This window comes from Manis pentadactyla, chromosome 3 (assembly GCF_030020395.1).
Source record: "Manis pentadactyla isolate mManPen7 chromosome 3, mManPen7.hap1, whole genome shotgun sequence".
NCBI classification, from domain to species: Eukaryota; Metazoa; Chordata; class Mammalia; order Pholidota; family Manidae; genus Manis; species Manis pentadactyla.
The window spans coordinates 173907204-173979292 of record NC_080021.1 but is presented as its reverse complement, the minus strand read 5'-3'; the positions used below and the strand labels follow the sequence as shown (position 1 = coordinate 173979292).

The 72089-nt window shown below is 38.1% G+C and overlaps 5 protein-coding genes across 5 annotated transcripts; 1 reads left to right on the top strand and 4 right to left on the bottom strand.

The window, feature by feature from the left end:
* Positions 1-37179: 37179 nt before the first annotated feature.
* IFNE (interferon epsilon) lies at positions 37180-39266 on the top strand. The gene is given in 3 exon segments (XM_057498738.1): positions 37180-38081; positions 38084-38350; positions 38353-39266. Coding segments are annotated over 3 exon segments (630 nt in total). The 5' UTR covers positions 37180-37822; the 3' UTR covers positions 38457-39266.
* Positions 39267-41909: 2643 nt separating this feature from the next.
* On the bottom strand, positions 41910-43491 carry LOC118913610 (interferon omega-2-like). Its single transcript, XM_036887695.2, has one exon. It carries the CDS (start codon positions 42591-42593, stop codon positions 41916-41918), a length of 678 nt encoding a protein of 225 aa, XP_036743590.2. The 5' UTR covers positions 42594-43491; the 3' UTR covers positions 41910-41915.
* Positions 43492-52961: 9470 nt separating this feature from the next.
* On the bottom strand, positions 52962-53680 carry LOC118913628 (interferon alpha-4-like). Its single transcript, XM_036887711.2, has one exon. It carries the CDS (start codon positions 53517-53519, stop codon positions 52986-52988), a length of 534 nt encoding a protein of 177 aa, XP_036743606.2. The 5' UTR covers positions 53520-53680; the 3' UTR covers positions 52962-52985.
* A 6776-nt stretch (positions 53681-60456) lies between these two features.
* On the bottom strand, positions 60457-61556 carry LOC118913635 (interferon alpha-4-like). The gene has a single exon (XM_036887724.2). The coding sequence runs from the start codon at positions 61178-61180 to the stop codon at positions 60647-60649; it is 534 nt and encodes a 177-aa protein (XP_036743619.2). The 5' UTR covers positions 61181-61556; the 3' UTR covers positions 60457-60646.
* Positions 61557-65129: 3573 nt separating this feature from the next.
* On the bottom strand, positions 65130-66122 carry LOC118913644 (interferon alpha-1/13-like). Its single transcript, XM_036887751.2, has one exon. It carries the CDS (start codon positions 65793-65795, stop codon positions 65283-65285), a length of 513 nt encoding a protein of 170 aa, XP_036743646.2. The 5' UTR covers positions 65796-66122; the 3' UTR covers positions 65130-65282.
* Between the last annotated feature and the right edge of the window lie 5967 nt (positions 66123-72089).

Here is a 72089-nt window from a genome sequence, read left to right as displayed (position 1 = left end):
ACTTGGAACTGGAGAGGAGGCAAGATGCTGGCATAGCTGTTGAACTAAGAACCTGCTATGCCAACATATTGCCATCTTTCTTGTCTGACAGCAGCCATGGCCACTGCATGCTACTCCTCCATATATTGCTACAGATGTGTGCCCTCCCATGGATGTGGGTTTCCATGATGTGGCCCTGTTTACCTCCCTGGCCTCTCTCCTACTATATGCTCTGAGTTGCTCCATTTCAGCCACACTCACCTTTCTGGATGTCCCTGCCTCTTAGATTCCCCCCATCTTTCTCATCATTTGGGTCTCAGATTGAGGGTATCACCTCCTCAGAGAAGATTTCCTTGACCACACTATCTAAAATAGCTGTCACTTACCCCATTGTCTTTGCCCCATTGCCCTGCTTTATTTATCCAAAACATTGGCCACTACCTGAAACATACTTGTTGATTTGTTTAGTGTCTCTATGTCCTCTGTTAGATGTAATGTAAGCTTCTTAAGGGTTAGGGACCTTGTTTGTCTTTTCAACCACTGTATCTCCAGAGCCTGACACAGAGTAGGAGCTCGACATATACTTTTGAAATGCCACTTGACTTTTATGCAAGAATAATGTCAAGTAATTATATTTTTCCCATTTTACTGTTTTGGTGAAACACTGACTCACAAGTAACAATAAAGAAATAAACAGATGTTTAGTTTTGGGCCTGCACACCAAACTCCTTAAAGCAGTCACTATGTATTTATCTTTCGGTCCACAGATTTATGGAAGTCAGTATATCACAGTGAGAAAAGCAAGGGCTTCAAAACAAAGCCTATGTTGGAATTTCCATGGATGTTGCCTATCCGTCTGTTCCTTGATAAGTCTTATAATCTTTGAACCACAGTTTTCTCAACTGTAAAATGAGGATAATAATACTAACCCTACATGATTCTTGGGACAAAGAAATAAGATATTTTAGCCAGATGATTCTGACTTCATGTCTAAAAAGTCAGTGTCTATAAAATATCTGATGCACATAGGAAGGAGTAGACACCCAACAAATTCTATTACCAAGAGAAAAAGTTCACTTTTCTTTAGTTAGAAACAGGATGTCTGATGGGAAATGTGTGGAAGTGCTGTGCCAGAATTAATAAATGTGGAGTCTGTGGTAAGACACAGGGATCTTGAGAGGCCAAGGAGTTAATTGTCCAGTATCTCAAATTCTTCTCTTCTCCTGGTTGGTCTGACTCCTCCTGTCCTTTATTTCTAGAGTTACTCATTGTCTGTAGAACTCTTTTAAAAGTAACTTTTACAGAATCACCTTACAGAGTAAGAATATTTAATAAATACTATTTATGTTCATGTTTTTAGGCACTGAAGTTTTGGTAAAAAGTTTTGCTTTTAATAAACTAAATCTTAATTTTGATGCTTTTCCAAGGAATAAAATAACAATCACTGCCTCATTATTTATTGACTCTTGTTATTTATTGTTACTCATGTTATTATAACATCCAGTAAGTTCATTATACCTATATGTCATGCTTGTTAAGAGTATGTTAATCTGAGCTGTTAATTTAACAAAATTGTGTAGCATGAAGGTATGGCAATTTTAGTCTACAGGTTTTATGTTTTCTTTATACCTGAGGATGATTAGTCTAGAGACATCATTTAAAACCCAAAATGATAATTAGGCACCTTAAGCAACATTATGCTGCTTTTCTAATCTGAAATATCTACAGATATATTCTTTTTTTGGCTGCTGTCAGACAATACAGATATATTTATCTACAGATGAATCTTGATGGTTTCTGTATTCATCCCTTTGTTTTGTTTTTTCAGTTCTTGAAGTTAACAGCCAGAAATAAATGCACAGAGCACCAGCCCTAGAGGGTCATACAAGCTGATACCTCCCACAAAGATCTTTAAGGATCTGCACAATAGCTGTAGATGAAAATTGAGGTCTGCATGCATTGCCTTATTCATTCTCTAGCTCAATAAAAACTAAGAAAAATACTAAAAACTGAAAAAATTTGGTGCAGAATCAGCAGGCCAGCACATACAGTTTATCATAAGAACTGCTATTATTTAATGCTTTTTTGACCCACACCTTTGTTTTAAACTGTTTCAAGAGCTTCTGGGGCTTTTTTCACCCTTTTCAGAGTTCCATGTATCCTTACCTGTGTCACCTGACAGACATCTACTGCCATGTAAGCATGGATGTGGACACCGAACTTACTGTGATCAACCCTCCATATGTTAATGTGTTTTACTGTAACTTGATACCACCTGAACCTTTTATTATTAGTCCAACCTATCATCAGGGGGAGAAAACGAAACTTAGAACACTGAGACATCAAAGTGTGAGAGGCTAAGAAATTAATACTCTACAGCCTCCAGTAACTCTCTAAGTCAGTGATTTTCAAACTGAAGTGTTTATCAGTCATCCAGAGAGCTTGTTTAAAAATGCAGATCCCAGTCATCCTCTGGACATTCTGATAGGTCTTGAGAGAGACCCAAGAATCTCCATTTTGAACAAGCACCTTAATTTGATGCAATTTGACACTTTGAGAACAGTTGAAAACACTATCAGAGGGCAGGTTTTTAAAAATCTTACGCAATTCCCAGTATGGAACTTGAGCATGGTCTTGAAAGCAGCCTGCTTTCCCACTGTATCTGTGCTTATAGAAAACTAGAGCAGTGTTTTGTAATTGTGCTTTATACTCTGAGGTTTCTTACATAAACAGCCCATATAATGCCACACAGGAGCACCATGGGCTGCTGATGTGATTCAGCAGAATTGAAGTTTTTAACTTCTATCATCCTTCTCCACTAGTTCACATTACATATTCCAAGATGTTTGTTTTCTTTTCAGGTGGATTTGATACTGACCCAAGTCCTTTACTTTTAAATATACATTCTTCTCTAGGATTCCTGTCAAATTATAAGTGATATATGAGCTCCTTGAGGCCAGAGACTAGGTCTAATTATGCAGAAGAGGAATTTTCAACATTTATAGGGCTCCTACAGTGATAAAACATTTCTATAAACCAAAGAATCGTATATTAATTGATCTATTTCTCAAGTTCAGGTTTTTGTGGATTTTTTAAAAATTGGAATATCTTTTTCCTTTGTGAGACAGAATGATGTAGTCAGAAGAACTTCTGAATGAATGCAAAAATATTAGGCTCTAGTGTTTTCTAACTCTACACAAGTTTGGGCAGATCATTTAATCTGTTACTCATTTGTAAGTTGAGGGGAAAAGCAAGAGTATGGATCAGGTTATTAGATGTTTCCTAAGCTTTCCTCAGTGCATGTTTCAAGTTGAGAAGTTCGTGTATTGTTCTTGGATGAAGAAAATTTTAATTTTAAGTAAGGATGAATGAACTCTATGCTTTACATATATTTAGTTGCTGTCATGAATTACTAATATTTCCCAATGTAAAGACTTCACATCTTGTCTTTGAAAGCAAAGCCCAGTTGATAAATGATAATAAGAAAGTCCATTTATAAGTTGATTAACCAATCTGAGCAAGTATTTAAGGATAGGCGTGTGTATTCTTTTGGAGGTAAGAGGGTCCTCAGTGCCAAACTGTAGCAGTTACCATTAGCAGAATAGACACATAATCTGTATATATGCATCAAAAGCAGATAATTTTTCCTAAATAGTCCAGAGAACTTTCAAAGTCTCAACTTAAGTCAGAATATAACTGGGAGATTTGCCTTACAATGCCTACATAATGCCATGAGAAATGCAAATTAGAAAAATGTCAGCAAAGATAATTTGCTTAATTTGGGATTCAAAAATCCAGAAGTCCAAAAATAACTACTGAAGAGAATCATCAGACATGCATGAGGAAACAAAACTGGGATGACATTACAGGAAGATGATGTAGTTACTGGGAAGCAGGCCACCTTTGTAGTTTGCATACTTTGGAAATATGTTCCATCTAATTGCTTAACTTTGCAGAAAAATGATTTTACTTGCTGATTCCAAATTAATTACCTGGCCATTAAAAGAATTTATAAAAGAGCGCTCATGGAATTTCGTCACCAAGAATGCTATCTGTCCATGTTTTCTGTCCTGCCTTTCCACTTGCAAACCTTTCCTGGTTTCTAAAAATGTATAAGGGACCCATATACTGGACTTTGGAGACGAGTCTTAAAAAATTAGGTCGTGTCTGTTACTGGATTGTGGAGGGAGAGAGAGAGGCAGAGGGAGAATGGAGGTTATCTTGAGGAGATCAAGGCCTAGTATCAAAAGAAGAATGTAATTAAAATTATTAGAGTCTTTAGATGAAAACTCCCTGAAATTAATACATTCAAAATAATTATATAGTACTTAAAATTATTTTGAATTACACGACACTTTTTTGCACCATTATCTTCACTAAATATAAAGGCTCTATCAGTTTTTAGAGAATTATGGAAGTCCTTTACCCAACTGTCTATCATGGCCTATACATTTTTCAGTTACTTACTCACCATTCAGTATTTATTAGCCCTGTAGCAGGTACTGGGAACATAGTCAGTGTCCTCCAATGGCTTGCAGCCTAAGAAAAGAGATAAGCCATTGAAAGTTTGATTATGATAGGGAAGTGTTTTTTGTGTCTGTTTAAGTAGGACAAGGGAAACTAATTTAGGTCAGAAATGGTAGAGGAAAACCACTCCAAGGAAGAGGCAATTTTAAGTTTAGTCAGATCCTCCTGTGCAGGAGAAATGCCTGTCTGCTTTGTGTGTCTTCACAGTACCTGGTACCAAACCTTGTACATATAATGCATTTGATAAATATCTGTCATGAAGATTATCAATTGTTGTTTGATGTACAAAGTACTTCCAAGAGTCCTGCTTTCCGGGAGTGCTTTATATATATAAGCTGCTGTGGTGAGGCTCTGTTGATTTCACGGATCAGTGTCTGGAGCAGGTTGCCTCCAAGAGAAGGAGTCCAGTGTAAGAATTCATGATTGGAACTAGAAGATGTCAAGAACCAAAGCAGCTCTAAGGGATTGCTCTTCTCTCCACCTGTCATTGCCTGTGTATCTACTGCTCATTGCGTCCCTACTCCCTTGTGAGTCTACTCCATCTTCTTCAGTTCACTTTTCTATTACTTATTTTTCTCTTTCTCACAGCCTTGGACAGGGCTCTTAGGAGTACTGCCACTCACTTTTATGGACTCTGTCTCTGCATCACAACCTTGAGCTTCACTTCCCACTGTTAACTGTAGCTGACTCTCCATGTATCCCAATTCTAATTCCCAAGAGTGAGAACTTGATGGGCCCAGCTCTCCTTTAGTGCCAGACTACATCATAGGATTCTACCATAGGCAGTCCTTGGGTCATGCTAATCACTCCTGGCCTGCGATAAAGCACAGCTGCCTCAGGTCATTGGAATTGTGGACAGAGGTCCCTCTTCATTAGGAGTGTAAGCAGTGTCTGCCTACACTCACCAAATATCATATATACACACACACACACACACACACACACAAAAAAAAAAAAAAAAAAAAAAAAAACACACTTACAAACTTAGAAATATTTTCCTACTATCAAATACCCTAACCAAACTTCCACAAACAGTAAAATAATTTTATTGATTAGAAAACATCATAACTCCAATTCTTCTCTTTCCCTTTTTTTCTCTTCTCTTTTATAATGTATTCTGTCCTTCAAACCATTTATTTACAGGACTGTCTCATACACTTGTAAGATTTAAGTATGCTGATATTCCGGAAAGACTTAACCTTAGAGATTCTTTCTCTCTCTCCTTCCCCATCCATTCGTAATAAAACTCACATAAATTCCCAATTTCAGGTGTTTAGCCCTCTCTTTTACCATCCCTTATCCTGCTGCTTCCAAGAATTTTGTATAAACTCTGGAGAACATGAGGCTAGGTCTCTTCAGTTCATGTTCCAGTTTAGGCCATGTTCTTTTGACAATTACCGTACAAATGAATTTGATTTTCAGTGATTTGCTGAGTGAAGTTAGAGAAGTCATGAGAAAAAAGGACTTTCTAGATTAAAGGAATCAAATCTAATATCTTGTGAAATTTCCAAGATATTTCAACTTTAATTCAATTCCAAAGTTATGTAATACCAGATATCTCAGTAAATGACGTTATATAGCATGAATAGACACAGTTTCTAATTTAATCTCATTTTATGCTTTTCTTCGTGTGCTCCTGCGAACATCCTTTTATGGTTGTAGCCAGAAATCAAAGTTTAAGCATTTTTTTATTTTGGCCTTCTTTAATTTTTTAAAATATTAATGGACTTATAAAAATAGTAATAAAGCAGTGTGCTGATATGCAAAGTCTTGCCTGGCATTTCTCTTGCCTTTAGCTAATGTTTGTAACTCCTTGCTAATGTGTTTTGGTGTGAGTTTATTCGCCAGCTCTTCTTAGGAGGTGCAAAAAAATTTTTTAATGTAGAAAGCTAACAATATATTCTTTCTCTCAGAAAGACCAAGAGGAGTGGTCACTTAGAAAAAGAGTGTAATGTAACACACAGAACATATCTCTAAAGAATCAAATAAGTATCTAGATTTCACTGTTAGCATTGATAGACCCTCAGTAAATATTTGTGAAAATGATTTTCATTGTTTACATAAATAAAGTTTATAGTCATCTCAAACCCTCACTGAGATTTTAAAGGAGGAACAAGTGCTTAAAAATCAAGTTTCTTTCTGAACAATATAAAGAGTAATTAATGACAGTAGTGTCTTACAGAAGTCTTTACTTGTGTAGCACAGGCTGAAACCTCATCCTTTGAAAAGACTGCCAGAGATAGCCACATGGCCTTACAAGCAGTGCCTCCTTTTCTGCAGACCACATCCAGTGTCCTCAGTTTTGTTTGAGGCCCAGAAACACCCTGAACTCCTTTCTCTTTCTTTCTTTAAGCTTAAATTTGCTTATCTGCGAAAAGATCAATGGCTTTAGTCTATTGTTTTCTAACATCTTTGAAAGAGAACTCTAGGAGTCATGGTGTTTTTAAAAGAACACCGTGAATTATTGCTGTGACTAGTTTAATTATATATTATGAGCAAATCAGATACCACCTTGAAAAGTCAAGATAAATCATTGCCACACCAGTGGTTTAAAACTGACTTACCAGGAAAATGCTTACAATTTTGAAAGCTCTATCCATTAACTTATTTGTATATGAATTGGGAAATGCTGGCTATTATTTGGTTTTAGCAGTATATCATCTAGCTTCAACTTGCAGAACCTTTGTTCCACTGAGTCGGAGAACCATTGGTCTTAGTTATTTACATTTTGGTAATTTAAAAACAAATCAGTGTAATACAAAGTCTAATGGAAAATTTTTAGACTGTTAGAAAATTTATCACTGCTTTTTCTTATTTAAAAAAATGGTTGTGCCTGTATTTATATCTCAATAAATTACAAAATACTTTTTACCATCTTTTAATGCCCTTGGCTTCCACTTACTCTCCTCCCCCACAATACATATTTACACTTTTTCTTTTCATATCAGCTTGTGATTTCATAATTATGGCTGAAAAGACATGAATTAAAGATGGAAAAGTTCAATTTTGTTAAAATCTAAAATTAAGCTCTCTAGTGTTCAGGCTTATTCCTTAAAAAAAAATATCCTTCTTATACTCTCAGATGGTAATATGAAAACATAAAGGATGTGGGCATGAGCTATTATTCAAAATTACATATTTTTAAAAAATCTACATGATGAATACAAATGTGTCTCCTTGGCCTCTGAAATTCCAGCAAATTCTTATAGTACTATAATACTTTATATTCAGCACTCAATCCCAAATAACAGTTGACTGGTAACATTTCATGGTGTCCATTTTCCCACTTATGTGATATATGGTGTTTTCTTAAAAAATGCTATTTTTCTGCTTTGTACATAAATATGCGTGCTGATGGTAAAAAAAAAAAGTTCTGAGGGCCTCAGAAACTGATGTAACTAAACCATCTTGAAAATATCACCACATCACCAGCCAGGGAGTCACTTCATTTCAGGGTGATCTTAATCTTGTAATGACCTTCAGGATGGGTGAGATGAATAGGAACAGGCTCAGTTTATATTCCCAAGGCTAATGAATGGTTTCATTTGTATGACCGGACTGTATCTGTGGCACAGTCACAATGACACAGAGGATATTTGTTTCTGTGTCTAAAGACTTTTAAAAAACCTTTATTCCTGCCCCATAGAGGAGAACTGTCACCACACAAGATGCTTATCACAGACACTGTCATCATCCGAGCTGGCTCCACCCATGCCCCAATTGCTACCTATTGTGTATGTGTTACTGTCTCCAAGCTATCTTCTCTTGAATTTCAAGGGTGGACTCTGGGCAGCAGTTTCCAGTCTTATGTCTTTAAAATGACTTCCCTCATCTTGCATTCATGTGACCCAACGAACATAAAGCACAGATTGGGTTTCCAGCCATCCTAGGTTAGTCAGAGTGAAGTTTGACCCTGAGAGATGGGGTCAAACTAAGGCGCTCAGGAAGTTGATCATGAAGATAAATTGATCCAATGTTAATAAGTATAATTAAGCTCAGAAAGATTGAAATTGAATTTAAGTCTGTTCCATCTTCCTCCTTTCTGTGCTAGGCATAGATGTTTAGTCTTTATAAAGAACTTCACAAATTTACTGCTGCAACTTTATTAAGATTTTTTTAAAGCAGCAATACTTTGTCCTAGCTTTTTGTTTATAGGTAGTCATATGTATTTGTTCCTAAATTTTTATTAATAAGTATAGTATATTTAGAAGAGTTCCTTGTTTATTTAAGACAATAATTCTTATTTTAGCCCACAAAAGTAATTTTACCTGAATTCAGATGAACTGGGCTTCCAGGCCTGGTGGGTTGTGGATATTTAGACACTCTCCATCTCACTGGTCTTTTGATGACACCCACACCAGTCTGAGCATTTCCAGGAGCCACTTACGGCCATGGCCTCCGCACCCGTCCTCCTCCCAGTTCCGATCGCTGACGCCAAGAGCGAAGTGTGACCAGGTGGTCAGACTCCATTACTCAGCAGACTCATCAGTCTGTTGACCAGGTCAGGCACCAGTCTTCATATCTGCTTTCTGGTGGTTATGCAAGGAAGCAGTAATCATTTTAGACAACTCCGTCACTTGATAATTGCTTTAGAGCCTTGAAAACGTAGACCAGATTAAGAAGGCAAAGGGCAAAGTTTCCAGCTCTTTAATATTTTATGGTACTGTGGTTCATTTTTCCCTTGGCTTTACCAAGGAGCAAAGCCAACCGACTTCTCAAAGTTCAGAGATTAATGAGTCCCAAAGGTGATAAAGCCTGGTGAGGTCGCAGTGACTTCTCGGTGTTTATCTCTCTTAATCACCCCCCGTGTCTCTTTAGGAAAGGAAGAAGTGACCTTTCTAAACTGGAGAGTGGACATCAGAGGCCAGTGGTATGGAATCTTAGGTTAGTTCCCACATGAGAAGGACTTCATAATATCAAATAAATATGAATAACAGGAAACAAATGTTAAATTACTAATACTAGGCAATTTATATGTTACCTTATTTAATCCTTGTAATGACTGCAAGGCTATTATTAACATGCTTGTTTTCTAAAATGGAGACTTGCTACAGTTTAACTCTCCAAGTACTGTCCATATAGTATGCTAGATTTCAGAGCCAGTACTATTTCAGTGTAAAACACAGACTCAAGTACATCATTTTGTTGCACAGGAAACAACATATGTGACGATGTGAAGTTGACTGGCACGTTTCCTAAAAAATGTATATTGGCAGATCCTTTTCTATGATTTCCATCTAGAATCCTCATTAACTTTTTTAGGTCGAGAGAGAGTAGTATCTACTAATATTTGTATACAATTCTGAGAGAAGTGTGTTCACTCACATCATCTGGTGCATTAGATTTAAAATGGCTAGAAGCTTGGGGCAAAAGCTTTCTTGGTACCCAGGACCACTCCTTACACATGCACACACACACACACACACACACACACACACACCATAGCTTTTCCTGAGCCTGGTTCAGGCCCTCCATTTATTCAGTTTCTTGAGCCCAGGTGAGAATTTCAGGGTTCTCCTCTACCTGCTGTTGAAAAAGTTATGTGCCAAGCAGAATGATAAATATCTTCTCCTATGGTATCTCAGTTATTGTGATACATTGCTATGTATTGGGCTTTCCTACCCCAATTTTAAAGAAGAGGCAATGAGGGGAGGGGCGGAAGATGGCGGCGTGAGTAGAGCAGCGGAAATCTCCTCCCAAAACAACATATATCTATGAAATATAACAAAGACAACCCTTCCTAGAATAAAGACCAGAGGACACAGGACAATATCCAGACCACATCCGCACCTGAGAGAACCCAGCGCCTCACGAAGGGGGTAAGATACAAGCCCCGGCCCAGCGGGAGCCGAGCGCCCCTCCCCCCAGCTCCCGGCGGGAGAAGAGCAGGCAGAGCGGGAGGGAGACGGAGCCCAGGACTGCCGAACACCCAGCCCCAGCCATCCGGGCCAGAGTGCAGGGCGCTTGATACTAGGAAAACAGGGCAGCAAGAACAGTGAGCGGGCACTGGAGGCCGGGTGTTGGAGGACATAAGAAAAGCGCGCGACCATTTTTTTTTTTTTTTTGCTTTTTTGCTCTTTTGTTTTGGCGAGCGCTTTCTGGAAGTCTTAAAGGGATAGGGACCCCAATACTAGGGAAACAGGGCAGCAAGACAGGTGAACAGAGGCCTGAAGCTGGCACCGGAGAATAAAGAAAAACGAGCAACCACCTTTTTTTTTTTAATTAAAAAAAAATTTTTTTTTAATTTAAAAATTTTTTTCTTTTTTTTTTTTGGTGGTCGTTGTTTTGTTTTGGCGGGTGCTTTTTGGAAGTCTTAAAGGGGCAGGGCGGGACACTTAATCCAGAGGTAGGGAATACGGGGATCTCTGGGCACCCTAACCCCTGGGCTGCAGGGAGCAGGGAGGCCCCTTACGGAGATAAATAGCCTCCCAGCCGCTCCCCCTCCAACGCGACTCCACCACTTTGGAGTAGCTGCCCAAGCCAGGCCACGCCCACAGCAACAGCAGAGATTAACTCCATAGCAGCCGGGCAGGAAGCACAAACCCTGTCTGCGCGCAGCTGCCCAGCACAAGCCACTAGAGGTCGCTGTTCTCCCAGGAGAGGAGGGCCACAAACCAACAAGAAAGGAAGTCCTTCCAGCCGCCACTCATCCCAGTTCTGCAGACTATTCCTATCACCATGAAAAGGCAAAGCTACAGGCAGACAAAGATCACAGAGACAACACCAGAGAAGGAGACAGACCTAACCAGTCTTCCTGAAAAAGAATTCAAAATAAGAATCATAAACATGCTGACAGAGATGCAGAGAAATACGCAAGAGAAATGGGATGAAGTCCGGAGGGAGATCACAGATGCCAGAAAGGAGACTGCAGAAATGAAACAAACTCTGGAAGGGTTTATAAGCAGAATGGATAGAATGCAAGAGGCCATTGATGGAATTGAAATCAGAGAACAGGAACGCATAGAAGCTGACATAGAGAGAGACAAAAGGATCTCCAGGAATGAAACAATATTAAGAGAACTGTGTGACTAATCCAAAAGGAACAATATCTGTATTATAGGGGTCCCAGAAGAAGAAGAGAGAGGAAAAGAGATGGAAAGTATCTTAGAAGAAATAATTGCTGAAAACTTCCCCAAACTGGGGGAGGAAATAATCGAACAGACCACGGAAATACACAGAACCCCCAACAGAAAGGATCCAAGGAGGACAACACCAAGACACATAATAATTAAAATGGCAAAGATCAAGGACAAGGAAAGAGTTTTAAAGGCAGCTAGAGAGAAAAAGGTCACCTATAAAGGGAAACCCATCAGGCTAACATCAGATTTCTCAACAGAAACCCTACAGGCCAGAAGAGAATGGCATGATATATTTAATGCAATGAAACAGAAGGGCCTTGAACCAAGGATACTGTATCCAGCACGACTATCATTCAAATATGACGGTGGGATTAAACAATTCCCAGACAAACAAAAGCTGAGGGAATTTGCTTTCCACAAACCACCTTTACAGAACATCTTACAGGGACTGCTCTACATGGGAGCACTCCTAGGAAGAGCACAGCACAAAACACCCAACATATGAAGAATCGAGGAGGAGGAACAAGAAGGGAGAGAAGAAAAGAATCTCCAGACAGTGTATATAACAGCTCCATAAGCGAGCTAAGTTAGGCAGTAAGGTACTAAAGAGGCTAACCTTGAACCTTTGGTAACCACGAATTTAAAGCCTGCAATGGCAATAAGTACATATCTTTCAATAGTCACCCTAAATGTTAATGGGCTGAATGCACCAATCAAAAGACACAGAGTAATAGAATGGATAAAAAAGCAAGACCCATCTATATGCTGCTTACAAGAAACTCACCTCAAACCCAAAGACATGTACAGACTAAAAGTCAAGGGATGGAAAAACATATTTCAAGCAAACAACAGTGAGAAGAAAGCAGGGGTTGCAGTACTAATATCAGACAAAATAGACTTCAAAACAAAGAAAGTAACAAGAGATAAAGAAGGACACTACATAATGATAAAGGGCTCAGTCCAACAAGAGGATATAACCATTCTAAATATATATGCACCCAACACAGGAGCCCCAGCATATGTGAAACAAATACTAACAGAACTAAAGGGGGATATAGACTGCAATGCATTCATTCTAGGAGACTTCAACACACCACTCACCCCAAAGGATAGATCCACTGGGCAGAAAATAAGTAAGGACACGGAAGCACTGAACAACACAGTAGAGCAGATGGACCTAATAGACATCTATAGAACTCTACATCCAAAAGCAACAGGATATACATTCTTCTCAAGTGCACATGGAACATTCTCCAGAATAGACCACATACTAGGCCACAAAAAGAGCCTCAGAAAATTCCAAAAGATTGAAATCCTACCAACCAACTTTTCAGACCACAAAGGCATAAAACTAGAAATAAACTGTACAAAGAAAGCAAAGAGGCTCACAAACACATGGAGGCTTAACAACACGCTCCTAAATAATCAATGGATCAATGACCAAATCAAAATGGAGATCCAGCAATATATGGAAACAAATGACAACAACAACACTAAGCCCCAACTTCTGTGGGACACAGCAAAAGCAGTCTTAAGAGGAAAGTATATAGCAATCCAAGCATATTTTAAAAAGGAAGAGCAATCCCAAATGAATGGTCTAATGTCACAATTATCGAAATTGGAAAAAGAAGAACAGATGAGGCCTAAGGTCAGCAGAAGGGGGGACATAATAAAGATCAGAGAAGAAATAAATAAAATTGAGAAGAATAAAACAATAGCAAAAATCAATGAAACCAAGAGCTGGTTCTTCGAGAAAATAAACAAAATAGATAAGCCTCTAGCCAGACTTATTAAGAAGAAAAGAGAGTCAACACAAATCAACAGTATCAGAAACGAGAAAGGAAAAATAACGACGGACCCCACAGAAATACAAAGAATTATTAGAGACTACTATGAAAACCTATATGCTAACAAGCTGGGAAACCTAGGAGAAATGGACAACTTCCTAGAAAAATACAACCTTCCAAGATTGACCCAGGAAGAAACAGAAAATCTAAACAGACCAATTACCAGCAACGAAATTGAAGTGGTAATCAAAAAACTACCAAAGAACAAAACCTCCGGGCCAGATGGATTTACCTCGGAATTTTATCAGACATACAGGGAAGACATAATACCCATTCTCCTTAAAGTTTTCCAAAAAATAGAGGAGGAGGGGATACTCCCAAACTCATTCTATGAAGCTAGCATCACCCTAATACCAAAACCAGGCAAAGACCCCACCAAAAAAGAAAACTACAGACCAATATTCCTGATGAACGTAGATGCAAAAATACTCAACAAAATGTTAGCAAACCAAATTCAAAAATACATCAAAAGGATCATACACCATGACCAAGTGGGATTCATCCCAGGGATGCAAGGATGGTACAACATTCGAAAGTCCACCAACATCATCCACCACATCAACAAAAAGAAAGACAAAAACCACATGATCATCTCCATAGATGATGAAAAAGCATTTGACAAAGTTCAACATCCATTCATGATAAAAACTCTCAGCAAAATGGGAATAGAGGGAAAGTACCTCAACATAATAAAGGCCATCTATGATAAACCCACAGCCAACATTATATTGAACAGCGAGAAGCTGAAAGCATTTCCTCTGAGATCGGGAACTAGACAGGGATGCCCACTCTCTCCACTCTTATTTAACATAGTACTGGAGGTCTTAGCCACGGCAATCAGACAAAACAAAGAAATACAAGGAATCCAGATTGGAAAAGAAGAAGTTAAACTGTCACTATTTGCAGATGACATGATACTGTACATAAAAAACCCTAAAGACTCCACCCCAAAACTACTAGAACTGATAGTGGAATACAGCAAAGTTGCAGGATACAAAATCAACACACAGAAATCTGTGGCTTTCCTATATACTAACAATGAACCAACAGAAAGAGAAATCAGGAAAACAACTCCATTCACAATTGCATCAAAAAAAATAAAATACCTAGGAATAAACCTAACCAAAGAAGTGAAAGACTTATACTCTGAAAACTACAAGTCACTCTTAAGATAAATTAAAGGGGACACTAACAGATGGAAACTCATCCCGTGCTCGTGGCTAGGAAGAATTAATATCGTCAAAATGGCCATCCTGCCCAAAGCAATATACAGATTTGATGCAATCCCTATGAAACTACCAGCAACATTCTTCAATGAACTGGAACAAATAATTCAAAAATTCATATGGAAACACCAAAGACCCCGAATAGCCAAAGCAATCCTGAGAAAGAAGAATAAAGTAGGGGGGATCTCACTCCCCAACTTCAAGCTCTACTATAAAGCCATAGTAATCAAGACAATTTGGTACTGGCACAAGAGCAGAGCCACAGACCAATGGAACATACTAGAGAATCCAGACATTAACCCAGACATATATGGTCAATTAATATTTGATAAAGGAGCCATGGACATACAATGGCGAAATGACAGTCTCTTCAACAGGTGGTGCTGGCAAAACTGGACAGCTACATGTAGGAGAATGAAACTGGACCATTGTCTAACCCCATATACAAAAGTAAACTCAAAATGGATCAAAGACCTGAATGTAAGTCATGAAACCATTAAACTCTTGGAAGAAAACATAGGCACAAACCTCTTAGACATAAACATGAATGACCTCTTCTTGAACATATCTTCCCGGGCAAGGAAAACAACAGCAAAAATGAACAAGTGGGACTATATTAAGCTGAAAAGCTTCTGTACAGCAAAAGACACCATCAATAGAACAAAAGGGATCCCTACAGTATGGGAGAATATATTTGAAAATGACACATCTGATAAAGGCTTGACGTCCAGAATATATAAAGAGCTCACATGCCTCAACAAACAAAAAACAAATAACCCAATTAAAAAATGGGCAGAGGAACTGAACAGACGGTTCTCCAAAAAAGAAATACAGATGGCCAACAGACACATGAAAAGATGCTCCACATCGCTAATTATCAGAGAAATGCAAATTAAAACTACAATGAGGTATCACCTCACACCAGTAAGGATGGCTGCCATCCAAAAGACAAACAACAACAAATGTTGGCGAGGCTGTGGAGAAAGGGGAACCCTCCTACACTGCTGGTGGGAATGTAAGTTAGTTCAACCATTGTGGAAGGCAGTATGGAGGTACATCAAAATGCTCAAAACAGACTTACCATTTGACCCAGGAATTGCACTCCTAGGAATTTACCCTAAGAATGCAGCAATCAAGTATGAGAAAGATCAGTGCACCCCTATGTTTATCGCAGCACTATTTACAATAGCCAAGAATTGGAAGCAACCTAAATGTCCATCGATAGATGAATGGATAAAGAAGAAGTGGTACATATACACAATGGAATACTACTCAGCCATAAGAAAAGGGCAAATCCAATCATTTGCAGCAACATGGATGGAGCTGGAGGGTATTATGCTCAGTGAAACAAGCCAAGCAGAGAAAGAGAAATACCAAATGATTTCACTTATCTGTGGAATATAAGAACAAAGGAAAAACTGAAGGAACAAAACAGCAGTGGAATCACAGAACTCAAGAATGGACTAAGAGGTACCAAAGGGAAAGGGACTGGGGAGGATGGGTGGGTAGGAAGGGATAAGGGAGGGGAGAAGTAGGGGGGTATTAAGATTAACATGCATGGGGGGGTAGGAGAAAAGGGAGGGCTGTACAACACAGAGAAGGCAAGTAGTGATTCTACAACATTTTGCTATGCTGATGGACAGTGACTGTAAAGGGGTTTATAGGGGAGACCTGGTATAGGGGAGAGCCTAGTAAACATAATTTTCATCATGTAAGTGTAGATTAGTGATACCAAAAACAAAACAAAAAAAAAAAATGGCAGTTCCTGTGTGGTAACCTCCAATGATTTCTACACAAGGGCATAAAGGGCATATAAAAGTGTAGGCAAAGGGTCTGTTTGCGTTTATGCAGAAGATCAAAGCCTAATTGGGCTACCCCGAAAATGAACTAAGATACGATATGAAAGAGAACTTCCAACATCAGCACTCTCTGGAAGACTCATGCCAGAAGATGATCATCAAAAAACCCCAACAAAGATCCACGCACTGCTACAGCTGTAGATGCACTCATCCCACCAGCTCCTGGACTTGCCATGGGAATGAAGGAGATATCTAAGCTGGCCTGTGCATACAGTAAAACAACAAATTTGACTGGATCTATACTGTTGGAACTCAACCAAGAATTAGGAGAAGTGCAAATTGTAGCGCTCCAAAATCTTACAACTACAGACTATTTACTGTTAAAAGAACATAAGGGATGTGAACATTCCCCAGGAATGGGTTGTTTTAATTTGTCTGATTTCTCTCAGACTGTTCAAGTTCAGTTGGACAATATCCACCATATCATAGATAAGTTTTCACAAATGCCTAAGGTGCCCAACTGGTTTTCTTGGTTTCACTGGAGATGGCTGGTAATTACAGATATGCTTTGGTTACGTAACTGTACTCCTATTATGTTAATGTGTGTGCGCAATTTAATTAGTAGCTTAAAACCTATACATGCTGAAGTTACTCTACAAGAAGATAGGTCAAAGAAATAATCAATCTTCCCATGTTTTCTGCCGCCTGCTACTTCTATAGCTTTTCTTCTTCCTTTCTAATTACAACCCTTAAATAGAATTCGTGCCTCATATCAAATTTACCGAGTATCATAATTCTTCCAAGTGGTAAAGACACCTCAAGACAAATGCTGGGCATAGAAGCCACAGGGCATAAATATGCAAAGATGTAAAAAGCTAACCTTTTCAAACAATAAGGCTTCTCTCTCACTTACCAACTTCACATTTCCCTGTATGGCCCCGGAAGATGACTGGTTAGCCAGAGACGGGTAAGATTCCTCAAGGGAGGAACAACCTAAGACAGGCACAGTCGCAGGGGGGTCATCAGGTGAGAAATTGGGGATCAGCAGAGGTGAGGCTTAGAACCTCACCCCCCCGTTCTGAGAGAAAGCTTCTGCATACGTGGATGTTTTATTGCCCTTGTCTAGCTTGGATTAACACATAGTCTACAGGCACACACCTGATCATCTACATTTACTCTCTTACAACACTAAACTATGTTTTCTACCTTTATCTTGTATCTACCTACCACTCCAGCATTTTATTAAAAATAATAATAATAAAGAGAGAAATGTGGTATCCACATATAAATCAAGTATAAAAACCAAATGAGTATTCATATTTGAACTGACTGTTTATAGTTCATAATGCATGAGCAAAACCGAAAGTTTCTGTGATGACTGCCCTTGTACTGTTCTCTATGTAACTTATTCATTATGTAAGAATTTGTTCTACATGTAAGAACTTGTTTGTTATGCCTCAGAAGATTGGAGACTGACGAAAATTAGGCTTGGGGTGGATTAATGATTGTGCATTGAGCATTGACTCCCCTATACAGAATTTTATTGTCATTAACAACCATTTGATCAATAAATATGAGAGGTGCCCTCACAAAAAAAAAAAAAAAAAAAAAAAAAAGGACAGACTTCCAATGGTAAAATAAATAAGTAACCGGGATGTAATGTATAGCATAAGGAATATAGTCAAGATATTGTAACAGCTTGGTAGGGTGATAGCTGGAACCTAGAATTATGTATATAAATGTTTTATCACTGTGTTGTACACTTGAAACTAATGTAATGTAATACTGTGCGTCAAGTACCCTTCAATAAAAAATAATTATCTTAAAAAATAATAATAATAAATAAATAAATAAATAAATAAATAAATAAATAAATAAATAAATAAATAAATAAAAGAAGAGGCAATGAATTCAGAATTTCCAGAGATTTGTGCAAGTTCGCCTAGCTAAATTAGGGAGCCAGAATTTGAGTCTGTGCTTGATTCTAAAATTGTTCTTTTCCTTTGACATGTTTGCATTTTTCTCTCTACTCACTCCCTCCTCTTGATGATATTTCTGCCTTTGTTATTAGTTGTGGTTTTTATAGGAAACTGTAAAATGAGAAGTACTAAGGAAAAATGATAATACTTTAGAGTCATATAGAGGAGGATTTTAGTTCTACTTATGACCTAACCATCTTGTGTCTTTGGTTGGTCGTTAATTCCATCTGGTAACATTTTCAGATATTACATTCTTCAAATCTTGAATTACTCTTTGGTTCATTTTGTTTTGTTGTGTTTTCCACTTCTCTTCTAATTATGTTTATGCTCATTTTCCTCTCTGTCCCTGACTGTTTGGACATATCCATAATAGCTGTTTTAATATCTATGTCTGCTGTTTCCATCATCTCTTGGTCTGTTCCTGTTAACTCATTTTCCTACTTAGAATGGGTCACATTTTCCAATTTCCTCATATGTGTAGCAGATTTTTTACTGCTACACATTGTGATTTTATGTTCTCCTGTGCTAGATTTTGTTGTATTTCTTTAAAGAGCTTTGGATTTTGTTCTGGCAGGCAGTCATGTCGGTTGTGGATTAGTTTGGGTTTTTCTCAGTCTCGTTCTTAAGCTCTTTTAAGACAGATCTAGTATAATCTTTAAGAGTGTCTCTTTTGGGGGTCTGTACTGAATGCTGTTAATTCAGCAAGGTTTCTTCTATGTGGCTGCTGGGACTTGAATGATTTCCAACCCTAACGGGCTCTTTGCCTTCAAGCTCCATTTTAATGATTTTCTTCCTCTGGAGGTTATACTTGTTGGGCTTTACAGGGCTTCACCTCATGTGTGCACAGATTAGTATTCAGCAAAGGCTCAAAAGAACCACTATAAAAGTTTCTGAAACTCTTTCTCTAAATAGCTAGCTCCCTCCGTTTGGGTACTTTGCCCTGGTACCCTTGCCACTAGATTTAAAGGCTGCTTTGGCCTCCCCAAACTCTGACCTGTGTTTCTTCAACTCAGAGAAATTGTCCAGGGAGGTTTCTCCTCACTGCAGCCTAGTCTAAAAATGTCCTGCAGTCACAAAACCTCATTTGCTCCCATCTCTCAGGGATCACAGTCTTCCACTGTAACTAAAAATGATTTTTGCCTATATTGTGTCAGGTTTTCTAGTTTATAGCAGAAGGGTAATTCTTAACCTTGTTACTGTAACCTCATGACCACAAGTATAAGTCCTTGTGATCAGAAGTGTTATTCAACTTCTCTAAATCATAGGTGTGATTCATCATTTTTAAAGTGCAAATTATAAGGCCTACCTCTCAAGCATATAAGATTAGAAATAATGTATTGTCTTACTACTGCATAACATTTGGATTTAATATATCTGTGTCTTCCTTATTTGTTTACATTGTTACAAGTAGTTTTCCTTATTTATACAATGGGGATAATAATACTTCATGGAGTAGTTGTGTGGATTAAATGAATTAATATTTGTTGTTTGCCTAGAACAATACCTTGCACATAGTAATAGTTACAAGTGTTGGTTAAATAAATAATTTTGGACAATCATGGGGGTGTTATCTACTACCAAAAAAGAAAATAGACTTACTATTAATGAACAGTGAACAAACACACTTGAAGTTCAGAGGATATGCAAACCATTTCTTAACTTTTCCCATTGAGGTTTTTGGTCCATAGAGATCATCTTGAATGGTTATCCAGGGTCCCAACTCACTCATCTCCCCTTCACTGTCCCTCTGTCTTAACCTCTGTTCCCTTCCCTGCCCAGTTTCCTGGTTCACTTCTGGCTATGATAAAATGTCCTCAAGAACATGATAACCAAACTTGCCTGTATCTTTGAAGAGCTTTGGTATACCTTTTACTATTCATCCTAAAAGAGCCTAGGCTTTTTTTTTTATTAAGGTATCATTGACATACACTCTTACGAAGGTTTCACATGAAAAACATTGTGGTTACTACATTCACCCATATTATCAAGTCCCCCCCATACCCCACTGAAGTCACTGTCCATCAGTGTAGTAATTTTAATTTTGTCAGAATGAATCATGTACAGGAAAAATTTTTATTTTGGTATCTGTAATAATACTTCATTAACTTTGATGTGTTATAATACTAACAGAGTCTCCATTGCCTTACAGTATTATTTACCAATAATCCTGCTGAGGGTTGGAAGGAGAGAAAAGAAGGATATGATAAATACCAAACACCTTAAGCTTTTCAAGCAGTGTTTCAATGTTTCATATATAGTATATATTAAGTGGTGGCTATTATTTGGATATTACCATATGGTTAGATACACAAGTAACATTGTTATCTAAGCAAGTATTAATATTAAAACTAGAGGGAATGGGAAATGAGTGAAATAGGTGAAGGGACTAAAGAGATGCAAAGTGTAAAATAAATCAGTCATAGGAATGGAAGTACAACATAGAGAATATAACCAGTAATATTGTAGTATCTTGGTACAGTGACAAGGGGAACTACACTTACTGTGCAAGCATCTAGTAATGTATATAATTATTGAGTCACTGTATTGTAAGTCTGAAACCAATATATCAATTTTATTCCAATGAAAACAATTTTAAGTAAAAAAATTAAACTAGGAAAATAGGAAGTCAATTGTCAAATACAATCAGAAGGGTTTAGAAGGACTATATTGTCCCTCAGGAATATAGTGTGCTAGACTTTGAGATTTCAATTGAGCAAAACACAGACTTAGTGTTCTCTGAGTAGAGAGAAGAATTAATCAACTAGTCACAAATCTTATAAACACAGACTATGTTGAAATCTCTGAACAGGGCTATAAAAGAATGCATGAGAGCCTGTCAGCCAGGAGAAGAGGGGTTGGAGATAAGAGGGGCTTTCAAGGCAGAAGAGGCAGAATATGCCAAGGCAAATGTTGATTTCCACAATGGTCCTTAAGGCGCTCTAGCCTCCTACTATATCAGTAAAAAAATGGAAACCATTAGAATGAAATTCTGGACCTCTTCCAAGCCTGCCCTGCAGGTCGTTGATGCCTATTCAGTTCCTCCTTCCTTCCTGGGAAAGACCAAGACTGCCATCTCTTCTCCTCTCTCTCTCTCTACTGACTTATTCCAGGCAACAGGTAGTTTTTCTCACCTTAAAAACAAGTCAAACTAAAAAACTAACAAAACCTTCCAAGACTGAACATCCCCCTCTTGCCTCCACTTCATTTTTCTCCTCCACGTGGTAATCAAATTTTTGTTGGCATTGCCTACATCTTTTTCTCCTATTTCTTCTTAAAACCATTGAAATCTGGCTTCCACTCAGACTATTCTATTGAAAATTCTATTTGTCAAAGTCACTATGACTTCCATGTCACTAACTCTATCTAGCATGTGCCTTCAAGTACTTTGCTTATCCACTTAGCACCATTGGACACCATTAAACCATCTGTCTTTCTTGAAAGCTGGCTTTTCTTCTACTGATCTAGACGTTATTTCCCGTTGTTGTCTCCTCTTCTACTCACTTTTTAAATACTGGTATTCCTCAGGGGTTGATCTTTGGTACTTTGCTCTTCTCTTTCTATATACAGAAGTTCTTCAGCCAGACAACGAGAAAATAGACAGAAAAGATGCTCCCAACTGATCTTACTCTGATCTACTTTTATTTTATATTATGCTGTAGTTTGCCTCCACTTTGCTGTTTTCCCCTTCTCACCTAACCAAAGCCAATTGAACCCTATTCTATGGATCTTTATCTCTGGCTTCCTGAACAGGCCTACGCAGTAACAGGAAGATAATAAACAATCAGTAAAAATTTGTTGAGTGAATTAATATCATGAGGACCTGTATATGTTATGTAAATGCTTCTAGAATGTGCACCTGCTTGGTCCTTTCTTTGGATCAATCAACAATTTACTAAAAAAGCCATTAATGAAAGATAGGCTTCAGCTTATTTTCAGCTCTGATTGATTAAAGGACTTATCCAAGGTCAGTGGAAAAGAGTGCTGTAATCTATTAATACTGTCATGCCTAATACAAATAGCAATAGTATCATTTATTGAGCATGAATTGTGTGCCATATACTGGGATAAGCACATTAACTGAATTAGTCTAATTGGAGTTCACAACAGCTTCATGAGATGCCATTAGAACCCTTGTCTTTATATTGATGTAACTGAGACACAGAGATGTTAATAGCTTGCCCAAGATCTCACAGCAAGCAAATGGTAGAGTTGGGATTTAATGTCACACTTTAGAATCTGTGGGCTTTAGCATCATCCTATAACGGGGAACAGTCACCTTTTTCCCCTATATTTTTGCCATTTTTTGCTTAAACTATGAAGAGGGTAAGAATAGTATAGGTGAGAATTATATGTAGAAAGAAAGTTACTTTGCCCTATGAGTCCTCAGTTATCACATCTCAAAAATGAGTTATTTAATTTAAAAAATGCACATTCACACACACACACACATACACACACACACACTTTTTTTTCCATGAAATAAAAAAAAAGTTGCCAATAAAGGATAGGGAACCTTGATTTTGGAACCATTTCAAAGTAAATTACAAATCTGATACTCTAATACTCTTAGATATTTTAATGTGTATTTCCTGCAAACATTTCTCCAACAGAACCACAATACCATCATCAAAACTGAGAAATGAGCATTGTTACACTAGTACTATCTAGTAGTCAGCCTTCATATTTAGGTTTATCCAGTTGTACTAGTAATTGCTTTAATAGCAAATGGACACTGTTCAGAATCATGCTATGTATTTAGCTGGCATGCCCTTTAGTCTCACTGATCCTCCAGCAATTCACCAGCTGCGGTTCAGGTTGTCCCACCCCAGCACCATTTTTCCAGGGCAGTTTCTGCTTGTGAGTTTCTGCTCTGGTTGACTGTTACTCTGTGTGTTCTCCTGTCTCCAACTGGGCAACGTCGGTTTGCCCTGTGCGTTCCCCTGTCTTATGGATCCAAAAAGAGTTGATTTTTCAGTCTGTTTGGCTCTTTGCTTGTTAGGGTGAGTGACGACTTTCAAGTTCCTTGTGTGAAGAGCTGGAAACCAGAAGTCCTTTTAGTCTCTTAATCTAGAACAGTTCCTTGGTCTTTCTTTGACCTTCACTACCTTGAACTATATTATAGGGCAGTTGTTTTGTAGAATGTTCTTCAATTTGGGTTTAAGTGATTGTTTCCTCATGATTGCATTCAAGTTACTTACATTGGCAGGAATAGCATAGAAGGGATTTTGTGTGTTTTGAGTTGCATCTTATGAAGTGGTGCATGATTTCAGTATGTCCCATTACTGACGAGGTTCACTTTGGTCCCTTGACTACTGCTGTGGCTGCCAGGCTTTTCCACTCTTTTACTCTTTAAAACTGGTGTTTAGGTATATGAGATAATGGACATATTAATTAGGTGGACTGTAGTAATCATTTCACAGTGTACATGTATATAAAACATCATGTTATATACCTTAAATATGTGCAGTTTTTATAAAGAGATAAATAATAAAATTGTTGACTATTTTGTAGGGCAGTACTTTGAAACTTTGCTCACAGGAAATTTTGCCCTCCTTAACCCTCAGGCTATGTATGACTCCTCACAAAAGCTGTCCCCCCATGGAAACTGCTCACTCTTCTCAGGCTCTAACTGCCCATGCCAGGCTATCTCTCCATATGAACACTTGTTCATCCTCCTTGAACTCTGGCATCCCGTTCTGGACCACCATAGTCCCTGCCCCTTCCAGTACAATGCTTACTATTTTCTGCCTACCTGTTGGCTTTAGGACTGAATTTTTCAGGAAGGGAAAAGGAAGCAGAGATTACATGTAATTTAAGATCACTTCTAATTTCAGTATTCTATAACAGATAAATTAATATGGTAAAATATTTACAAGTCTCTGTTCAAGAAATGGGGGTAGAAGTGTATTGATATCATTAAGACAAATAACCATGCCTGAAATAATTACCATGGCCAAGGAAAGTAAGGCATTGAGTAGCTTGGACTAGGGCTGGATGTATCACACGAAGGTGTCTGGCCAGAAGCACAAGATCCAAGCACAGGCAGAGAACTCAGGATAGGTGTACCCACAGCCTTCAGAAAAGGGAGAGGTGGTGGCAGTGAATGGCTAGAAAGCAACAAATATCCATCAGAGGAGTTAAGGCAAAAAAGGGAAATATTTAATAATACTACCCAGCAAGTATCTTAATATGAATTAGAGTCAGTAGTAATGCTATGCATTATAGGAACAATTCATTTCAGAAAAGTAATAATATGTTGCTGACCACACATTATTAGACCACTAGATGTCATGAGCACTCTTGCCAACAGTACACGGTAATGCCAAGCTCTAAGTAACCGATGTTATACTGCCATCCTTTGGTTGAATCTAAAATGACTCCCTTACTATTTTGGTGTATTTTTCACACAGAGGTAATCAGGATTTAATTACAGCATTACATTTTTTATACTGATAGTTAGTAAATGAGTAGTTTATGGGAAAAGGTGAATAAATAAAAACATTTATTTATGCAGTGAATTTAAAAGTCACTGGCAAAGCCCATTCCAGCTCAAGGTGACTGCCACTGTTAGTTGTTTATTCCAATATTTTCCAAAGATATTGTCATAATCAGTGATACTTAAGACTTAGCACTTTTTAAAGCCATCATAACACTTTTCCATTGTTTTTATCTGAAGTACTGTTAACTTGTAGTGGTTTTCCTTCATACTGTCCTTAGATTTAGACAAGAGGGACACATGCTCTAGGCTTTGCCCTTTTGTGGGCTCTGAATATTATACATGATTCTCTACATGTACATGCACATGTACATGCACACAGACACACAAACACACAACTGTTTTTAAGAATACCTAATACCTATGTCACTTAGGATGCTAAGACTTGGAAAAGAATGCCCGAAAAGGAAAAGCCACAGGGCTGGGAATATTTCATGTTTCCACCAGACAAAGTGCAAAGACTTCCTAATACAGAGATCATTGAGTAGATTCCTTATGAGGACATTCCCTTGATAGTGGGGTGACATTTCCCTAGACTATAAAGTCTGCTCCATCTATAATAACAAAGCTTAAAAGCAAGCCCCAAACAATGTCTAACAGATTCCAGGTAACTTAATTATGTCCTAAAACAAAGCCCAACCACGTATAAAGGACTTGACCAATCCAGTCTACTGTAAAGTAAAAGCTACCATGTTCAAAATCCAGTCAAAAGCTATGAGGCATGCAAGGGAGAAAATAGGGTCCATAAGGAGTGAAAATAATAATGAAATACGATCCACAAATGGCACAAATGACAGAATTAGCGAAGAGGCTAAAACACCTGTTATACCCCATAAGCTCAAAGGGGTAAGAGAAAAGAACATGGTAAGGAAAATGAAAGGTGCTAAAAATTAACAAGTTGAACTTCTAGAGATTGAAAATACAATAACTAAAGTGACAGATATGTTAGATGAGATTGATATTCAGATAAGATATTGCAGAATAAATATCAATGAACTTGAAGACATAGCCATAGAAACTATCAAAAATAAAAGAGAAGATGAAAAAACAGCATCAGTGGCCAGTGTGATCTGGCATACATATAGAGTCTCAGAAGGAGATGAAGAATGTTGGGAAAAAATAAGGTCTAAAACTCTTCCAAATTTGATAGAAAGTATAAAACTACACATTCAGAATGCTCGAAACCCTTAGTAGAAAATATAAGAAGAAAATCACACCAAGGTACATGATAATCAGATTGCTGAAATGATAGAAAAATCTTAAAAGCAGTCAAGAGAGAAAGAAGATACACTGTATATAGGGGAATAAAATGACAAATTACAGCAGTCTTCTCTTCAGAAATATATATAAGCCAAAAGACAGTGGGGCAACATCTTTACAGTACGGAAAGAAAAAAAATATGTCAACTTAGCATTCTTTATCCAGCAAAATATATTTCAAAAATGAAGGCAAAATACTTTTTCAGACAAGCAAACACCAGGATAATTCATTACCGTACAAGAAATATTAAAGTTATTCAAGAAGAAAGAAAACGATACCAGATATAAATTTAGATCTACAAAAAAGGAATGAAGAGTACCAGAAGTGGCACTATGTAAGTAAATACATGACAATGGCAATATGATTGGTTAAATACTGAATGTCAGTAAATATAGAAGAAAAATTTTCTCCTGTTAAAAAATCTCTTTAAAATAAAATTGACTATGACAAGTATAATATCAATGTATGTGGGGTTTTAAATATGAAAGTGCATGACAATAGTACAAAAGGTGACAGGAAGGAGATAAGAGTATATTGTTGTAATATACTTTATACTTTATGTGATATGTAATAGTATTTAAAAATAAACTATAATATGCTAAATATATATTAAATCCTAGAGAAACTACTATAAAAATAAAACAAAATGGTATAGCTAATAAGCCAATAGTCGATGTAAATTGGAATCATTTTTTCAAAAATAAATCCAAAAGAAGAAAAAAAGGAAAAAGAACATATGGGCAATTAGAAAACAAATAATGGTAGGTGTAAACCCAGCCATATTGATACTCACATTAAATGCAAATGGCCTAATCACTCCAATAAAAAATAAAGATTGTCAGACTGGATTAAAAAGCAAGGTCCAGCTATATGCTATATACAAGAAATTCACTTTCAATTTAGAAAAAAAATCATATATAGTCTAAAAGTAGAAGGATACAACAAGGTACACCATGCAAACACTAATCAAAAGAAAGCATGAGTATATAATACAAAGTTGATTTCAGAATAAGGAACATTACCAAGATAAAGAGAGAAACTTCAAAATAAAGAGGTCAATTCATCAAGAGAATATAATATCCTAAATGTGATGTACCTATTAACAGAATTTTTAGAAATAAAAAGCAAAAAACTGAAAGAACTAAATAGGAATATAGACAAATCCAAAATTAAAGTTGGAGATTTCAGTGCTTCTCATTTGATGATTGCTAGAATAGACAGAAAACCACAGAGAAGTAGAAAATGTCAACAACCCGATCAACCAACATGACCTAATTAAAATTTATAGAACAGTCCAAGTAACAAAAGCAGAATATAATTCTTGAGTTCATACAGAACAAAATCACCAAGATAAACCATATTCTGAGCTATAAAATAAGTCTGAATGAATTTTAAACTATATTCTTTGACCACAACAAATTCAAATTAGAAATCAATAACAGAAAGCTATCTGGAAAATCCCCACGTTTTTGGAAATTAACACAATTTCACATATTATTATCGATTGGATGAAAATGATGTGAAAGTATGGATTGCACTTTAGAGATTATTTTCTTTTATCCTTATAGTGTTTTTCTGAAGCTCTGTAAGATTTATAGATTTGCATTGAAGCCAGGTCAAAAATCTGTTGTCCAGATTAAGCAGTCTCATAAAAACAGGTATTATTTCTTTTGTATATTATGAATTTCCATAGGTCTTTTCTGAGGGTTGGGACACAGGAAGAAGGGAGATAAGAAAGAGAGGATGGGTGTGTGTGCTTATGGATAGGAAGAATTAATATTGTCAAAATGGTTATCCTACCTAAAGCAGTATACAGATTCAATGCAATCCCTATCAAAATACCAATAGCATTCTTCAACAAACTAGAGCAAATAGTTCTAAAATTCATATGGAACCACAAAAGACCCTGAATAGCCAAAGCAATCCTGAGAAGGAAGAATAAAGCTGGGGGGAATTACACTCCCCAACTTCAAGCTCTACTACAAAGCCACAGTAATCAAGACAATTTGATACTGGCACAAGAACAGACCCATAGACAAATGGAACAAACTAGAGGGCCCAGATATAAACCCAAGCATATATGGTCAATTAATATACGATAAAGGAGCCATGGACATACAATGGGGAAATGACAGCCTCTTCAACAACTGGTGTTGGCAAAACTGGGCAGCTACATGCAGGAGAATGAAACTAGATTATAGTCTAACCCCATACACAAAAGTAAACTCGAAATGGATCAAAGACCTGAATATAAGTCATGAAACTATAAAACTCTTAGAAGACAACATAGGCAAAAATCTCTTGAATATAAACATGAGCAACTTTGCTGAATGCAGCTCCTTGGGCAAGGGAAACAAAATAAAAAATAAACAAATGAGACTACATCAAGCTAAAAAGCTTCAGTGCAGCAAAGGACACCAGCAGAACAAAAAGGCATCCTACAGTATGGGAGAATATATTTCTAAATGATGTGTGGGGAGGCCACAGGAAAGACAAGGGGTTAACATCCAAAACATATAAAGAACTCACATGCCTCAACAACCAAAAAGCAAATAACCCAATTTAAAAAAATGGGCAGAGGATATGAACAGACACCTCTCCAAAGAAGACATTCAGATGGTCAATAGATGCTCTGCATCACTAATTATCAGGGAAATGCAAATTAAAACCACAATGAGATATCACCTCACACCAGTTAGGATGGCCAACATAGAAAAGACTAGACACAGCAAATGCTGGCAAGGATGCTGAGAAAGGGGAACCCTCCTACACTGGTGGTGGGATTGTAAACTAGTTCAATCACTGTGGAAAGCAATGTGGAGGTTCCTCAAAAAACTAAAAATAGAAATACAATTTGAGCCAGGAATTCCACTCTTAGGAATTTACCCAAAGAAAACAACTTCTCAGATTCAAAAAGACATATGCACCTCTATGTTTATCGCAGCACTTTTTACAATAGCCAAGATATGGAAGCAACCTAAGTGTCCATCAGTAACTGAATGGATAAAGAAGAGGTGGTACATATACACAATGGAATACTATTCAGCCATAAAAAAGAAACAAATCCTACCATTTGCAACAACATCGATGGTGCTAGAGGGTATTATGCTCAGTGAAATAAGTCAGGCAGAGAAAGACAAACACCAAATGATTTCCCTCATTTGTGGAGTATAACAACGAAGCAAAACTAAAGGAACAAAATAGCAGCGGACTCACAGACTCCAAGAAGGGACTAGTGGTTACCAAAGGGAAGGGGTGGGGAAGGGTGGGTGGGGAGGGAGGGAGAAGGGAATTGACGGGTATAATGTTTAGTACACATGGTGTTGGGGGTCACGGGGAAGACAGTTTAGCTCAGAGAAAACAAATAGGGATTCTGTGGCATCTTACTGCACTGATGGACAGTAACTACAATGGGGTATGGGGGGGACTCAGTAATAAGGGTGAATGTAATAACCACATTGTTTTTTCTTGTGAAACCTTCATAAGAGTGTATATCAATGATACCTTAATAAAAAGAAAGAAAGAGGGGATGGGAACATAGGGTAAAAGGTGGAAGGGCAAGAGGCTTAACATGATATAACCTAATTTTGAACAGAGTTATTACTCTGTTGAATTAGGTGTGAAGTTTTTTTCTTCCTAGTTCCCATTCATTGACATCAACAACATCTACTGACCTTGTTAACTCAGTTAAGAGATTTCTGTTTGACTCTCATGGATCTGAAAATTCAAATTCCACAACATCCAAAATGTTAGAAACTTTTTGATGAATGCAGTAGAACTTTTGTACAGGAAAAGACCCCTGTGTGGAGCATGCTGACTAAATTTATTCAGTTAATACCAGACTAAGTGACACCAACATGGAACTGAGCTGGTAGATAATAAGACCATACATGTTTACAAAGTGTCTGTTTTCAACACTTAGTATTTCACCCACCAACTGCTTGGATAGAAATGATCAAAGATAAGATGCAACATCTTGCATTACTTTGTGGTGGAGCGCACTGATTGACTCCAAGTCAACACTTGTTTATTAAGTTCCAATACAACTATAATTGTATAGAAAGTAGAAAGAGGTGACTGTTTATTCCACACTCTTAAGAGGTTTTAATTTTGAAAGGTTGTAAGATGGGTAAAATAAATAGCCTCATATAAGACAAAACAGGAAAGTCATCTTAAATGAGGTGCACAGTGCTGCAAGGAACCAGAAGAGAAATTATAGCTATTTGGGAGAGATATTAAAGCCTTAAAGAGGCAGCCCCATCCTTAGTGCTAGCACAGACAATCCTGCATGTGAGGAAGGCACAGGGGATGTTTCTGAGAGAGAAAGCATCATCAATAAAAACAAACACACACACAAGTGTTAGCCATATTAAGGAAATAATAAATAATTAACTTTATCTGGAATTCAGGTCCCCTCATACTACTCCCACTTTAGAGCAACAGTGGGAGATGAGATTGGAAAGACAGATTGGGGGAATATTTAGAGGACTTAGAATATGGAACTGGGTGTTTGTAATTCAAGAAGCATTATTCATGTAAAGATAGTCACTTTGATTTGCCATAATTATTGATACCCTAGAGAATATAAACTAACCAACCATCTCAATATCTTCTCACACATCATTTTATCATTTCCAATGGTTACACAACATTTTATTACTTGGATTTATCAACATTTATTTAATCATTCCCCTATTGTTGGACCTATAGACTGTGTCAAATATTCTGCAATGGCATTAATTGTATAATGACCTTCTTTGCTAAATGTTTTCTCTTTCACCTTATTTCCATAGAAGAAATTTATTCAACTGCTTGAATAAGATATAAAACAATTTAAGATTGCTGACACATATTTTAAGATTAATTTCCTTAAGCATTTGTATAAATTTACAGTTTCACTTGAGTTTTTAAATTTAGTAGCCTTTGTGAATTTTAATTTTTGCCCCTGAGTGTCTTATAGATGCTGATAAATATTACTCTGTGAAAGACTACTTTAAAAAAACACTCTCAAGAGTCAGGATTAAAGATGACAGTATGAGAGGTGAGACAGAGGCCTCCTCCTAAAACCACATATAATATGAAAATCTAATTAATACAACTAATCCTGAAATAGCAACAGGAAAGAAGGCTGCACCAGACTGCATACACCTAGAGAAAAGAACAGACCTCACAGAACAGGGTAACATACCAAAGCCATGATCTGGTGGGACCCAAGCCCTTCCCCTACCCCAGCTCACCAGCAGGAGGAAGAGAAACAGAGCAGAGAGGGAGTGGAGGCCTGGGACTGCTGAACACCTAGCCTTGGAGATCTGCTCTGGGAGCACAAACCTACATTGCATGGTGCTCTGGTGATTAGTGGGGCTGGAAAGCTAAAACAGGCGGAATACCTGGAGAGACCGAGTTTCCAGCCACTTGAAGAAAACAGGGATCCACACCCAGCTGCTCTGGGATAAAAGAAAGGTGGGCAGTCTGAGAGACTTCCTAACAGCAAAAGGGATGCTAACGGGGAAAGGATTACCCAGAACTTACTGCTCAGGAGAAAGGACAGGTAGACAAAATTGTCCAGGCTCACTCTGCCCAGCAGGTTAGGAACTTTCAGGAACTACAGGCACTCCATCCCCATGGCTGGATACGCAGCTCCAAGGCCCACCACCATGATACACAGCCTGCTGCACCTTCCTCCTGGCCAGCCCGCACCTGGCTTGCAAACCAGCAGCCCTGGCCCTGGCATCAGGCCAACCAGAGGGAAGGCCTGCCTATGGCAACTACAAATGCAAAGCATAGAGGCTTACATACTGTTTCTGGCAATGGAAATGGGCATAACAGCCAGGAAGCATGAAACAGCTCTTTCCTCCCACCAGGCACCAAGCACCACTCCCCTGCAACCCCCAACACTGCTCCAAGAGCTGAGCAGCTCCAGAGAGTAGAGCTTCTGGGCACTAGAGGGTGCCACATACAAATATGGAACATCAAAGGAAACTGGTTCAAACAAAAATCCCTCAAAAACCTGAAAAAGGGTCAACTAAAACTGACCTTGTCTGTCTTCCTGAAAGAGATTTCGAAATAAAAATCATAAACATTGCTCATGGAGGTACAGAAAAATATTCAAGAACTCAGGAATGAATTCTGGTTGGAAATCCAATCATTATGGAATACAATGGAAGATTTTAAAAGCAGATTAGATATGGTGGAGGAGACGATAAATGAAGTAGAAATTGGAGAATACAAAGAAGCAGAGGCACAGAGAGAAAAAGGGATCTCTAGCAATGAAAGAATATTAAGAGAACTGTGTGACCAATCCAAACAAAACAATATTCATATTATAGGGGTACCAGAAAAAAAGAGAGACAAAAAGGGATAGAAAGTGTCTTTGAGGAGGTTATTGTTGAAAACTTCTCCAATCTGGGGAAGGAGATAGTCTCTCAGGCCATGGAGGTGCATAGATCTCCCAATACAAAGGACCCAGAGAAGACAACACTGAGACATATAATAATTAAAATGGCAAAGATCAAGGATAAGAGCAGACTACTAAAAACAGCCAGAGAGAGAGAGAAAAGATCACATACAAAGGAAAACCCATCAGGCTATCATCAGACTTTTCAGCAGAAACCTTACAAGCAAGAAGGGAATGGCATGATATATTTAATGCAATGATGCAGAAGGACCTCGAACCAAGGATACTCTATCCGGCAAGATTATCATTTAAATTTGAAGGGGGGATTAAACAATTTCCAGATAAGTAAAAGCTGAGAGAATTTACCTCCCACAAACCACCTATACAGTATATTTTAGAGGGACTGCTATAGATGGAAGTGTTCCTAAGGCTAAATAGCTGTCACCAGAGAAAATAAAACCACAGTAAAGAAAGTAGAACAATTAATTACTAAGCAAATGCAAAATTAAATCAACAACCCCCAAAGTCAGTCAAGGGATAGACAAAGAGTACAGAATATGATACCTAATATATAAAGAATGGAGGAGGAAGAAAAAGAAAAAAAAAGAGAACCTTTAGATTGTGTTTGTAATAGCATACTAAATGAGTTAAGTTAGACTCTTAGATACTAAGGAAGTTATCCTTGAACCTTTGGCAACCACAGATCTAAAGCCTGCAATGGCAATAAGTATATACCTATCAAAAATCACTTTAAATGGTCTCAATGCCCCAATCAAAAGACATAGAGTAACTGAATAGATAAAAAAGCAAGACCCTTCTATACGCTGCCTACAAGAGACTTACTTTAAATCCACAGACATACACAGACTAAAAGTGAAGGGATGGAAAAAAGATATTTCATGCAAATAATAGGGAGAAAAAAGCAGGAATTGCAATACTTGTATCAGACAAAATAGACTTCAAAATAAAGAAAGTCACAAGAGACAAGGACATTACATAATGATAAAGGGGTCAATCCAACAAGAGGATATAACCATTATAAATATCTATGCACCCAACACAGGAACACCTACATATGTGAAACAAATACTAACAGAATTAAAAGGGGAAACAGAATGCAATGCTTTCATTCTAGGAGACTTCAACATTCCACTCACTCCAAAGGACAGATCAACCAGACAGAAAATAAGTAAGGAGACAAAGGCATTGAACAACACATTAGAACAGCCGGACCTAACAGACATTTACAGAACTCTACATCCAAAAGTGGAAGGATACACATTCTTCTCAAGCTCACATGGAACATTTTCAAGAGTAGATCATACACTGGGCCACAAAAAGAGCCTCAGTAAATTCAAAAAGATTGAAATTGTTCCAACCAGCTTCTCAGACCACAAAGATATGAAACTAGAAATAAATTACACAAAGAAAACAAAAAAAGCACACAAACACATGGAGGATATGCTCCTAAATAACCAATGGATCAATGACCAAACAAAAACAGAGACCAAGCAATATATGTAGACAAATGACAATAATTCAACAATGCAAAATCTGTGGGATGCAGCAAAGGCCATGCTAAGAGGAAAGTATATTGCAATACAGGCCTACCTCAGGAAAGAACAATCCCATATGAACAGTCTAAAAATCACAATTAATGAAAATAGAAAAAGAATAATAAATATGGCACAAAGTCAGTAGAAGAAGGGACATAATAAAGATTACAGCAGAGATAAATAAAACCAAGAAGAATAAAACAATAGAAAGAATCAATGAAAGCAGGAGCTGGTTCTTCAAGAAAATAAACAAAATAGATAAACCCTTAGCCAGACTTATCAAGAAAAAAAGAGAGTCTACACACATAAACAGAATCAGAAATCAGAAAGGAAAAATCACTACTGACACCACAAAAATACAAAGAATTATGAGAAAATACTATGAAAAATTATATGCTAACAAACTGGATAACTTAAAAGAAATGGACAAATTTCTAGAAAAATACAACCTTCCAAGGCTGACCCAGGAAGAAACAGAAAATCTGAACAGACCAATTATCAGCAATGAAATTGAATTGGTAATCAAAAAACTACCTAAGAACAAAACACCTGAACCAGATGGCTTCACTGCTGAATTTATCAAACATTTAGTGAAGACCTAATACCCATCCTCCTTAAACTTTTCCAAAATGTAGAAGAGGGAATACTTCCAAACTCATTCTATGAGGCCAGCATCACTCTAGTACCTAAACCAGGCAAAGACACCACAAAAAAAGAAAATTACAGACCAATATCCCTGATGAACATAGATGCAAAAATACTCAACAAAATATTAGCAAACTGAATTCAAAAATACATCAAAAAAATCATTCATCATGATCAAGTAGGATTTATTCCAGGGATGCAAGGATGGTACAATATTAGAAAATCCATCAACATCATCTACCACCATCAACAAAAAGGACAAAAACCACATGATCATCTCCATAGATGCTGAAAAAGCATTCGACAAAATTCAACATCCTTTCATGATAAAAACTCTAAAAAAAATGGGTATAGAGGGCAAGTACCTCAACATAATAAAGGCCATATATGACAAACCCACAGCCAACATGATACTCAACAGCGAGAAGCTAAAAGCCTTTCCTTTAAGATTAGGAACAAGACAAGGATGCCTACTCTCTATACTTTTATTCAACATAGTTCTGGAGGTCCTTGCCATGGCAATCAGAAAAAACAAAGAAGTCATCCAAATTTGTAAAGAATAAGTTAAACTGTCACTGTTTGCAGATGACATGATGTTGTACATAAAAGTCCCTAAAGAATCTACTCCAAAACTATTAGATCTAATATCTGAATTCAGCAAAGTTGCAGGATACAAAATTAATACACAGAATGCTTGCATTCCTATACACTAACGACGAACTAACAGAAAGAGAAATCAGGAAAACAATTCCATTCACAATTGCATCAAAAAGAATAAAATAGCTAGGAATATATCTAACCAAGGAAGTGAAAGACCTATACTCTGAAAACTACAAGACACTCATGACAGAAATTAAAGAAGATACCAATAAATGAAAACACATCCTGTGCTCATGGATAGGAAGAATTAATATTGTCAAAATAACCATCCTGCCTAAAGCAATCTACAGACTCATTGCAATCCCTATCAAAATACCAACAGCATTCTTCAACAAACTAGAGCAAATAGTTCTAAAATTCATATGGAACCACAAAAGACCCCAAATAGCCAAAGCAATCCTGAAAAGGAAGAATAAAGCTGGGGGGATTGCACTCCCCGACTTTACAAAGCCACAGTAATCAAGACAAATTGGTACTGGAACAAGAACAGACCCATAGACCAATGGAACAGACTAGAGAGCCCAGATATAAACCCAAGCATATATGGTCAATTAATATATGATAAAGGAGCCATGGATATACAATGGGGAAATAACAACCTCTTCAACAACTGGTGTTGGCAAAACTGGACAGCTACATGCAGGAGAATGAAACTAGATTATAGTCTAACCCCATACACAAAAGTAAACTCGAAATGGATCAAAGACCTGAATGTAAGTCATGAAACCATAAAACTCTTAGAAAAAATATAGGCAAAAATCTCCTGAATATAAATATGCACAACTTTTTCTTGCACACATCTCCTCAAGCAAGGGAAACAAAAGCAAAAATGAACACATGGGATTACATCAAATTAAAAAACTTCTGTACAGCAAAGTCATCCTACAATATGGGAGAATGTATTTGTAAATGACATATCTGACAAGAGGTTAGCATCCAAAATATATAAAGAACTCACACACCTCAACAACCAAAAAGCAAATAACCCAATTATAAAATGGGTGGAGAATATGAACAGACAATTCTCCAAAGAAGAAATTCATATGGCCAACAGGCACATGAAAACGTGCTCCACATCACTATCAGGGAAATGCAAATTAAAACCACAGTGAGATTTATCACCTCACATCAGTTAGGATGGCCAGCATAGAAAAGCCTAAGAACAACAAATGCTGGCAAGGATGCTGAGAAAGGGGAACCCTCCTACACTGGTGATGGGAATGTAAACTAGTTCAATCACTGTGGAAAGCAATATGGAGGTTCCTCAAAAAACTAAAAGTAGAAATACGATTTGACCCAGGAATTCCACTCTAAGGAATTTACCCAAAGAAAACAACTTCTCAGATTCAAAAAGACATGTGCACCCCTATGTTTATTGCAGCACTGTTTACAATAGCCAAGATATGGAAGCAACCTAAGTGCCCATCAGTAACAGGGGGATAAAGAAGAGGTGGTACATATACACAATGGAATGCTATTCACCCATAAAAAAGAAACCACTCCTACCATTTGCAACAATATCGATAGAGCTGAAAGATATTATGCTCAGTGAAATAAGCCAGGTGGAGAAAGACAAGTACCAAATTATTTTCCTCATTTGCAGAGTACAACAGCAGAGCAAAACTGAAGGACCAAAACACCAGCAGACTCACACACTCCAAGAAGGGACTAAGCAGTTACCAAAGGGAAGGGGTCTGGGAGGGCAGTTGGGGAGGGAGGGAGAAGAGGATTGAAGGGTATTATGATTGGCACACATGGTGTTGGGGAGATCATGGGGAAGACAGTGTAGCACAGAGAAGACAAGTAGTGACTGTGGCATCTTACTGCACTGATGGACAGTGACTGCAATGGGGTATTGGGGGGGACTTGATAATGTGGGTGAATGGAGTAACCACATTGTTTTTTCATGTGAAACCTTCGTAAGAGTGTATATCAATAATACCTTAATAAAGAAAATAATAAAAATAACTCAAGACAACTTTAAGAAGCTTAGCTATATATTTAGAAAGCATATTGTGTTGGTACTTAATATGTAATAATGAGAGTAATAGAAAATCATATTGGATGACTAGTCTGTAATTATCTCAAGGAACACATACAATGAAACAAGTTCTTTTGGTCACTTCCACAAGCAGCCAACACAATGGGGAAAGTGGAGGAAATGTCCCATGAACACTAGGAAAAGGGAACCAAAAAAACCTAATGTGTAAAGTTGGGAAAATGACAGCGTTAGAAAACAAAATCAACAAAAGAGAACACCTTCCTGTTCTGAAATAATAATCTGAATAATCTGAAGTGCATGAAAGGGGAACATTCACTGGAGCTAGAGCTCTACTGAGACTGAGCAGAGATAAGTGGCATATTTAACCTTCACCATGATTAACAAGCCTTTCTTTGAAATTGTCTTGGTGCTGCTGGCCTCTTCCACTGTCTTCTCCCTGGAACTGAAACTGGTTCTCTTCCAACAAAGAGTGAACAGAGAGAGTTTAAAACTCTTGAATAAACTGAAAACCCCATCAATTCAGCAGTGCCTACCGCACAGGAAAATCTTCCTGCTTCGCCACCAATACCAGGATCCTCCTGTATCTTTCCTGAATCCTCACTAGTACCAGAAAGGACACACAATAACCATCTTCTTGAGATGCTTCAACAGATCCTCAACCTGTTCAGGACAAGTATGTCTTTGGACAGTTGGGGAGAAAGCCATGTGGAAAAGTTAATCAACGAACTTCATCCACAGCTGGTATACTTAGAAGCTTTCATGGGACTGGAAGCAGAGCAAAAAGGTGGCACATTGGGTAGTGAAAACCTTAGATTACAGGTTAAAATGTACTTCCAATGGATCCATGATTATCTGGAAAACCAGGAATACAGCAGTTGTGCCTGGACCATTGTCCAAGTAGACAGTGTCTGTCCTTTGTGTTCCAACTCACAGGAAAGCTGAGCAAACGAGGAGTGGATCCTGGAACCACGTGGAGCAGGAGCCAACTGCAGGCTTTAAAAGCATAGGGTAGGTGGATGGGAGAGAGAACTTCTCCAGATATTATCATTTCTTTTTGCCATAAAACAGTAGTGTTGTTTTGGTTTTGTGTATATATATATATATATATATCTTAAATTTTTATGAGTTGAAATAGTTTCATTATTATTTCATAACTGGTTCTTCAGATGAGTATATTTTCATAAAAATTGGCCAGGTAGATATAATGAAATATATCTTCCCTGTAAAAATACTTTTGTTAACATAGAATATCCATTCCAATGATTCCTTCAATGGCCAAAAATTGAAAGAAACAGTGAGAAATACTAGGAATAATTTGCACTGCAAGATTTGAAAATGTCATTATAGGTGGCACAACAGAAGGGCGTGAATAAGCACTTTTCAGAGGAAAAAAAATACATGAAAAGGTGTTCAACCTTCCTCATAATGATGAAAAACAAATTAAAAGTAAATAGCATGCCATTTATGACCTATCAGATAGATGAAACCCCAAAGTTTGATTTAAATCACTGTTGTGGAGACTTTTGAGGGGGAACTGCTTTTGTAATTTACTAGAGCACTGGAAATTGGTACAATCACAGAGGAGGCAATCTGGTGATATTTTTTAATGTTATAGATGCATGTAGTCTTTGATCCATCTATTCTAGGCCTGAAGTGTATCCTCTAAGAATACTTGTGCATGTGTGTAAGGACTTAAAATATTGTTCCTTGCAGCATTATTTATAATATTTAAAAAAAGGGAACCACTCAAATCCTTCTAATTAAGAGATACTTAATGTATATTCACACAAAGGAATGCTATTCCACTGGAGAAGAAAATGAGGGTGCCCTGCCAATAATGAAAAAAAAGAAGTTAAAAAACAGACAAGTTGCAGAACAGTGGATCTAAAACGCTGTATTTGAGATTAAAATGTGAAACGAATTTTATATTTGACCTAACCTGTGTCTGAATAAATAAAGCATATATAAGAAATAAATCACAATAATAACCTGCACTTTGGGGAGGAGATACTAAAGGAGGATGAAAGACTGGAAGAGGTTTTACATTGTACTTTATATTTTAACTTTTAATAATGTAAATGTTATAAATTAAAATAATACATTAAAAGGTATCTTAATTTATTACCAGAGCAAGTCACTGAGATTCAACCTCAGAATCAGTCTGTTTCCAGGAATACAGGTATTCCCTGTTTCCAGAAGGATAATGAAAAAACATCTCCTCTGCTGCAGTTTGTTTGCATTGATTTAGATAAAAATTGAACACATGAACACATAATTTTGAGAAATTGCATGTATTTTTGCATATAAAATTACTAGATATTGTAATGAGAGTATCTTGTTCTATAAAACATATATTCCATGCACAAAATGAATATGTAAAAACAAATTTAAACCTGTCAGGGTGATCACTGAGCATAACTCAAATTTCTCTGCTTTTAAGATCACCATTGCTGATTACAGGCTTCAGTTTTCAGTTGATAAGGCAACTTCTAAAATGCACGAATACCTGGACTTCATAAGAATTATTTTGTCACGGTTGTGTGAGCCTAGTTCTTTTTTTCTTAATTTTTCTACAAGTTTGTTAATGAAGAGAAAGCACCTGCTGATTTCCACTGTGACAATTTCTTAAACCCAGGGTCTGTATCCTTCCTTTAAGAAGAGGCATATTCCTTGAAAGTAACTGCACAGCCAGTCTTGAATCCTCACTTTTAGCAAGTTTGCTTCTAAATATCTCTTCCCAAATAGATCTCCAGTTGTTCCAGCTACTAGCGATATCCAGTGTGGAATCTCTCCAAGAAGGTCTCATCCCAAACATCCTGGTTTTCCATATGAACATGCTGCAGAGACATTTCAGGGAAGACAGCATGGTGTGGGCTCACTGGAGTTAGTCAAATCCCCCAGCCTGTCAAGGAAGCTGACGTCAGATCCTCCAGGAATACCAGATAGGAAATACTCATTTTTTGCTGTAAAAACATTAAGATGTGCCTCTTGTCTAGACTGTGACCTGAGTCACATCGCAACTCAGACACAATTAGGACTGACAAATAGGAGTTATTTAAATTTTTTTCTGTCAAATATTTTTTGCACACATTTGTACTGACACTTTACCAAAGAAGACATGTGAATGTGTTCTTAACATACATGGGACTGTTAACCCACATTCTCTTCCAAGTACCTTATTTCACTCCTCCACTTAACAAATAAGGTTACACAGAAAATTTTCTATACCCAGCATGCCAATTCTTGTTCTTGTGTTTCTTCCTCAACCTACTGCCATCTGATTTCTGCCTCATTGATTCTACTAAACCGAATCCTGCTAAGGTCATCAATGGTGTCTGTTTTCAGGTCCAATGGGACAGTTCCGCACCTGCCCTGCAAGCACCACTCTGTCTTTTAAACATGTTCTTCCTTTCAATAGTGTCTCCCCCATTCATTCCAAGGTGGCCATCTAATGGCACTGGCCACTCTGCCTCAAGGCCCTTTGCAGACTCTCCTCTGCCCCCTCATTATTAAGTGTTGAGCATCTGCGGGACTAGTTGTAGGTCCTCTGCTCATTGTCCACTCTGTTTGTAGTAACCACATCAGTTCTCTTGTCTCTTCCCTGGATGTGCATGAGATCCTTTTGGGATAAGGAATACCAAATTATTACCTCCCCAGTGGCATTATTATAAATTCTCAACCCATGTTCTCAACTGCCAATAGTATTTCCTGCACTTTCATGTCCCCCAGACACTTTAGAAGGGATATCTAATATTATTTTTCCTTTCCAACATCATTTATACCTAAAACTTCTTGTATGAGAACACCACTTGTCTTTACTTCTTTTTGTAGTGTTTAATATAGTGGAAATAAGATAAACATTAGTAGTTTTTTTCTCTCCTTCCTTGTAAGACTGAGTTTCAACATGGCAGGAACTGTATTTTCTTTATTTATCTCTATTTCTTGGCCACAACTACACATTTGTCTTTTAAATACTCAAGGTGTACATATAATCTGATGGAATAAATGAGTGAATAAAGTTTACTAAACATTCTTCAATATCATTTACAAAACAAGGGTTTGGATTTTGATTTTAGAATAAACAAATTCAAGACATTTTCTTTGATAAGTAATAAATAAAATGCAAAGTTAATAACAGGAAGATGAACATGTTTTATAAATTTTGCATTGTAAAGATGAACACTATACATAGAATTTCTAATTATTATAAATATGATGGAAGAAGGAATGGGAAGATTAAATAAATAAAACATAAATAAATAAGCGAGCATCACGGCAATCATCAGTCATCTCTTAGGTACTGACTCTGAAGCTGAATTTTTTAAACGTATGCATGCTTAATACTACTGACAAAATATTTACTGAATTACATTCAATAAATTTGGTTAATAAAGCAGAAATAAGAGTCTTTTGAAATGCCCAATGACATGCATGGAAGGTTGATAGGCATATTAGTGAGAATCATTTTAAGGAGATCCCAGGTCTCCATCCTTAAGTCCCATCCTTACTTGCACCTTTCTGGATGAAGAGAAGGATCTCATGATTTCCCCTCTGACAATTTCCCAGGCACAGTCACTGTATTTCTTCTCTTTCAGGTAGAGGTGGATTTCCCGGAAGTACCTCTTCACAGCCAGTGCAGGGCCCTCAGTTCCCAGGGCAGATTTCTCCTCTCCCATCGCCTGCACCAAACAGGTGTCCAGGTCTTCCAGCTGCCGATGGAGTCCAGTGCACAGTCGGTCCAGGAGGGTGGTGTTCCAGGCAGCAGAGGAGCGCTCTGTGTGGAAGAGGCTGAAGATCTGCTGGAGCATCTCGTGGAGGACAGAGATGGCCTGGGCCTCCTGGAACTGGCTGCCATCCACCATCTCCTGGGGGAACCTGAAGTCTTTTCTGTCCCTCAGACAGAAGAAAGGGGAGATCCTCCTCATCCGGCCCAGAAGCATGAAGTTTTTCCTGCTAACCAGCACGTGGTCCTGAGGCAGGTCACAGCCCAGAGATCCGCCGGGGCCATAGCTGGACACCACCAGAGCCGTCAGTAGAGGGAGCAGGAGGGCCATGGGGGAAGCGAGGGTGCTGCTGGCCTGCCTCAGCTGGGCGTCTGGGTGAGCCTGGGACCCTAGGTTCTCTGAGGACATTCTGTCAAGCATGGCTTTTAAATAGGGAACACAACAATTTTCATTTTCCAAACATTTCTCTACACTTGTACTTCCTTTTTTTTGTTTTCATTTATGTCTTCTCCTCATAGTCTAAGAAGATGTCATCAGTCTAAACTCTTAATTTTGCAATATTAGTTTAATTTTCCCAGGAAACTTCAGATGGGCCATTCAAGATGGATACTTACCAAATGAGGAACATCTTTGTCCCAAAGACTGAAGGGAATGTAGATATGTAAATACCCATATACATACATGTACTCACATACAATTTTTAATATGTAAACATTGTTCTTCTCTGTTAGGAACAAAATTTGGCCTGGATTCCAAACTAAGTTTTTACCCTCATTACTTCACATAAGGAGACAGGCTCCTTCAGCCCTATGAGTTTCATATTTTCTTAGGTACTTACCAGACCATGTGTGGTAAATATGCTCTTTAGAACCACGAACTATATTTTATTTACCCAGCAGTGGCTCATGATTATTAGTGAGCGAGTTTCTCCCATGTTTCTCTCCCTTCTAGACTATATTCATGCAGGTCCCTTTGGTTATACTTCACTGGGGCCACAAGGTCAGGACTAATACCGATGTTACCTCTTCTTTCTACCGTGTTGTAACTGGCCTGTAGTGCTCCTCGGGCTGTGCCAGTACCTGCAGCAGGAATCCTGGTTCTTTTCTGGTACGTGTAGGTGTGGAGATTCTAATTCCAAGATAATTGTATTTCCCAGCACCATCTCACTGCATCACGTCTAGTAACATTTTCCTTTGGCATGAGAGGATCCTCAACCCAGACTCTCCTGGACTCACTTCCTGAGGGCAGGCTCACCACATCCTGAGGACTTGAGACTCTCCTGTGGAGAAACTTGTTCCTTTGTTTGCAAAGCAATTACTCCCCCTTACTGTTAACCTTGCCCCTGATTTTTGTGTGAAGGACCCTGGTTCTCAGGGATGACCTCCTCCTTTCCTGACCCATGTCCACAGATATCAAAAGTGCCAACAGCCCTCAGATGCTGATAGCAAGTTAGTTTTGTCCACATAGGTGAAGCACTTATCCAATTGTAATTACTTAACCCTTATTAGGAAAATAATTTTTACTTTGCCAGTACAGCTTTTATTGTTCAACTCTTTTAAACTATTGAACACTTGCTGCTCAGAATTTCTGAGCTGGGCACAAGGGATTCAATGATAATGTCTTTCAGTAGAAATTTCTATTACAGAAATAGTGACCATCAGTTCTTCATTCAGTCTGCATATTTCTACTGGGCTTCTTAGTGTGTCATCTCTGTCTCAGGCTCAGAATACCAGGCAGTGAGGCCAGGTTATTATGTCAGGGAGAAACAGCCTTCTTTCCTTTACTTAATCACGATATTTCATTTTAAATTTAAATAACAACAAGAAATTTTAATAACTTATTTTTTACCTAGTGGTTTAGTGGGCATAGTCTTGTCTCCCTCCTCCAGCTTACTTTCTATTTCATCCTGAGGTTAATACCAACAGAAGTCAGAGAAATGCAAAGAGGCCATTCCATTTTTCTCTATCATTTTAAGACTTCAGATTTTTTTGTTTCTCATTTCAACTTTCCTAGAAAGCAAAACTTGACAGTTGTTTGTGGGCAAAAGGGAAACAAGTGTAGTTCTGAATGTCATGAAAGTAAAAGAAGAGAAGTGATTTTTCTGCTGACAAAATGACAAAGTGTAAGTTAGCAAAAATTATTACAGCAAAATTGGGGTCTAGGGCTATGACAGAGGGGAAGAATGAAGGTCAATATTAAATCACACAAAATCAGTAACATGGCTGCTTCTGCCAAAGACTGAAAGGAGACCAACTCTTGGGTCAAGGGACTGCCTTCAGCTGTGCAGAACCAGCACTCCACTCTCTTTACCCACATGTGATGAGCTCCAAGGAGAGATGGGAGGATTCACACAGACCAGCTCACAAGACACTGGCAACCAGAGCCCCAGTTGCTGAAACATTAATGTGCTCTGGTAGGATAGTGTATCTTAGCCTTGCCGAACATTCTATCTAGTTAGTAAGCCCACCCAGGCAATGAAAAGATTGCCTTGTGAAATCTAAAATTAAGAGAAAGGGAATTGGATTATTTTCTAAAAGATTCTTTTCAATCTGGATAATGATGATATTTTGAAATAACAGCAAGATTTATTGTATGTTAACTATGGACCAGCTATTTGTCTACAATCTGAAAGTATTAACTCAGTTTTCTCAGTTACCCTATTTGGATTATTCTCATTTATACCACTGTGTGGAGAGAGACATAAACCCGGAGAGATTAATTATTCCAAGGATTACCAAAGATCCAAGGTCAAAACTTTAAGGAGATTTGAAAGAGTGAAAGGCCCTTGTCTGAAAGGGCCTGTTAAAAGAAATAAAGGACAGAAATCGGAATGGGATGAATGAACCACGGAGAGAGAGGCAAGACATGAAATCAGTAGAGCAGGGAGGGTGAGGTGATAAAAGACTCGAGTTCCACTACTAATGCCAAAGGTGGTCTATTGTTTAGGGCAGCAGGGGTGTGATACGAATCAACTGAACAGACTTTAAGTTGGAAGAAAAGGTAGACAAATCTCTTTTAAATAGCTATAAGGAAGTAGACTTTTTTGTGCCAGTCGAAACAAAAGCTCGTAGCTGGCACTGGAGTCACCCTCCGCCCTTCCAGAACTCTGCAGGCTGCTGTGGTATCCGTGTTGCCCACACTGGGGACGCTGCTGTTGACCACGTCTCTGTGGGAGAACTCTGTGCTCCCAGCATCCTCTTCAATCCTCATATATCTTCTCACCCTCTGATCTGGAGAAACAGTTGGCTCAAGGGTGCCCATTCCTATTGTTGACCTGAGTTCTTGCCGCAGTTCCAGCGAACGCTTTAAACATCTCCGTTCTTGCAACCGAGATCTCAGGGTTCTCAGGCGGCTGCTGCCCTTCAACTTCATGTTTCCAGATGTGCACTGAGTTTTTTGAGCAAATGAGGATCCTGCGCCTGGTGCGCCTCCTCCTAAAGGAGTCAGAACATGAAAGGCCTGAGCAGGCACAGATGAGCTCGCTGGGTGTAGGCGTGCGGGAGGCTTCCCTATATTTTCTGTGTTTCTCTGCGGGGCGGGACTGCAGGGGAGTCTTAACCGCTGCAGCGCAGGAAACAGTTGACGGAGAGGGTCAAGACGTGGCCACGTTCACTCTCTGGCTCCTGACCCTGGAAAACTTCTGGCTGCTTCCCGCGGGTGCTGCCCCGTGATCGCCGCGCCTCCCCCTCACCGCGTCTCAGGTAGACGCGAGGCGCTTCGCGGTATAGAGTCTGCAGGCGGCGCAGCGCCCAACCCCCCTCACCAGGCGCTCGGCCCTCTGGTCCCCAAACTATCGACTGTTTAACTAGTTAGCAGCTCTGGGACTGAAACAGGGTATGGCTCTAGGGATTTCCAGGGCAAGGTGATACGGAACTGAATCAGAGAACTTTTATACTCCGAAATATAAGGAACAACAGAAATAGGTAAAGTTACAGTTAAAAAGAAAAACCAAAGCAAAAATAAAAACTTAAACAAGACAGCCACCAAAGAATGGAGTCATAATATTTGAAAGGCATCAGGAAATCTCAATGACCCGACCAGGTGAATCTAGAAAATGTCCGTGTGGTCCCCCAAAAGTGGTGGAGGAAGAAACGAAGGATATTGTTTCACATGCAAATTAAAACAGCCCAACCCAGCATTTGGAGAGAAGCAGTGTAAAGATGGAGTTTGTAACCTAAGATTTGACAGATCCGGGGTAAACTGAAGCCCATCCCTGCTACCCAAGCAACTCACTCACACTTACTAGTTAACTTCTAACGTTACAATATGGGATTACTTTAATAGCTCTCCTTCCTACCTAAATAGGTATTTCTCAGGCTGTCAGTTGGCTACGTTTGTATTCTCTGAAATTCCTTTATTTATGTGTGTGCTCTCCCTTAAAACTTGAGTCCAAGTGGAAGAGATTCTAGTGGAGTCATTTGAATATTCAAAGTAACTGAGAATTTTCTCCTAATTATGACGTCAAGCAACATGTTTGACAGTGGGAATGAATTTGAAAACCTGACAACATACTTTTAAGAGCACCTCCAAACCGGAGATATTTCCTCCGATTTCCCGTGCATCTCCATACCCAGAACAGCAGGCTCTAAGCCTCTAAGTGTCCTACAGTATGTAGACGGCATGATGATTCAGGAGGCGCTGGCCAGCTGAGCAAGCTGGAGGCAAGAAGCACATTCTGACTCTCTCTCCACATAGCTTGCCCATGGTCCAAGGCGGGCACGTCCTTCCTGAAGCTTATTTTCCCTCTCTAAGAAGCAAATGCCAACCAAGGAAGTGGGTTTAGGTAAGTATTGGGGTCAGTTCTTTCCAGGAAAGAACCTGTTTTTACCTCTGAACGACAAGCCAGTGGAAGGAGACAGACCCGCATAGAACAGAAGGAAGCCTGCTCTCCAGCCTTTGTCCTTCTTGGCCAGTAGGTGTCACTCTACCTCGGTAGATATTTTCATAGTCCTCAGGATAAAATGGGTTCTGCTTTCAAGTTCCTTTGAGCTACAACTACGTAATTGTAGCAAGGGCATTCCCTCAATCCAAAAATACTCTTCAGAAGAAAAGTCGCTTACATAGGAGTTTCATAAAACCTAAAGTTTACATTCATTTTTGCTTTTACTTGGTGGCTCAGTACTCTTAGTGGGAAATTGGCGGCCAGAAACCGCAAAGGAACAGGAAACAGCTTTATGGCTGCGTGGTGCTAGTGCAGGAGGAGTGAATGAGGAGAACTTACACCCGGACGAGGAAAGGATTGCAATATATGAATAAAAAGATGTGATTCAGAAAAAGGAGGAGGGAAGGGCAAAGTGTGCCAGGTATTCAAATGAGCAAATTAATAGGACAGATGTATGTTCGTTATACGACTGAATTCTCTTCCAGATATTTATTCAAGCCTCCATTTCCTAATTGAATATTCAAATCAAACGTATCTTCCATGTAAAGAGTGACTATATTCAGTCTTCTCCAGAACACTTCCCAGAATCCCATTTTGTAGACTGGCACGTTTTTGCAATTGATTACTGAGAGAGAGTTCTATAGATCTATCTGAAAAGGTAAGGGAATAGTTCCCATACTTAAGCCCTGACTCTGCGGAAAATACCCCAAGTGTTTAAAAATAGTTAGTTTAACCCTCACAACTCTAGGAATATTCCCACCTTATTTTACACTTGAGAAAACCGAGGTTCAGGGAAGTTAGTGAATCCTCCAGAATCATACATATTGTTCTGGCAGTTGGTGCAGAATCCCATATTACACACTATGGGCTGTTGACAAAGTTTCCTGTTTTAGAACTCCAAAGTTTAAAAACATACTTTTATCCCAAAATGAAACGCATGTCTTGCTTCCTTATCTTCTTTTTATCGGTGCATGCTGTTGTACTTTTTGGCTGGTTTTCACCTGTTCTTACCCTTAGATGCTGTGGAAGAGAAATTCCTTGATCTCGTTTCACTCTTCCATTTTATGAAGGAATTGTCCCAGACTGTTTGATTCATTGCAATGTAGTTACTTATGCATCCACAAGAGCCTGTGATTTTCATGACATTGATGTTGTACATTGGAGATGAAATAAAAATTTAATCAGGAAGAATGCAAATAATGTTAATGACTAGAATTCTTGGCACATCTGTCTCTTCTAGCAAATGAGGTTAGATTATAAGAGCAATACTAAAAACAATGTGATGAAGGGTGAAATAAGGCAACCAGGTTATTAGAGCACATAATCTCTGAAATTTTATTAGCTGTAGTAATTGGATTTAAAATAAAAGATATATCTGATATTAATGTGGTGGGAAAAAGGTTTTCATTAAGTGGTTCTAGGATGATTAGTTAACAATCTAGGAAGAAAACACTGTAAAATCTCATCTCATACCATAAATGATAATAAAATTTTGATGGAATGGAGAATTGATAGTAAGTTTAGATGTTTAAAACAGAAAGAGAGTGATAGGTGGCCCAGGGTCATATTGCAAGCTCATAAATAATAGCTAACTTGAAAAAGGAATGTTGGTTATCTTTTAATACATACAAATTTCTAACTTCTTCATATAAAACAGGACATGGCTACAGAGATTTTCCTGGCAAGGTGACCGAATGGATCCTCATCTCAGGATATCCTCACCCAAAAACAAATGAAACAAGGAAAATTCAGTAAAATAGATAAGCAGCTATCAAACAATGGAAGATGAATAATATTTGAAAAAATGTTAGGATATTCAACTAGGGAAGAGCAGTGTGACAGTTAATTTTATGTGTCAACTTGGCTAGGCCCCAGTATCCAGATATTTGGTCAAACATTATCCTCCATGTTTCTGTAAAGGTAAGTTTTACATGAGATTATAGGCATCTAACATTTAAATCAGTAGACAGAATAGAGTATCCTCCATAATGTGGGTGGGCCTCATCCAATCAGTTGAAGGCCTTTGTAGGAAAAGACTGAACTTTCAGGAGTAAGAAGGAATGCCATCTGCAGACTGCTTTTGTACTGGAACTGAAACCCTTCCTAAGGTTTCTTGTCTGCTGGTCTACTCTGCACATTTTGGACTTCCCAGGCCTCCACCATCTCCTAAACCAATACCTTAAACTGAGAAAAACCAAATGCTTCCATGAATTGTCCATCTGCTCAGTTTTTCCATCAAGCAAGACAGCAAAGGACAAGATTCTGTTGAAATTTAACTAAGGCCCTGGCCCACCCCTAGTCAGAGAGCAGCAAATCTAAATGCTTAGCATATAAACTAAGGAAAAGATTGGGACCCCTCTGCAGTTGCAGGCCCTCCCTGCTGCCTTAGCAATTCACATACACTTCCTGATGAACTACCTCACTGAAAATATTGTACTAGTTACCAAACTTCCTCTCAAATTATTCCAAAATTGTTATATTTGAATAAGTAAAACATCACTAGCTCCCAGGTAATGATGATATTATTCATTCCCATTCCCTAGCTTATATCAGACTTTCCTGTTTTGCTACTTAGGCAGAGTTTATGAGTAAAAGAGAGGTCAAGATTGTTATTCAAAGTGACAGTGAGATTTATTTTTCTATTTAATAATAGCTGAATTTTGATATTTGGAGTAAATCTGTGAAACTAAAATCGTACCATTGAGAGTTGTTTCTTGCATTCTTAAACGTGACATTTTCCTGACTATCACTGAGTTGTATAATCTCATTGGCATCTCTGTCCTGTAGTATGTAGAAGGGATGATTCATAGGGAGGCTCTGGTCTGCATAGTAGGTGCTAGGCAGGAAGCACATCTTTCTCTGTTCCTTTAACTGCCCGATCCCAGAGAATCCATGACCTCCCTACAGCAAGGGAGAAGTGGAGACTCTTTATCTTCCTAATAGACAAAGGGCAAGCCAACAGGCTTATGCAGCATTAGAATCTCTTGTTGCCAAATAGCCTTTGTAGCATAAAAGGACATCCCCAGGAAGTGGTAGGGTTTCCGCATACATCAGAAGCCTGCCCTGTCTTAGTGGCTGTGCTTGTTGTACGTAGCCACCTGGGGGCTGTTTTCCCTGAGAGGAGCTTCCAACCCATAGATGGGATCTGGCTTTCCCTTTCCTCTTAGCTACAGATACTGTTACATCACATTCCACAGAAATCAAGGAAAACCTGTCTTGCAGACATTTCTGCAAAACCCGGACATTTATTTAAATTTTGCTTTCTACTTATAATGTTCTGCTCTTTAGGGAAACCTTTAGGCAGAAACCACAACAGAACAGAAAGCAGCTGGTGAATGAGCTGAGATAAAAAAGAGTGAATGACAAGGATGCTGTGGGGATTTCTATCTCAGAGAGGCGGGAAACTGTTATGCTATAGGAATGTATCCTGGAATGCTGAGAGGGAGGAAGGGAATGGGCCAGGTACCAGAATATTAAATAAGTATCCTGTTCTTCTGCACTGCCATCTAGATATCTATTGCCTTCTTCCAGATATCAGTACAAGCTACTACTCATCACTAAATATAAATAAAACACTTCTTTGAAAGGAGGAATGACAATTTTTCAGCCTTCTCTAGAATCCATGGCAGAACTCTGCTTTTTTAGGCTGCAGAGGTCAGTTACTGAAAGGTGGGACATGGGATACAGTTACTAAGAATTTTATAGAGAAACAAATAATACTCTCATATTAACTATCTGAAGAAAAATAGGAAAATGCCTACCATATTTTAAGTTCTTACTCTGTAGATGATGCAATGCTAAGTGCCTTAAAGTGCCTGAATTCATTTAATAGTCACTGTATAAATGTTTTTGAAAAAAATATTTGAATAAATATTTCCTGTGTTATGTTCTTACTCTATAGATGATGCAATGCTAAGTGCCTTAAAGTGCCTGAATTCATTTAATAGTCACTGTATAAATGTTTTTGAAAAAAATATTTGAATAAATATTTCCTGTCTTATTTATGGGAAAACTGAGGATTGGAAATATTAACTGAGTTGCTCAATATTTCACACATGTCCATGCAGAAAAAGATATATGCACCCCTTTGTTTATTGCTGCATTATTTACAATATCCAAGATATGGAAGCAACCAAAGTCTCCATCAGTAAATGAATGGATAAAGAAGATGTGATAGAGATACACACTGGAATATTATTCAGCCGTAAAAATAAAGAAATTCTGCCATTTGTGACAACATGGATGGCCCTAGAGGGTATTATGCTAAGTGAAATAAGCCAGGTGGAGAAAGACAAATACCATATGATGTGATTTACTTGTGGAATCTAGAAACAAAATGAACAAAATAGCAATAGACTCACAGACACTGAGAAGTGACTGGTGATTACCATAGGGCAGGGGTTGGGGTGGATGGGTGGGAAGGATGAGGGGTGTAAAGAGGCACAAAAGACTCAATCACAAAAGGTGGTTACAGGGAAAGAAGTACAGCATGGAGAACATAGTCAATGATTCTGTAACATCTTTCTGTGTTGACAGATAGCAACTGCACTAATGGGATAAGGGTTTAATAATGTGTATAATTGTTGAATCACTGTGTTGTGTACTTGAAACCAATATAATACTGTATATAAACTATACTTCAATAACAAAAATATACTTAAAAAATAAATACAGCATTAAATACATTAATATGATTTGCCAGTACATCAATTCCATGAGATCAACCAGAAAAAAAATATACACCATAAATGGGAAAACACAGAAAAACTAACCCACATTATTTCCTAGATTAATTCCACCAAACTAATTCTCATTAAGGTCACCAATGCCATGTGTTTTCCTGATGTAGTGGACAGTTTCAACACACATCTTCCATTAATCCACTGATGTTCTTCTAAGCACATTTACTTTTTTAAATAAGTATACTCTTACCACCATTCTCTGTTGCGGTCCTTCTAATACATGGCCATTCCACCTCTTTCCTCTGTGGTTCTTCTCTCCCATCCCTTTCAAGATTGAAGATCCTCAGAATCAAGTTAAAGACGGTTTCTTACTCTACACCGTCGCTACACATGACCACTTCCATTTCTGGCTTTCAGTTGCCAGATATGGACCTCTAGCAATGGCATTCCTTGTAAATTAAAAATTCAAATATGCAACTGACAATGGCCATTGTGCTTAGGTTTCTGCCAGTCAACTGTAGAGGATATCTATTGCTTTAAATTTTATTTCCTAACATTCTTCTTTCCAGTTTCTGGTAAGTGAATTCATTAATTTTTCCATCTTCATAATAACATTAAGTATTAAGATTATTGTTTTTAGATTTGGTTCCCTACAAAAGTCAATGAAACAAGAGAGCAGGAACTGTATTACATTTCCTCTATATCCTGAGACAACACAAAACTGGCTCTGAAGAAGTCAATTGTTACTTATAATTTGAATATAACATAATGGGTGACTGAATTGTGCCATTCATTTTTAATCATTTATGCAACCAGACTTGGTGTATCTTTTTAAAGAATAAACAAGTACAAGACTCTTTCTATAGTAAAAATCAAGTTAACAAAAAAACCCAATAAATTGATTAAGTATAAAGAAACTATTTTATTATATTACCACAATGTAAAGTTGTACATGATATTAAATGAACAAAAATAACTTAAAACTTATAAATAGTGAAATAAATATTTAAATAGATAAATAGGCATCAGCATGGTCATCTGTAAGCCCTGCACTAGTGCCAATGGAGTTGAACATCATGTTACTTAATAGTCTTGAAAACATTTCACAAATTGATTCGAGTCGTGTCATGAGTAAATCACAAATGAGCGTCTTTGTCAGGGCAGAACGTGGCAAAGTGGGGTATTATTAATGAGAACCATTTCCATGTTGAGCCAGTTACTCCTCAATCTTTCTTGCAAGTTCGTTGATCAAGGGAAGGATCTCATGATTTCTGCTCTGACAACCTCCCAGGCACAAGGGCTGTATTTCTTCTCTTGCAGGTAGAGAGTGATTCTTTCGAAGTATCTCCTCACAGCCAGGATGGAGTCGTCCTCATCCGTCCGCGGAGCCTCTTGCGCCCCCACCTCGGGCATCACACAGGCTCTCAGGTCACTCAGCTGCTGATAAAGTCCATTGCAGAATCTGTGTAGGAGGGTCTTATCCCAAGCAGCAGAGGCGCTCTCCGTGCTGAAGAGGCGGAAGGTCTGCTGGATCATCTCGTGGACGACAGAGATGGCTTGAGCCTTCTGCAGCTGGTTGCCATCAAACACCTCCTGGGGGAATCCGAACTCCTTCCTGTCCCGCAGGCAGGACAAAAGGGAGATTCTCCTCATCTGTTCCAGGAGTGCCAAGGCCCTCCTGTTACCCAGGCTGTGGGTCTCAGGCAGGCCACACGCCAGGGAGCAGATGGAGTTGCAGCTGAGCACCAGCAGGGCCAGCGGGAAGGTAAAGGGCAGGGCCATGGGGATCTTGCAGATGCTGCTGGCCTGGCTGAGGGGGGCGACTGTGAGCTGGGCTCTAGGTTCTCTGAGGACCTTCCTTCGTGTGTGTCTTAAATAGGGAACATGCCAAGTTTTCAATTTCTGTATGTGTTCCTTGCTTTCTACTTCTGTTTTTGCTTTCCTTTATGTACTTTCTACACACCATATTTTTACATTATTGCCCCCTGCCTCGAGAGTCTTTTTAGATGTTTTCCTAATTGAACCCCCGAGAAAACTTAATACACATATATACTGTATGTTAATACACATAAATACTGTGTATTTATACCTGTGCTTTATACATAAAGAAGACAATGTAAAGTTACTCTCTTTATTTGATAGGGTTAAGAATGACTAAAATCTTAAGCTAAAACTTAAATTTTAAAGTTTTTGACACTCATACCTAAATTTGATGACCACTTTATAATATCTACTTATTTAAATTTTAGCACATAAATTTACATATATAAATTTAAAATTTCTAAAAATACATAGCAATAATTTCAATGTAATGAAGTACTTAAAAGAAAAGAATTAAAACTGCTAAAGGCAATTGAAAACATTATTTTAACACTTATTTTTAGTGGACTGAATTTTAATTTGCCTCAGATGAGAGAGGAATTTTTAACTTCACTAGCTGCTAGATATTCACCAAGATACAGTCAACATTGTTTTTCTGCTTAGCATTAGACATAATTACTGATGTGATGCATAATTTCAGTGGAATTAAATCATAAAATATAATCTATTTGTGTTTTATTCCCAAAGCCCACATCGCACTGAGGATCAAACATAAGCAGCATCCACAAGACAACCAATGGAGCTGTAAGAATGCAGAAGTGACCTCTCACAGCATGACTTTGAGATCCAGGACACCATGGAGAGGCATCCTCCAATCATTAGGTGTGTAGCACTGGTCCTGCATCCATTTTGTGTCTATCTTCTATGAATTTAATGTCAGTGCTTCTTGTGTGATACACCAGAAAACCCAATGAGAGAAAATTAATACTAAGGAATAAGGTTTTGTTAGACAAGGACTGAGCACCTCAAACCATTGTAACAGCTAAGACATGTTCACAACATTAAGAACTAATTTTCACACCCAAGGAAGCAATTGTAACAAATGTTCAATGTGGTGGGGAATGTTGATGATAGGGATAACTGCATGTATAGAAGCTGGGCATATATGGGAAGTCTCTATACCTTCTGCTCAATGTTGCTGTAAATCTAACTGCTCTTTTTTAAAAGTATATTTTTAAAAAACATATAGAAGCTAAGGAAATGGGTTTCTTACACTATTAGAGTCAGTTCTTTCCAAGGAAGAGCCCTTTTTTTTAGCTCTGGAGGAAAATCTTCTGTTAGGCGCAGACCTGCTGGAGAAGCCAGGTCTCCATCCACACTTGGTCCTTGTCTTTGTCCATCTTGGCCAGTAGGTGGCACTTCTCCTTTATTACTGTTTTAATAGTCCACAGAGCAAAATGGATCCTGCTTCCTATTCTCTTTTAAATACAGCTATTGTTACATCATTGCAACAGGGACATTCTTTCGTTTCCATAAATATTCACAGGGAAGGGAAAAAAAGGCCTCTCCTATGAGAGTTTTTCAAAACCTAGAACTTTCACTCAACTTCTGCTTTCGAGTGATGGCTTTGTACTCTAAAGGGGAAACTGACAGCCAGAAACTATAATGGAAAAGGAAACAGCTGTATGAATGGACAGTTACAGGTTAATGAGGAAAGCACGCTGGTGATTTCTGCAGTGGAGAAGAAGAAAATAACTGTGGGATGGGAGTGAGAGAAAAGGATTCAGGCAACAGGGAGGAAGCAGGAAATGTGCCAGGTATCAGAATCAGAAAATGAATGTCATATATGTGTGTGTGTATTTAAGATGTTGTATACTATAATACATACTATCATACATTATATACTATATATTACTAAAATATGTTTATTTTTTTCAACTTCAGTTTAGGAAACTAATCTCTGCATCAGATAATTTGCAAGCCTTCAATTTCTAATTGAATATAAAAGTCAGACTTTTCCTTGATATCAAGTGTGTATAATTTTGAGTCTTCAGGACACTTTCTAGATATGTTTTTTAGACTGTCAGCATTTTGCTCTCGGTTATGCAGAGGAATAGGAGTGTTCACTATTCTTCTATAGGTCCGTAAAAATAGTTACCATTTGTATAGTCCTCAATGGAGAATATAGTCTGCCAAGTCCTTTTAAATGTTCTAGTTCGTTTAATACTCACAACAATTCTAGGAATATTTCTAACCTTACTTGACATTTGGGAAAATTGAGGTGCAGAGAGGTTAAGTGAATTACTCGGGATCAAACATCTACATCCTGGCAGAATCTGCATGCAATGCATATCAATGATACCACATTATTAATAATTATTTAAGCTTCATCTTCCAAAGTTCTTATACATCTTAATCCCAGAATTACCAACTTTTTTGCTCTTTGTCTTCTATTGATGATTTTATGTCTTTTATTGGTTTTCACCTAATTGTGTTCTTTAAACACTGGGAAAGAGAAATTTTCTGATTCAGCTTCATTTTTTTCTTCTTATGAATGCAGTATCCCTGGCTATTATATTCATTGCAAACTGAGTATTTATTAACCCCTAAGAGCTTTTGATTCTCCTGAAATCATTGCCCTACAGTAGATAAAATATTAATTTAGTCATATAAAAAGGAAGTAACAGAGAAGTCTTGGCATGTCAATCTCTACACAAAAATAAGATGTGTTTTATAATAACAGAAATGCAGTGTAACAAGGAGTAAATTAGGTAACCAGATTACAAAAACACTTAATTCTTAAAAGTGTATTGTCAGGAACAGATTTAGGATAAAAGATGTATTTGATGTCCCAATGGTGGAATTAACTTTCAATAAAATGATTCTACTATGATTACCTGGGAAATGAAGCAGAAACCAGTGTAAGCTCTCATATCACATGATAGATGAAAATAAAATCCTGAAAGAATAACAACTAATATAGATTAGATTTTGGAAAGGGTTAGTACAGTACAGGTTTCAGTCTTGTTGTATTAAGACAGCTTGAACATGTCCTACTACCATAAACAACTAAAAACAGGTTGTGATGCTGAGACAAAACATCTCCTTGAGCTCAACAATTAATATGACTTTCTTCCTGGAGGTATAGTGAAGGAAAGAAATGGAAGACATAAATAAAACCAATATGAACTCCTAGAGATGAAAAATATAATAAGGGAAATGAAAGTTCAAGTATAGCTGTAAAGATCAGTAACCTTAGAGGCACATCAGCAGACTCTAAGAGGAGGCGTGGAATGAAATGACTCACAGATCCTTGAAGTGCCAAAGGAGAGGAGAAGCGTCAACCAAGACATTTGAAGACATAGTGGCAGCTGATTTTCCCAGTTAGGTTAAAACAAAAAAACTTTGGATACAAGAAGCTCGGTGAACCCCAAATAGCATATACACACACAAAATCAGAGTAAAGCACATCAGTATAAAATTGCTAAGAACAAGTGATAAAACCATTAAGGTAGTGACATGCCAAAAGCAGATGATGTACAAAGAAAGATAAGAATACTTTTGAACATCTCATCAGAAATTGCACAAACTAAGTGTTAATTAAATTGCATATTTAAAAACTAAGGGGAAAAAATTAACCTGGAATTTTGTATCCAACAGCTATATCCTTCAAATTGTAGGCAAAATGCTTTTTCAGGGAAACAGAAGCCGAGTGCATCATCCTGATTAGAGCTGTACTATAAGAATTGTGAAAAGACCTTCTTCAAGCAAAGGAGAAAATAATACCAGATGGAAACTTAGAGCTACATGAATAATAAAAAGTACTGGACTGTTTAGCACAAAATCAATAAAAATGTACCTAGCAGTTTAAAGCACGTGTAGTAATAATAGGTGTGACACAATGGCCCAACATACATAGCCACGGATGGGAGGGTGACAAATGAAGCATACTAGTTTAAGATTCTTACAATATATGGAAAGCTATACAAAAGGTAGTGATAATTTGAAACAGTGTATGGTAAAACAGTTAAAATATAAACAAAAAGGAATAGCTAATAAGCCAATAATGGAGATAAAATGGAATCTAAAAAATGACAACTCATCCGAGACAAAGTAGGAAATTAAGAAAGGGAACAAAGAGCCACAGGAACAAACAAACAAAATAGCAAGATTGGAAACTTTCACGTACACATATCCATAATTAGACTAAGTGCAGATGGTCTAAACTTTCTAGCTAAAAAGAGAGACAAAAAGAAACGTAGACAAAAAATAAATAAAAACAAAAACCACCAATAAACAAAAACAAGACCCATCTTCCTGCAATCTGTAAGAAACCTACTTTAAATATAAAAACATAATTGCTTAAAATTAAAAAATGGAAAAAAATTATACCACAGACACACTACTTATTAGAAAGCTGATGAGTGACTTTATTGATATTAGACATTTCATACTTGAGAAAAAGAAATATTACTGAGCATAAAGACAGAGCTATAATATCTATGAAATGATTGGTTTATTATAAAGATAATTCTAATTTATATGTATCCAGTAACAGAATCAAAATATATGGACAAAAACTAACAAGACTGAAAGAATAAATACACAAATTCACAATTACAGCTGGAGATATCAGCATTCCCTTTCAGTAAATAATTGAATGAGCAGAATCAAAATCAATAAAGATATAAAATAATTGAAAAACAATAAAAGCCAGCTTAATCCAACTGACATTTTTACAACACTCTATCTAAAACTCACAATATATACCATTTTCAGGTATCTTTGGGACACCCATGAATATAGATCACATGCTATATATCATTAAAAGGACTGAAATAGTAGAATATTTTTAATGGAAAAAAATTAGAGATCAATACCAGAAAGATATCTGAAAATTCCCCAAACATTTAGAAATTAAATAACACTTTAAAATAACTCACGGGGTGACACAGAGATCCAAGGGAAATACAAAAATACTTTCAATAATTTCAGTGATGACTTAGCTCCCATTAGAAGCTTTATTCAAGTAATCAGTAACCGTCCTGCGATAACTCAGTCAGCACCCTTTTGGGAAGCCCCCTGGCTCATCACTCTCTGTGTCACAATGGAAATGTAGGGCAGTGAGATCAGCATATGATGCAAGAGACTAGTTTTCTTTGCCTTACTAGTTTCTGAGTCTTTAAAATGTTATGTATTTGTTTTAATTTAATATTTTTCTGGGCAAGTGTTGTATTGCTGCCTCTGAATTGTTTTATGTCATCTTGAGGTTACTACTAAAATAGGGAAGTAAAAATTGGAAAGTAATGGGCCTGTACCATTATATTCCATAATTTTCAATGCATCATTTTTAAATTTCTCCATTCAACTTTCTTAGAACACTGTCATTGCACATAGATGCACTGAGGCAAAAGGAAAACAAATACAAATCTGACTGTGATGAAAATGAAAGAAGCAAAGCGAAATTTTTCCCAGGTGGAAAAATGACAATGGGAGTTCTCCTCTCTGATCACCTTCCACCTATTCCAGTATGGTTTCTGCTTATTAAGTCCATCAAACCAGCTCTCACTAAGGTCAGTTCCACCTATTTCCCCACGTAGTGGATGGTTTCCATCCACAGAGCTGCTTACTGAGACTCAACATAGTATCCATCAAAATAAAGATGAATTATCATTATAATTAAATATGTCATGATGTAAAATGAATGAGCTACTATGTCATGATGTAAAAGAAGCTATTAAACATATTAACATCATTTGCCAATACATCAAATGCATGGATCTATACAAGTAAAGTGTATTTCTAAATCTGGAACACTCTGAAGAAAAAAAATTCATGTTCTTTTCCAATTCCTATGCTATTTCTCTCCTGCGTGTTGAAAGGCAAACTTCTCAGAACTGTTTTCTATATATTAAGTTACTAAACGTCTCTTATTCACCCTTCCTCCTACTCTAACATGGTTTTAGATGATTAGTTCTACCAAACCAGCTCCCACCAAGTCACCAGGGCTCACTTCTCCCAGGGAATGGGCAGTTTCAATCCACACTTTGCAATGATGCAACTCTTCAAAGCAATTTTAGTCTCTTAAATAGGCTCTTACTGTAATTCTCTCTTATCCTACTAACTTAGGACCGTACCACCTCTGTTTCCTTTGTGGCTCTTTCCTCCCTCTACCAGTCCAAGGTCCTAAGGAACCAATTTCAAGTCCTTTTCATATCCTACACTCTCTTCCCATGTGACCACTTCTGTTCTTAGGCTTTCAGTTCATGGAATTGCTTATAAACTTCAGTTTCAAATATCCATTTTCTAAAGGTTATTTGCACTTGGATGTCTACAAGTCAAATGTACAGGATATCTACTGCTTTTGTTTTTATTTCCTGACATGGCTTGCTCCACTTTCCGCTGAGAATATTCCATTTTTCCCCTTCTCATTATATCGTTTAACATAACTCATACTACTTAAGTGTAATTATTGTTCTTAGATTTGTTTCCCTACAAAAAAACAAAGATACAAGAAAGCAGGATTGGATTGGATACATTAACATTCCCTGAGGGTAACATACAACCTGACTTAGAGAAAGTATATTTTTACTTACAACCAAAAGAACATAATAATGAGTAAATGAATTGTACAATCTATTCTTATATCAGGTTACCTTCAGACTTGGTGGGTTTTCTGAAAAAATAATAAACAAATACCAGAGTTTGTATAGAACAAATTTAATGAACAAAGAAAATAATAAAATTGACTTAATATAAAGGATGTATTTTCTCTTAAGCCCAATGTAAAGGTACATATAATATGAAAAATAGATAATTATTTTAAATAGATAAATAAATATTTAAATAAATAGATCAGCATGGTCATCTGTAAGCAACTAGCACCTACAGAGTTGAACACAACGTTACTTAACAGTCCCGAAAACATTTGACGAATGGATTCGAATCATGTCATGATTACAGCAGAAATAAACATTTTTGTCAGGGCAGAATGCAGCGAAGTGGGGTATTATTGGTCAGTGAGAACCATTTCCATGTTGAGCCAGGTCTCCTCTTTTACTCCTCCATCTTTCTTGCAAGTTCGTTGATCAAGGGAAGGATCTCATGATTTCTGCTCTGACAACCTCCCAGGCACAAGGGCTGTATTTCTTCTCTTGCAGGTAGAGAGTGATTCTTTCGAAGTATCTCCTCACAGCCAGGATGGAGTCGTCCTCATCCGTCCGCGGAGCCTCTTGCGCCCCCACCTCGGGCATCACACAGGCTCTCAGGTCACTCAGCTGCTGATAAAGTCCATTGCAGAATCTGTGTAGGAGGGTCTTATCCCAAGCAGCAGAGGCGCTCTCCGTGCTGAAGAGGCGGAAGGTCTGCTGGATCATCTCGTGGACGACAGAGATGGCTTGAGCCTTCTGCAGCTGGTTGCCATCAAACACCTCCTGGGGGAATCCGAACTCCTTCCTGTCCCGCAGGCAGGACAAAAGGGAGATTCTCCTCATCTGTTCCAGGAGTGCCAAGGCCCTCCTGTTACCCAGGCTGTGGGTCTCAGGCAGGCCACACGCCAGGGAGCAGATGGAGTTGCAGCTGAGCACCAGCAGGGCCAGCGGGAAGGTGAAGGGCAGGGCCATGGGGATCTTGCAGATGCTGCTGGCCTGGCTGAGGGGGGCGACTGTGAGCTGGGCTCTAGGTTCTCTGCGGACCTTCCTTGGTGTGTGTCTTAAATAGGGAACATGCTAAATTTTCAATTTCTGAATGTTTCCCTTGCTTTCTACTTCTGTTTTCGCTTTTCATTTTGCATTCTCCAAATGGGGTAGAGCCACATTTCTCAATCGTTTTTCTTTTGCATTATTGCCTCTTTCCCCTTCCCCCAGATCCTTTTTAGATATTTCTTTTTCCTAATTGAACCCCCCATGAAATTTAATGATGCAGATACCTTCTTAGATTCTATATAAATGTGTACTTTATTCATAGAAAAAGAAAGTACAAAGGTTACTCGTTTTTTTCAATGCAGGGTTAAGAATGACAAAAATTTTAAGGTAGTGTTAAATTTAAATGCTATTGACATTTCATTTAACTTTACAACTAGTTTGCAGAAGGAGTTTTAATGTACTATATTTACTTATATAAATAGTAAATATCCATGTTACATATTCAAATAAAAGTTTATATAAATACTTCATAATAATACCAACATACAGATACACCTAAAAATTATTCAAAACTGCTAGGAACCACTGAAAAATTAACTTATTTTTTTTAACATTTATTTTTAGGTCCTTAACTTTTAAATTTACTTTATATCAGAAAGCGGTTTTAAACTTCACTAGCTGCTAGATACTCATTAAGATATTGTCAACACTTTTTTTCTTTTTAGCACTTGACATAATCATTGATGTATTGAATAACCTTAGTAGAAGTAAATAATAAAGTTTCTATTTGCACTTAACTCTCAAAGCCCACATCTGAGGTTCAGCATAAGCAGCATCCATAAGGCAGGCAATGGCAACTCATAAGTAAGCAAAGACCACCTTTTACAATATGATTTTGATTCAAGCAATATGATGGGAAGCCATCCCATGAGCCATCAAGTTGCCACAGGATAGCAGCACTGACTTCCATACAGATTGTTTATCTTCAATGAACTCAGTGTCATTACTTCTCATATGAAACACCAGAAAACCCAATGAGAAATATGACTACTAAAGAATAAGATTCTGTTGGAAGGAAACAGTTTGTTGGAGCACCACAAACTATTGTAATATCTAAGATTTGTTCAGACCCCTAAGAACTAATTTTTGCACCATTGGGAATAAAATCATCCCCAATAAGAATAGAAGATGTAGAAAACACCACCGATTTGAATTTTTCTTTGTACTTTGGCATTGAATTTCAAATTTCCCAAGGACTGTCAGAGGTCCCAGTCCAAGTCTATTCTTTTCCAACAACAGGAAACCATCTTTGTAATAAATACATGCTGGATTAATATGGATTATTATCATATAAGGAATTAACATTCAGCTCTGATCTGGAACTCTTTTTATTTTTGCATAGAAAGTTATGTCGTCTCAGTCCTCTACATTCCTACTCTTGAAATGGTAGGCATGTGACCATCCTTGTCAAATCCGCTTTTTAGTCACTGTCTTTTTCACTGTGTTATTCTCAGCACCAAGCCCCATGTACTCACTCAGTAAATACTTTTACTAAAGGTGTTTCTCAGATTTTTCTCATCCTATGGGCATGACCAAGCTATTTTGCTTCATTATGGCCATATTTGCTAGGATTATGACAGACGCCAGCCAATATTTCCACACTTAATTGGTATCAGTAATACCTACTGAGTTTGTTGCTGAAACCAGGAGGATTTTATTTCCTTTAAGGTGCGAATGGCTTGGGGTTCAAACTTCAAGAACAGCTCGTTTCAGCCTTTGCCACACACTATATTAAACTTACAAGTATGGCTTCATCTCTAATTTGCCCTCTATCTGGTCAAAACAGAAAAACAACTAGCCTGATGTCACATACAGATCACATATCTCAGCTGAAACTCTCCTTCTTTCACACAATTCACAGCAACCAGACAATTCCCCCACCTTGCTTTTTGGTGGATCTTTACAGAAGTGGCAATTACCTACATTTTTCCTGAGATTCTTTGGAGACTCCTCACAAAGGGTGGTGAATGATCATTTGCATCCTGTTATCTCTATCCATTTCTATGGATAGTGGGTTCCATTTCAGTTTGATTTCCAAAATTTGGCATGTAATAATTAGAGCATTACTTCAGATAAAAAATAAGAGTTTGGATTCTTAGTCCTTGGTTTGATGTTTTTACCCACTACCGTGCTCATTCTTTATTTACTATTATAGTTATATTCTCTCTATAGATACCAAGCATGTAGCCTTTAGTGTCTGACCTTGGTCTGGATGTCTGTGTCCCTACAAAAGTCATGTGTTGAAGTCCTAACCCCAAAAGTCACGGTATTCAGTAGTAGTGATTAGAGCATGAGGGGACAGCACTCGTGAATGGAATTAGTGCCCTTACAAAGGCGGCCTGAGATAGATCTCTTGCTCTTTTGCCATATGAAGATCCAAGGAGAAGTTGGCAGTGTGTGACCCAGAAGTGTGCTCTCACCAGGTCCCAGACAAACTGTCACCCTGATCTTGGATTTCCAGCCTCTAGAATGATGAGTGATATATTTCCGCTCTTACAAGCTATTAGGTCCATGCTATTTCTTGAAAACAGGCTGAATGGACAAAGACCTGACCTGTCCTATTTCCTCCTTGGAGTGCCTCCCAGTAGTCTGTAAAATGCCTAAGGGGAGAGAAATCACCTTATGTGACCTTGTTTCCTAGACATCTAGTCCAGTCCTATCATTTCAGGAGCTCAATCAATGTTACTGGAGAGAATAATCATGGTAATAATTGGAGAAAGAATAATACCAACGTATGCCAAATAACTATGATTTGAGAAGACAATAAAGGTGCCTTATAAATTCTTTATGGTTCTACAAGGGAAGTTATAATTAAATATTCTGTGGGGTGTTTTCTAAAAAACAGTTTGCAAGGTTATTTTCTTCAAGATCAGGGTAAGAATCATAGGCCTGGTCATAACTAGAAGGCTCACCTGCACTTTTATTTCACTGATCTTCAACTACTGCAAGGACCTATCTGGGCATACTTTCCTCATTTCTCTCAGGTAATAAGGAAACAATTTAAACTCTACCATGTGTTCCAAGACCTCATCTGTACATTTGTGGCCATTTTCCAACTTTGGCCTTCACCTTTGGGAATCAACTTGAATGTTGCTTTGAAAGGGTCAATGATGCCGTGAACTCTAACAAGACACATCCATTGAATCTCTCCATTTAAATAGTAGAATGAGATTTTGGGTCATGTTTTCTTTTTAATAAAGTGTGTGCAGATACACATTGGTTGTTTTTCCCAACAACAAAGCATCAGTACAAATAGTGTAAAACTGAAGAGGTCTTATTCACTGAACTTGTCTCCTCTTCTGTTAGTCACCTGACTAGAGTCTTTTCCCAACTTCTTTGTACTTAAGCATCCCATGAGAATAAATTCAAGCCAATTAAATGTTGGCAGAAGTGGTATCAATCTGTATAGTCCGGACCCTGGAAGACATCCCACGTGGTCCACCATTCTTTTTCTGTTTGCAGCTGAGTGGAATAGGCTTAAGTGCCACAGTCAGATTTGGAGTCACATGTTGAATATGGTAAAGTCACAAAAATAGAAGGTGCCCATGGCCCTGAATCACTGTTTGACAAAGAGCCAATCAGACAAGTCATCTAATCAGGAACGCTTGCCTTGTGCTCTAAGAAAAGGAAAGATGAACTTCTATCATGATCACATAATGCCTAGTTTTCCATTTCTCTGTTATAGCAGCTAGTGTTAAGGGGAAAATGTCTCTAACAAAAAACTATTCTAAAGAACCTTTCCATGAAATATTGGACTTCACACTTTAGAAACAGGAAATACCTCCTCCCAAAGTTAAACAGATTTAGAAAATTGTTACAAAATCATTTATTTCAGAAAGTCATTCTCTGCTTTATAAGCATAGTTTTGTAAATTCATGATGTACAATATGTTTTTTAAATAACCATTATTTTGGTTTCAGATATAAATCAAGATTGTTTTTTGGGCTTGGCAAACACTGTAATATATTAGAGAGTGTCATGAGTATCACTTTTTTCTTTGTTTCCTTGTCTTTGAGGATTGTCAGATGAGAGAAAGGCACATTTTAATTTCCCTTCTGACAACCTCCCAGACACAAGGGCTGTATTCTTTTTCCTTCAGATGGAGATTGATTCTTTGGAAATATTTGCGGACAACAATTCCCAAGTGGGGACAGGCCAGATTTTCTTCTTCCCTGTGCTCCATTTGTTCTAGGCTGTGATCAAGGCAGAAGAGTATTTTATGGAGAAGAGCGTTGTTCCAAATGGCATGGCTCTCCTTTGTGCTGAAGAGGTTGAAGATCTGCTGGAGTATCTGATGGTGGAAGCAGGTGCCTTGTGTCATCCGTATTTGAGTGATAGTCCCTCTTTTCCAAGGGAATTTGAAGTCGGTTCTGTCATTTAGGCAGGACTGAGAGGGAATACTTTTCAGCTGTTGCAAAAGTTTGAAGAGTTCCCTGTTTTCTAGGCTATGGTACCAAGGCAAGACCGAGCCAGGAGAGCAGGTAGGGATGCAGCAGAGCATCACTCCCGCCACGAGCAAATAGATCTGGGCCATAGAGATTCAGCGATTTACCAGACGGCTGCCAGGGGGCGCGCGGGCACCGCTAACCAGTTAGCGCCCAGTGTCCTTCGATGGGTCCCTGAAAACCGTGATTCCCTATCAGGCCACCAGGAGGCGCGCGGGTAGCTTTTCGGACGCCGAGATTTGGGAGCCGCGGACGCCGGAGCCTGACGGAAACGCCTGTCGCCTCCTGGCGAGCCATCATCGTGCTGCTTTAATAGTAAGACACCTCCGTTTCGGCGGCCCTGACTGCCGAGCTGGGAGCCTTGGCGCGGTCCGGCGGGCGACGTTTTTCTCGGGGAGCGAGCCCGGAAGCTGGCGTTTTCTAGACTTGGCCGGGAGTGTTGTGCCGTCCTTCCCCGCAGACACTTTGGCGAGGCCATTTTTACACAGAATGGAGGAGACGGGGGCTCGGAGGAGAGCGTGCTTAGGCGTTTCTGCGGAATCGGGAGCGTTTCTGGGCGAGACGCCGCGACAGACCCGTGAGCCAGGGGGCCGTGCGGGGGACCCGCGCGGAGCCGGTAGCGGCGCCTGTCTCGCGGGGAAAGATGGCGCCACAGACGGGTTTCTGTACAGTTTACGGTGGTTTGCAACGTCCAACGTTCAAGCGGTGGGCACACGAAAGAGGGGGAAGATTGAAACGCACAGCACTTTATTAACCTTTTAAAATATTGACATAGTTCAACATTAGATGTTGAACTAAAAAAGTACTTTAATATTTCAAAGTTAAAACGGAATTTTGTTCAACTGTAGTCAACTTTATAATCTACATTTTTTATACTGAAACAAGAATTTAATATAGTTCTGCTATCCTGGCTTTCATGAAATCACTCAATATTTTCAAAATTGCTTTTACATGTCTTCGATTGAGAGGATTGCTGTGTCTGACAATTTCTCGTGACTCCATGACCATCTTCAATAATTTTTGTTTGACTTCAGGTCACTGAAACAGCTTTCTCCAGGCCCCCACCCAATGTTGTTGAAAAGAAAAGTCAGTGTTGTGTACAAGCAGTTGAGGACATTGAACAGGTCAGATCTCGTTTTCTTTGGTAAGAATTTTATAGACTGAATGCAAGTTGCCACAATTTCATATGCACAGTGCTCCCTTCCTTTATAATTCTCAGGGACTTGCAAACGTAGGGTCACTTCTTGTCTTTCAATTTTTGGTATTCTGTTCATCATGGATGTTTTGGTATTCATTTTCAATGTTTAATATTGTATTAAAATACTGCTTATTTTGATTACATAATTGTGTGCTTGAGGTAAGTATTGGCTTCCTTTAACCCTAATACTGACCCAGAAAGTAACTTTCAAATTAGAATTGCAATCTTCCATAGCTGAAGATCTAGGAATGTCCCATTTCTCATCACACTGCCCCTCATACTTTTTAAAAATCGTTTTCCTGGTCCTACAACTTTATTTTTCACCTGTACCTTAAAAACGTATCTCCAGAGGTGGTCTGAATCTAAGTGAGGACCAGGCAAGGGACTGTTTATCTCATTTATACTATTCACAGAGCAGCCCTTTCTGTAAAGCAACTTCTAGGATGCTGGTTCTCTGCAGACTGCTTTAACTGTGCTGTAAGATTTCTCCCTTTAATGGGCCAAGCTCTGCCCTCAGTTCCCCTTCTAGAGTTTACTGAGGGGACCTCAACTTGCAGACCCCCAGGAGTGTCAAGGGAGCTGCAATCAGAGCTTTTCTTAGCTTAGCTTGGCTGAACATGAACTCCACAGGTTATTGTAGGTTATATTAGTACTAAAGGCAACCATCATTTACCATGTTCTGATTCTCAGACTATAATTTGCAATTTTTAAAATGTAATATTTATAATTTCCTGTGTGAGCACCACTAACGTCATGATTTTTTTACAAGAGGAAATGAAAATCTGATGTCATTTAAATTCAGGAGCCACAGATTTTGTCAGACAGTGGAGCTTTCTACTGCTTTCCAGTCTCTCCTCTTCATCATTTCCAAGCACTTGTTCTTAGCTGCACTGAGCCTGCTGGTGCTTCATAAATCCTAATCATGCCTTCAGCGTCTGTCAGCGGGCTCCTTGGAAGGCATTCCTATTCCTAAGTCCACATTGCCAAGCACATTGTCACATATATGCAGTCAGCACATTTTTGGTGATTGAAGAGAACTGTGTGAATTAACCCTTAGTGGTCCAGTTTTATGCCTCTATTTCTCATAGACTGTGTCAGAAAATGTGAGAAAATTGCATAAAATTCTCCTATAAAGAAATGTGAAGGAATTCAAATCATTTATTTAGCCCCTTAAAGGGAAATGCAGATGGGTGAGGCAAGTCGTGCAATTTAAGTGCAGCTTAAAGATGTGTAGTTTAAGAAGTGTAAAAATGGCATCCAGGATCACGCCTCTGAGTACTCTTACTAGAATTTAAAAAGAGAGACAGATGGAGACTCAGGTTTTTATTTCAATCTTGGGTCTCAATTAGACGTATACATCCTACAGGATTGACACCTCTGTTGTTTTTCACAAGTGTGTTTAATTTCCAGTATAATGATACAAAAGAGGTGGTGACAAAACCTGAGGCCCATTAATAGAAAAGAAATTTTTAAAAGTGGAAAGAAAATTGAGACATTACAGAAATGACAATCCTAGCCTATTTAAGAATCTAATTTTCAAGGTGGTGCTCAGAGCATTTGGGCAGAGGGTCCCATAGCCAGACTCTGCATCACCAGCTCACCAGGGGCCTGCCAGTCCCTTTTACTGATGACATGGAGGATGGTGTTGCAGCTCCATCTGCACTTTTAGCTCTGACCTGGCTGAGAACCATGGAGGAGACCTTGACATTTCACCAAATGGGGACAGTCTTCCTTGTTTTCTTTTCTGAAGACCGCAAATGTTTCAGATTCACCCAGGAGCAGCTGAATGGCACTAAATTCCAAAAGGCTCAGCCCACCTCTTTTTCCCTGAGATGATCTAGCAATTCTTCAACTTTTTCAGCAGAAAGGGCTGATGATCCTCACTGGGGTGGTCAGCAACTGGAATTTCTGGAGACCTGTTTGGTGTAGAAAATAGAGATGGAAAGACTCCCTGAGCTATAACGATTCCAGCTGGACTGAAAGAGCTAGTTCTAAAGAATCTATCTGCAGCAGAGAAAGTACGTACAGTTGCCCTGGAACAACACAGGCCTCAACAGCACAGGTCCACTTATACACAGATGTTTTTCTATGAATACATTGGAAAATTTTTGGAGATTTGCAACAATTTGAAAAAGCATTTTCTCTAGTTTTGCTTTATTATAAGAATGCTGTACATAATACATATAACATATAAAATAATGTTAATCAACTGTGTTCTCACTAAGGCTTGTGGTCAACAGTATGCTACTTGTATTTAAATTTGGGGGGAGTCAAAAGCTACATGAGTATATTTAACTGCATAGGAGTCAGTGCCCAAAACCCCCATGTCGGTCCAGGGTCAGCTGTATAGAGCTGCTATGCCTGGGACATGGTCAGTCTGGAAGTGAAGATCAATAAAATCTTTCTTTGTATCAATAAGCTCAATAGAAGATTCAGGAAGTTGGAAAGTAGACTTAAACTCAGTCTTCTACAATTGAGTCTCATCTATTTATAAGTGACCTCAATGTTAGAAATATTCACTCAGTTTGAACACTTTTTGTCTGCTTCAATTATAAAATGTACTGAGTCATTTTGGGGAGTTTATCAATAATGTGTTCTTTTGAAAGGAAAGATTGCATTTTAATTTGTAATAATCTACTTTGTGATAATTGCTGTTTTTGCAAAATTTATAATATGGCAAGCTTTGCCTTCTACTTTATTTGCCTGGGGGGCTCATTAAATCTTTATTTTAAATGTTGGGCCTTACTCATAAAGAGATACAAAGGGCCCTTAAGCCTTTAATCTGCCTAAAATCCAAAAGGAACAAAGCAGTTTCACTGATTTCATTTATGTTTTTGCTGATCTTCCAGTAAGACCTGCATGGAACTGCCATTTTATGATGCCAGTTCTTTGCCAGAAACTTGAACTTGTTACCACGGGAAGCCACCACCTTAGCCAGCAAACATGGAATCCCCATACAGAGCCTCTATTTTCTCAGTTTCACTTTAGGATCAAAATCCCACAGAGGTGCTTCAGATTGGCAAAGTCCTATTCGAGTGTCCTTGTTCTATCCACAAAGGAGACTGGAAGTTTGAATTGTGTCTCCTGCATTGCTGAATTAGTTTTCCATTGATGCATAATTACCTGGAAAATCGAGCGGCTTTAAACAAGAGTTTATTGCCTAACAGTTTTTGTGACTCAAGAATTTGAGAGTAGATTCGGTGGGCTCAGGATCTCTGATGAGGTTGCTGTCCAGATGTCAGCTGGCCTGCAGCCACTTGAAGGCTTTATGGGATGGAGCATCTGATTCTAACACGGTTTACTCACATGGACATTGGTAGGAAGCCTTCATTCCTCAACACAGTCACATGGGCCTCTCTCTGAGGTCTGTGGTGTTTCCTCACAGCATAGCAGCTGGATTCTACAACAGTGAGTGATGAAAGAAGTGGAGGAGGCAGTAAATTTAGAGCCTTAGAAGTTACAATCATTTCAGCCATATGTTGTGTACTCATTGGAAGGAAGTCACTACTCCAACACATAGTCAAGGGAAGGGACAGGGGAGAGTATGAGACAGTTTGCAAAAATATTTTAAAACAACTACATCTGAAAAATAGAATTTATAAGGTGGTATATCTAAGGAGAAAGGCTGTTCTACAGATAATGGGTAGCCATGAATATGGCAGGTGGTCCAGGTGAATCACGTCAGTGGGACAGTCTGTGGTGATTTATTGGATAGGATCTTGGAAGGTGAGGACTCAAGGATAACATCTGTGTCTCTATCTCAGGGGCATGAGAAAGATGGGGGCCCGTTCACACAGCACAGTCAGGGGAAGAGCAGGGCTTAAGGGCAAGAAAGGTTAAAAATATGTAACAAGGGAATGTCTCCCAAAAAATGAGCCTCTAGAATTGTCTTTCTGTTTGGTGTCTCACCTAGGTTTTGCACCCTGGGGTTGTGCAACATGTTGAGGCTTGGGATGGGTAAGAGACTTTTATAAAGTGATAGAAAATCTAAATGTGAGAATGGAAGTGCGAATGGAGATAGGCCAAACTTCTCTTATCTCTGGCAGATCAGTTTTATGCAAGCATGTTTATGAATGTTGAGGTGTTAGAAATCTTTTTAATTAAAAATTTGAATGAACTTTGAGCACTTTTTAAAAAATATTAAAATGGATTATCTTCTGAATAATTAAGAAATACCTTTTGGCATAGGAAAAATGGAATTTTCCTAGTCAGGTCAGTAATAACTTGCATAATTGGTGGCCAGGATTTGACATTAGTACCATGAAATGGTAAAATCAGACAACCGATTGAGAGAGGTTTTTCTTTGATGCCTATCAAAAGTATATATTTAGTCTTTTTATGCCTAAACATTTATAATACTTTCAAGCATGTATAGAAATATATTGCAGTAAGAAACAGATCTATGTGTCAACATATTACAAAATGTAAAATTTTTAAAGTTCAAACATTTAATGAGTCTGGATTCAGCCCCTTATCAGACTTCATTTACCTATGGCACATTAATCCTGAATTGTTTACTAATTCAGTGTTACAGTGTCACTCTGATTATGATCACCAAGGACATACCTGTCAAATTCCACAGACTTCTTTCAGTCTTTACTAAAAAATGATGGTGCTGCTGCTGATTATAGCAACTACATATTGCCCTTTCTAAGGGACGTTATTTAATCCTTCCAACATAGTTGAAACTGAGTTGTTAATATTCTCATTTCCAAAGAGCCAACTGCTAAGAGTTTATATACGTTAAATCCAGATTTCAAAACCTGCTATGTCAGATTCCAAACTCCACCTCCTTATCCATATTAAACGCCTATGAAAACTGCACGTACTAAACCACCACTTATTTTCTGGAAAGCTCTGCACCTCTAACACATTTATGTTTATCATCTCATTCCTCACTGATCATAAATTTCCTGTTTTCATTAATTTGTCTGCCAGCTCCACAAATTTGTAAATGAATTGACCTAATGACAAAGTATTTTGATTATTTTATATAATAAAAATGAAATTATCATTTGATAATTATGAGCCTAAAATATCGATAAAATTAATAATTCTAATAATAAAATAACCATATTTAATATATCCCAGGTGACTCATACAGATTGCTCAGTTAATTCTCATAAATTTATGAGATGCATAGGAGACAAGACTTAGACTTATGGCACCAGCACCAGAGCGATTG

What these genes read in the sequence shown, in the direction of transcription:
- LOC118913628 (XM_036887711.2), bottom strand. Translation starts at nt 53,519, where the DNA reads ATGGCCCTGCCCTTTACCTTCCCGCTGGCCCTGCTGGTGCTCAGCTGC.
- LOC118913635 (XM_036887724.2), bottom strand. Translation starts at nt 61,180, where the DNA reads ATGGCCCTGCCCTTCACCTTCCCGCTGGCCCTGCTGGTGCTCAGCTGC.
- LOC118913610 (XM_036887695.2), bottom strand. Translation starts at nt 42,593, where the DNA reads ATGCTTGACAGAATGTCCTCAGAGAACCTAGGGTCCCAGGCTCACCCA.
- LOC118913644 (XM_036887751.2), bottom strand. Translation starts at nt 65,795, where the DNA reads ATGGCCCAGATCTATTTGCTCGTGGCGGGAGTGATGCTCTGCTGCATC.